This window comes from Scardinius erythrophthalmus (assembly GCF_964197995.2).
Source record: "Scardinius erythrophthalmus genome assembly, chromosome: 4".
Lineage (NCBI taxonomy): Eukaryota > Metazoa > Chordata > Actinopteri > Cypriniformes > Leuciscidae > Scardinius > Scardinius erythrophthalmus.
Window position 1 is genome coordinate 41,424,696 of NC_138224.1, and position 72,089 is coordinate 41,496,784.

General features: G+C 39.1%; 2 protein-coding genes across 5 annotated transcripts; both read left to right on the top strand.

The window, feature by feature from the left end:
- Nucleotides 1-6,813: 6,813 nt before the first annotated feature.
- Nucleotides 6,814-21,897, top strand: LOC308689684 (uncharacterized protein). Of its 2 annotated transcripts, XR_014030038.1 has the most exons (4): nt 6,814-6,899; nt 7,188-7,367; nt 19,710-21,170; nt 21,667-21,897. XR_014030038.1 is itself a non-coding variant. In XM_081363522.1 (3 exons), exons 2-3 carry the CDS (start codon nt 7,247-7,249, stop codon nt 20,525-20,527), a joined length of 939 nt encoding a protein of 312 aa, XP_081219648.1. In that variant the 5' UTR covers nt 6,853-6,899; nt 7,188-7,246; the 3' UTR covers nt 20,528-21,886. The 2 variants fall into 2 exon arrangements, 1 of the variants encoding a protein (XP_081219648.1); XM_081363522.1 differs by having other exon boundaries at nt 6,853-6,899; nt 19,710-21,886.
- Nucleotides 21,898-27,953: 6,056 nt separating this feature from the next.
- LOC308689680 (uncharacterized protein) lies at nt 27,954-47,675 on the top strand. 3 transcript variants are annotated; one of them, XM_081363516.1, is made up of 3 exons: nt 27,954-29,517; nt 30,059-30,238; nt 44,247-47,675. In XM_081363516.1, the coding sequence occupies exons 2-3, from the start codon at nt 30,118-30,120 to the stop codon at nt 45,314-45,316; spliced, it is 1,191 nt and encodes a 396-aa protein (XP_081219642.1). In that variant the 5' UTR covers nt 27,954-29,517; nt 30,059-30,117; the 3' UTR covers nt 45,317-47,675. The 3 variants fall into 3 exon arrangements, with proteins under 3 accessions (XP_081219642.1, XP_081219643.1, XP_081219644.1); XM_081363517.1 differs by having other exon boundaries at nt 29,496-29,743; XM_081363518.1 differs by lacking the exon at nt 27,954-29,517 and adding an exon at nt 29,736-29,832.
- The last annotated feature ends 24,414 nt before the right edge of the window (nt 47,676-72,089 follow it).

Here is a 72,089-nt window from a genome sequence, read left to right on the forward strand (position 1 = left end):
CTCGTTAGTCGCTGATTAGTTCATCTTCCTCCACTTGTGTCTGGTTAGTTCCCTCATTTCATACTGTGAATTTATACTCCCTGTTCTGTCAGTCCCTTGTTGATTCTCATTAATGTTAGTTGTGGTTGTGTCTGTCCTGCCTGAGTTTGATCAGTAAAAATTGCGTTTAACCCTCATCTTCATCTTGTGCCTTCAACTACCAGCCAGACGTTACACACATGTATAGCAGTCTTTTAATAAGGCTGTAACAATAGCTGCCCCCCCAAAAATTATTAATTAAACTGTTCAGGAGCCAGACAAGTCAAAACTTGTTAACTAAAAATGATATGTAATAAATTTCAGTTTCCCGGAAAATATCTCAAACCACTCATACACAAAATGAATGCCTTCCAATACCCACAATAACACAGAATAGGGGCTTTAACGAAATTTCAGGTCAAAATTTACACAAATATTGTATTATTTTTCGGTACCCAACCGTAGTTACATATGACTGTGCTTGGCTGGAGTTATCATTGTTTCTTGGAGGGTTCTCTCTACAGAGAAAAAATTGGAGGAAGAAAAGGGAAACTCAATAAGAGACTTGGCCATCAAAAAATAGAATCAAATTAGCAAATTAGCAGTTAGTAAAACACTGGTGAACTACAATGTAACAGAGTGGGCACAGTGCTGTGTTTTGGCATATGGGATACTGTTCTGATTACCTGGACATTGGTGTGCTTTTAAGTATATCCAACTGGGCCAGAAACAGACTCTGCTTGCGAATGACCGGAATGAGCCTCTCAGACATCCTCTCTGAGATAATAGCAAGAGTGGCTCCATCTATCTCATGTTCTGGAAACGAGAAAGCATTTAATTAAGAAGGAGGGGTTCAACAAATAGCAAGCATTATTATGAATTTATCAATTAGACCTTGCATTGTGATTGGCAAAGCTACATTCCAGGGAGTGACAAAATCTTGTGATAAATTTGTATTCTGTTGATCAATTGCAGTAGTCAGAGCTAAATTAATGATGTTGTAGCTTAGCAAATGCTAATCTCCTTTCAGGAGAGCATTGGTAAAATAGGTTGAGTGTGGTACTGGTTCATTACAAATTAAAGCTTGACTGGCACATTGCATCGCTAACACCAAGATTCCGATTCTGTTCATCAATGAAATCAAACAAATCATTAGCCTAAACTTAAATCAATTTGAAGTTGCAAATAACTTAGTATATCTCACAGGCCGATGGAGCAGTGTGATGAACAGGTTGTCTTCTTGATCCGTGTATGCGTCAAGGGCATGGAAGTCAGTTTCCTCCCCAGATGTAATGGCCACCCACTGAGTTGTCGACTGGACACCGTAGGCATGCAGATGCTCAGAGAAGCACCAAGTTTTGTAGAGTCTTCCACACAATTTCCACTGACTGTGGTACTTGACAATATGTAAAACTTTCAAAAAAACTGGGATTTCCTCAGCATGCACAAGGTCAAGGATCAAGAAGTCTCCAGTGGTGTATTTGACTCTGTCATATATCACTTGTTTGGTTTTCCAGAGTGTCTCACTCAGTTCAGCAGTGTCCTCTGCAATAATCTCTCTAAGCTGAGCGGGTAGTGCATTCAAACTTATCTCTATTAAAGAGTACGGGACATCTTCCGAGCCATGGTGTCCAGTTGATTGTGCTTCCCAACACTGGCGCATTTGATAGCGCTTTGCCAGAGTCTTTGCAATATTCTGGTAATTGTTTACAATCGATGAAAGGCGCTTAAAGTACAGGTGTTTGGCCTCATACCTGAGACACCAATGTGCTCTCAGTGGACCGTGCTGTTTGATTAATCGAGGATAGTGAACCAGAAAGTGAATCTTTGGAGTGAAGTTGTCAGGGAAAAGCTTCTGAAAACTCTTCAGAAATTCTGCGATGAGAGCAGATAATGGACTCAGCCAACTTGTTTTGATCACAGGTGCCAGTACTATGTCACATATAGATCTAAATAGCAAATAGAGAGCCCAGTAAGTGTTTTCCTGAGGGATGAAGCTTCCAATCAAAAAAGGTAAGAGTCGGAAAAGGGTTAGTTTTTCAACAGCTTTTCCTGGGATGACACCTTGCAGCAGAGCAGATGGCTTCAGCAAAACAGGCCTGTGAGTGATATCATTTTGTCCAAAGGGGAACTGTTGTAGCTGTTCATTAAACTGTTCCAGTGTTACCAGCCTTTCACGGGTAAGCTTCAGCAAGACTAATTTAGGAACCTGTGGGATGACCCCTTCAAGAATATCATGCATCAAGTCAGGCGGAAAGGATTCAGTAACCTCAAAATGAGGCAGTTTATCAAAAGGGCAGCGTCCAGTAACACCATACAAGGATTTACCATCTGAGACTTGTAAATGTCTATGGTGTGTGTCAGGAGTCCGGAGAATACACTCACTTTCCTCAGTTTTGGTACCAATGTCACGGTGATGGCACAGACAGAAACGACAGATCCGTCCTTGACTAAAGCAAGTATTGAAGCCAGCCAAGGAATGGGCTGATAAATTGTCAGCACAAATGGAAATCACGGAGCCTTTGAAAACGCAGGACTGGTCTTCAATGTCAACTGATACACCACGGCACTGAAGTTCACAAAGGTCACGAAGAAGAGGATGCAAAATTTGCTCATAACCATACTTCTGAAGCAATCGGTTTCTGACAAGTACAGCCACATGTATATTTTGAAGACTGGAACGATACTTCAGAGGAATATTTCCAAGAACAAAGTAGACACTTAAAATTTTGTGGATTTGCCTTTTGGATCCTAAACAATTTACAATTTCAAATTCATCAGTATATAACTGGAGCCTCAGCTCTGTCTCAGAACCATCAAAAAAGGGATGCTGCTGAAAAATTAATCCATCTGTGAAGTCTTTAAGTGTTTCTCCATCAAAAACTGGGTTTTCCACAACATAATGAAAAACATCATCTCTTTTCAGAATATTTTTTAAAACTTCCAAAATGTGAATATACTGGAAAGTCTCTTTTCTTCCTGTTGAGTCATATCCGAGTAAATACTCGACTGGTTCAATTAACCCAAACTCGCTAATACAGTATCTCTCAAACTGATAGTCTGACACAACAACATCAAAACACTTCCCAAAGAGGTTGTCTTCAACCAAGCACTTCAAGTTTGAATGATTGTCAATATTGATATTTGTTTCTTCTAGACAGAAGTGTAGAAGGTCCCTAGACTGTTCATTAAAAAGTTCAATGAGTATTTTCACTTCACGAGTTATAGTATGCCGAACAGTTTGGGGGAGGATGTGCTTTTCTTGAAGTTTTAAACAAAACAATGGGAAATGTCTCTCAATTAGTGATCTGAATCCACATATTTTTTTCTGAAAAAGAGATATTTGGTTCTTCAGAATCAAAAGTCTCCTCGAAATCGTTAGAAGTAGTTGAGGTGCCTGGAATCTCCTGATTGTTCTCAGAATCCTCTGCGTCTCTCGAGATTTTATGAGTCCGAAAAACAAGGACACGTAAAGAACTCACTCTTTTGTACCTTTTTTGGCAGCCATTGTGTCCACATACAACAGAGAAATGTGGCTCATTCTCATGGAAATACTGCAGGTGTTAGAGGTATTTGTTGTAAGAGACTGTTCTTACATGGCAGTTAGGGCACTGGTGCATCGATCACAGAATACTTGAAGCTCACCCACAAAAGTTTCACAGAATTCCCCCAAGTCAATATCTCTCAACCACTGGCAAACTTGGACAGAAGTCCAACATTTGAAGTCTGTCATAACCTGAAGAAAGGGAGAAAATAACAAAACAAATTACAACACTAGGATGAAGCCTATAGACCTATCTGCAGCCCAGTGATGACAAACATTCATTATTTAATTATTTTGTGCATGTTGACCATATTATGATTTATGAAGTAATAAAAAGAGATACCTGAAATTCCCTGTGTAAAAACATTCTAGTCTAATATGTCAACAAAATAAAATAATAATTTTCAACCTGGCTTAATCCAGTGTTTCAGTTCTTGAAATATGCAAATTAGTGGATATTTTGATTAGATACAAAATACCATTTGCATATGTAAACATAACATTTTACAAAAACCTGTAATACAAAATAATATTGTCTTAATGTAAATAATCAACTAGGAAAGTTACATGGTGATATCTATTAGTTAAATTTGAGTACCCTAAGGGTACTCTAGACACTAGCAGGCGAGACACTACAGGTAAAGACTACACAGGATCCATGGTAACGAAAGCCCGCCACTGGGGGAACAAACTGTCAGCCGTTAGACCACCAATATTATAAAGATATTACACGGGAGTGTTATAACGTTATATCTAAAGATAGTCAAGAAAATAACGACCCCGTTACACTTACTTACACTTCAGTGTTCGTGAAACAACAAATACCCCCAACCGTTTCTCCTACACCTAAGTTACACTCCTACACGTTTCTCTGTGTAACGTTAATGCTCGAGCTTTGTCGATTAGACCAGGCCAGACCAGGCGTTTCAGTGTGTTTGGTTAAAACTCACGTCAATGGGATACTATTCGCTTTGTTTATTGGGCAAAAAAAAATAAAAAATCAACCTTCAAGTTAACGTTTTATTAGCCAACACGGTTGGTCAGGCTCCACAGTCAGCTAACCTTAGCATTAACGTCACAAAACATGGTAAAATATATGCAAAATACAATAAAAAGTTTCCCCTGACAACGTTAATAGTATATTCCTGTCGCAGTATGTGCTATAACACTCACCTCGAAAAAAATATCTTCTTCTGTCTCTTGTTGAAGTCTGTTCGTCCTGGCTTTGGTTGAGTCGAGTCCAACGGTCCAACGATGCAGTTGTTCTAGAATTTTCTTTGAGGAATATGGCGCTCGCGCTCGCTCACGTGCACCTGACATACACAGTGCACACTAATCGGCGCGTACGTTTTTATTTAATTATATATTTATTTATTATGATTTTTTTTTACTTTCAAAATGACAGAATTCAACAACAAGTTCTTGAAACATTTTCAAATTTTGTAAGTATAAATTTAAACACGTTTTTAAACATAACTTCTCTCGTCACTCATTTGTGGGAACTATGGCCCTGTCCCAAATGGCACACTCCGGACTTGTGGACTTCCTCAGAGTCCACACTTTGGTGACGTAATGTAGTGCAGACCTATAGGGCCCTTGGCGCGAGTCCACGAGGGCGCATTGAGAGGTATTTTTGGGACAGACTCGATCAGCACGCCGAAAATAACGGCCTGGTTGTTGTTGGACAGGAGAAATCACGTTTTTGCGCTCCGACGTCTTATCTCCATGTCAACTACACAGCTTAATTTTACAGTTCTATATTTTGATATTGTGCATGCCACCTGGGCATTAGACAATAGATACATCATGCTTATTTAAAAGATGTATACAGTTGTTGCTCGCTACATAATAATACATAATGTTCCATTTGAACTAAGAGTACAATTTAAACACATAATGAAAATGTGCATGAGTTTCAGATGAATTTACAGGTTTCAATATTCATACTATGTTTACATATGACTCAGTAAAGCCCCGACATTCGGTTCTATTTATTTAATGAATTATAATGTGATCGTATTATTCAACACACTATTATTATGTTTGAGACATCAACCACTGCTCGATGACCATAATGTTTGTATAAACTGTAGGTAACAACTAGTAAAATATACATCTAGGTAATAAAAAATGTCATATTTTCTTCTCAGCCATGTCAACAATTATCCGTGAGCGAAATCAGATTGGCCTGATTGGCCTTTCGCAAGGATTCCTGGGTAGTTAAAGTGCGTGAAGCCTGCTTCTATGCGGGCTTCGTGGAAGACCGCTTCAAGGGTACAAAGGGGGCGCTGCTGAGCACACTTCAGAGCGGTAAAATGCTGAATGGGACGGTCTACGGACTCGTAGACTCGGCGAGCACGCGCAATTCAAGTCCACGAGACCGAAAGTCCACATGAAGTGCGCGATTTGGGACAGGGCCTATGTATTGCTCTGCTCTGTACTTCCCAACTAGGGTACTTTTGTTTGTTATTGTTTGGGTAATTCCCCCTCCTGAAGTTACTTGTTACTTTGCTATTTATAATTTAACGTGTCTGTTGCGTGGGGTAGGGCAAACTCACTCACCCAAAACATTATTATTATTTTTTACTATCTAGGACGTAACAATTGCATAATTTTTTCGCTTTTATTTTGCCTGTCAACCTTTTTGGAGTGAGTTGCAGCCATCAAAATTTGTTTAAATTTACAAAATACAATTAAGTTAAGATAATTAAGATAAAATAAAACATTTGTACTTTTGTCAGTTGAATAAAGCTTCTAAGATAATTAACAAATCCCAGATTCTTGGTTTAATTGTATTTTACAAAATTTCTAAACTTTCCTATAAATACGGGCTGTACAGTTCATTATACAATGTAATTTGATTCTTTGTTCATATTTTAATTTAAAAAAGTAAAATAGCAAAAATATTTATATCAGGATGTAATTATGAAAATCTTATTTTTAAGATTAATTACGATTCTGGTTATATTTCCCACTCCAAAATGTCTAATATTAACCCTACTTTATGAAGTCTTAAACTCTATATTTATTATATATTATATACAAACTACATTTGTTACTACTTGCATATTAATGCTGTAATATATGGTATAAATGGTTTCTGCACCCAAACATCATATTTTGCTATCTCGCTCTTTACTTAGTATTAGTAATTCTTATTGTTTTCATTAGAAATCTTTAATATTTCTTTAATAATATACATATATTTGTACATTTTCATATACATTTGTGATTTCTGACACAGTAGCGGTGAACAGGACTTTTATTTTGTTCAGAAGGTGTGACGTCATAAGGCTGCGCCGCGATCCTGCATATGTTGTGATTTGGCTAAAGAAAGGTTTGTGGTGTTGTGAGTTTAAAGTGTTTATGCCAATGCAAACTGTCCAATCAATTGAATCTGTTTGCAAGCCTGTAATATCAATTGATTACTTTTAATATTTGTTCAGTTTGAGTGTTTTATAGTCTAATCAGATCATTTAAGTCCATTAACTCTCTCTCTCTCTCTCTCTCTCTGACTGACTCTCTTACCAGTGAACTGAACTACTGAACTAGATCTGATTGAGACACACTCAGAGATTTAGCGAGGATTTATTTTCTTTCTGTTAATTATTCTCATCTTAAACAGGACAAACACAGAAAAACTCCTGGTGAAGCGACTGAGATCCACGTGACACTATTATAAAGATGGCGTTTATTAAAGAGGAGAATGAAGACATAAAGATGGCGTTTATTAAAGAGGAGAATGAAGACATGAAGTTTGAAGAAACACTCAGTGTGAAGCAAGATGACACTGAGGAACAAACAGGTTGGTTTCATTCTCACAACTGAACTTAAGTCATTTAATCCTTATTAAAATGTTGATTTCTTAAAATCAAACTGTTAATGTTTGTGAGCGACACAAACATTTTTAATGAAAGACACAAATTTAGGATTTAATAAAATATCTCATGTGTCTTTCACATCTTCTATCGCCCAGAAGTGGGATCAAGTCATTGTTTTGCAAGTCACAAGTCCAGACAGAAAAGGTCAAGTCAAGTTGCATGTCCAAAGTTTCTTAGTATTAATTACTATATAGTAAATATATATTTATTTTATTTCCCCCTTCATTTTATGTTTCTCTTTACCCAATTAACATTTTTTTTGTCTATTTTCATATTTAAGGTACCATATGTTTTTTTAAAATACTCTAAATCTCTGATAATCATGCCAATTAAGTTTTCACTATATGACTGTAGGCCACATGTGGCAAAACATGAAAGGGAATTTAACATTTTATTATAATATTTTATTTCAGTTAAGCTAGTCATTAGTAGTCTATAGTAGGCCTAGGTAAAATTTTATAAGGATAATCAGTGGTGTTTCCAGCTGAAGATCCAAGATGGCGGCGCGAGTACATCGCGAGGCTCGTGGTCTCTCCAGATTCTGTAATTTAGCAGTATTTTTCTTGCTCATTTCGGGTCTGTTCGTCCAGAACAGTTGTGCCTTAACATCGTACACCCAAGGTGAGCTTTTGGATATTGGTTTGCGAATTTCCGACAGTTTTATGGACAACCTTCGACTCCTTCCTGAGATCGCCAGATCACCCGAGGCTATGCACTCTGCCCGGCCGGGCGGAAGTGCTCGCAGGCGGCAGCGAGATCGTAAACAAAGGCGGGGGAAGCGCGGAGGACTAAGAGCTAAAGCTAACACCACACCGGCTCTCTTTACCCAGCATTTTCCTTGCCAATGTACGGTCGCTGTTGAACAAAATGGAGGAGATTCGACTCAACATCACATACAGCAAGAGACTTTTGAACTGTAATGTTCTAATTTTCACGGAAACATGGTTAAACAGCGGAATACCGGACAACGCTATTGAGCTAGCGGGACGCCATACATTCCGGGCGGATAGAACATTAGATGGCTCCGGTAAGACCAGAGGTGGTGGATTGTGCATTTACATTAACAAAGCTTGGTGCACAAACTCTGCTATTGTTGGGAGACATTGTTCAGCTAACCTTGAGTTTCTCATGGTTAAATGTAGACCGTTTTATCTACCACGGGAGTTCACTTCCACTATTATAACTGCAGCCTATATTCCCCCGGATGCTGATGCCAAGTTTGCTATGAAAGAACTTCACGCAGCCATCAGTAAACAACAGACCGTTCACCCGGAAGCTGCGTTTATTGTTGCGGGTGATTTTAATCATTCAAACTTAAAGTCAATGCTACCGAAATTTCACCAGCATGTTTCCTGTCACACCAGAGGAAACAAAACCTTAGACCATGTTTACACAAACATGGCTGAAGCTTACGTCGCGACACCCCTCCCCCACTTGGGACAGTCAGATCACCTTTCTTTGTTCCTCACCCCCAAATATGCACCTCTGATCAATCGCGTGAAGCCATCAGTGAAGACCATCAAGGTGTGGCCTGCGGGGGCAGATTTCTCACTCCAGGAAAGGTTTCTACACACAGACTGGAGTATGTTTGCTTCTCAAGCCACCAGTGGCTCTCACACGGACATTGGCTGCTACACCTCCTCTGTACTGGATTATATTAATACCACCATTGACAGTGTTACAACCCAGAAGCTGATCACCACATACCCAAATCAGAAGCCATGGATGAACAGGGAAGTGCGACTCCTATTGAAGACACGCAATACTGCCTTCAGATCAGGAGATGCACAAGCCTATAGCACATCCAGAGCAAATCTGAAAAGGGGCATCAAAGAGGCCAAGCACTGCTACAAGCTTAAGATAGAGGGACACTTTTCCAACGCTGACCCTCGGCGCATGTGGCAGGGCATTCAGGCCATCAGTGACTACAAACCCTCTCACTCCACCCCCGCAGCCACTGATGTCAACTTCCTGAACGAGCTAAATGACTTTTATGCTCGCTTTGAAAGAGACAACAGAGAAACTGCCACCAAGCTCAAATCCTCAGCTGACCACCCACCGATCACACTCTCCTCCACAGATGTCTGCAATGCACTGAGCAGGATCAGCGCGCACAAGGCTGCTGGACCAGACAACATCCCTGGACGCGTACTCAGGGCATGTGCGGAGCAGCTCGCTGGGGTTTTTACAGACATTTTCAACCTGTCTCTTGCCCAAGCAGCTGTACCAACATGCTTTAAATGCACTTCCATTGTGCCAGTGCCAAAACACTCCAGCCCGAAGTGCCTTAATGACTACCGCCCTGTAGCACTCACACCCATCGTAATGAAGTGCTTTGAGCGGCTGGTCCTGGCACACCTAAAAGACTCTCTACCATCCACATTGGACTCACACCAGTTTGCCTACCGTAGCAATAGGAGCACAGAGGATGCAGTCTCCATGGCACTGCACTCTGTGCTCAAACATCTGGACAATAAGAACACTTATGCACGCATGCTGTTTGTTGACTTCAGCTCAGCATTCAACACTGTCATCCCAACTAAGTTAATAGCCAAACTTGGAGACCTGGGCTTCAACACCTCCATGTGCAACTGGATTTTGGACTTCTTGACCAACAGACCCCAGAATGTTCGATCAGGCTCCAACTGCTCCACATCCATCACACTCAACACTGGTGTACCACAGGGCTGTGTGCTAAGCCCGTTCCTCTACTCCCTCTTCACCTCCGACTGCAAGCCTGTGTACGGATCTAATTCCATCGTCAAGTTTGCGGACGACACTACGGTGATTGGTCTCATCAGCAACAACGATGAGACTGCCTATAGGGAGGAGATCAAGCACCTGGCCACATGGTGCACCGAAAATAACCAGCTCCTCAACACCACCAAAACGAAGGAGCTCATCGTGGACTTCAGGAAAGTGTCAAGAGGCACACACGACACCATCCACATCAATGGAATGGCTGTTGAGCGTGTCTCCAGTTTCAAGTTCCTGGGGATCCACATCTCGGCGGACATGACCAGGACAACCAACACCTCCAGCCTGGTCAAGAAGGCTCACCAGCGCCTTTTCTTCCTGAGGACACTGAGGAAGAATCAGCTTTCCTCCACTATCCTGGTGAACTTCTATCGCTGTGCAATAGAAAGCATCCTGACCAACTGTGCTACAGTGTGGTATGGGAGCTGCTCTGTTGCAGAGCGCAAGGCACTGCAGCGGGTGGTGAAAACCGCCCAGCGCATCACTGGGACTCCACTACCTGCCATCGAGCACATCCAGAGGAAACGCTGTCTGCATCGAGCTCGCAGCATCCTTAAGGACTCCTCTCACCCAGCCCACAGACTGTTTTCTCTCCTGCCCTCCGGCAGGCGTTTCAGGTGCCTCCGGACCAGGACCAGCAGACTAAAGAACAGTTTTTTCCCCAGAGCTGTCTCTTTATTAAACTCTAACCCTCATTGATCCCACTCCCCTCATATACTGATTGACTCTCCTCTCCCTCCTCACACCTGCCTCCATTTTGTTATTTGCAATACTATAATGTTCATTTGCACTGCTGACTGTTATTACAGTAACAACTGTTTACATATGCATCTTGCACTACTACCTTGACTGGAATATGCTCAATTTGCACTGCCGACTGTTTATTTACAGTACCGACTGTTTATATATACATTGCAATATCGTACCTTAACTGTAATATGCAATTACTTTCCACTGCACTTTCACTCGGATAGCTTCTGTCCAAACTTTATTTGCACTACTTTAAATCCATTGTTATACTGCTCATTAGCCTAACTTATACATATATCTATTTGTAAAATTCTGTTTATAGTAATAGCCATCTGTATATTATGCTCACATTCTGTTTATAGTAACAGCCATCTGTATATATATTCATAGTACATATCTATCTGTAAAATTCTGTTTATAGTAACAGCCATCTGTATATTATATTCAGTACATATCTAGCTGTAAATTCTGTTCACAGTAATAGTTATCTGTATATTATCTGTATATTATATTCATAGGACAATCTATCTGTAAATTTTTGTTTATAATAGTATTCAACTCTATATTTATTCAGTACATATCCATGTTCTGCACTTATGGAACCACTGTATATCCTGCACTTGCTGCTATTGCACTTCTGGTTAGACCTAAACTGCATTTCGTTGCCTTGTACCTGTACTTGTGTAATGACAATAAAGTTGAATCTAATCTAATCTAATCAGTGGTGTTTCATTGAGGAATGAATCAGTGTTTATAAACTAATTTTGTTCATGTCCACGGTTTCATTTGTAAGCGAGGTAGGGATTTTAAAGGGCCCCTATTATGGTTTTTCTAATATTCCATTTCATGCAGTGTGTAATAGAGCTGTTTGTAAACATTCTGCAAAGTTGAAAGTTGAAATATGAGAAGACAATGCAGAAAAGCAGAGCGCATGTGGCGGAAGACTAAACTTGTAGTCCATTATAACATCTACAAAGACAGCCTTCATGCTTTCAATATGGAACTAGGCAAAGCTAGACAGACTTTCTTCTCAAATATTATAAACACCAACTTAAACAACACACGCACTCTTTTTGCTACTGTAGAGAGACTGACAAACCCCCCCAAGCCAGATTCCCAGTGAAATGCTCTCAGAGAACAAGTGCAGTGAGTTTGCTTCGTTCTTCTCTGAGAAAATCAGTAATATCAGAAAGGTGATCAGCACATCCTTGAGTTGCCCTGAGGTCAGACAGATCAAACCACCTGAGAAAGTAGTTACTATGTCTGATTTCAAAGAAATTGATTGCAAAATTTAGGAAAAAACCATACAGCACCTTAAAACATCAACCTGCGCTCTTGACACACTTCCCACATCATTTTTCAAAAGTGTGTTAAACAGTTTAGAAGCAGATCTTCTAGAAGTGTGAGTAAAGATAAAGGATTAGTGTTATAAACACAGCTAACACGTATGCGCTGTTATTGATACAGTTAATAGTTCCCACATGTGCACCGTAATAAATTAGAAATGCACACCCACATCAGTTTGTTTGATGCACATACACTTGTTAATGCTGATAGTGAGGAATTACAGTTGAAACATCTCATATTGTAACTCAAACTGAGCAGTGTTTCGCTGAGAAACGTCCTGTTGAACTTGTGCATGCGATGGAGGTTCGGGTTGAATAACTAGTTCTTCCAGTGTTTCATCATCGGCGTTGCGCTCAGATTGATATGGTAAATCGATATAGTGTACAATTGTTGAGGACTGAGGAAGTCTCGTGAGCTGTGGTAAAGTTATAGTAATGGGTGTTAGCTTCCGACAGGCGCTGTAAGCAGTAGAGAATCAAATATAAAGTCGGCAACACCTAAGCTCCAAAATTATCAAAAATATGTGTGACACGAAGAACGACGCAGAGGTGATTAATGTTATTAACTTATCGAGCAAAGAGATCTCTAATGATTGTTTGACTGTTCTCAACAAAGGACTTTCGTTTTCACCTACGGCGCATTGCAATGAATTTGACACATACATTGATTTACAAAAGTTTTTTCGTACCTTGAGACTCAAAGAATTTTTCAGTGTAAGACAGTCCTGTTTACATCAAGCTCACTCACTGGATTCCGGAGTTTCTGTGTCCGATTTAGCCTCGGGCGATGGTGATTGTGATACATCTATGAAGGACTATCAATCGACTGAACAACATCGGACTGTTTTTAGAGGTAAATCCACGTTTGTTCCTTTTAAGGGTAGGAATGCCTCTTTGGACACTTATTGTAGGCTAGTAGAAAGCGATGTAACTTCTATATTAAAATCCAAAAGACAATATAAACTTGCACACAATTTATCAGAAGCACAACTGTCTGAATTGGCATTATTGAAACAAGATTCATCTATAGTTATTCAAAGTGCTGACAAAGGTGGTGCAGTGGTGATTTTGAATCGAAGAGACTACGAAGTCGCAATTCAGAGACAATTGTCTAATTCAACCTTTTATAAAAAATTTAGTACAAATCCTGTGATTAATTTCAAAACATCTGTACATAACACTTTAAAATTGTTTGTAGATTCAGGTTTGTTGACGAAAGCTGAATATGAATATATGTGTGGCCAACATCCGATTACACCGGTGTTATATACACTGCCCAAAATTCATAAACCTAATAGTGACATTCCCTCTGGGAGACCTATAGTGGCAGCAATTGGGTCTCTTACAGAAAAAAATTCAGCTTTCGTCGATTTCCATTTACAACCTTTGGTGATGTCTTTACCATCTTATATCAGAGACACGATGCATTTTATTGAACTTGTCAACAATGTAAAATTACCGGATTGTCCTGTTCTTCTAGTCACTATGGATGTTGAATCGTTGTACACCAATGTTCCGTTTCAGGGTGGGCTAGAGGCAATTGAATTTTTTCTGAATCAACGTCTCTGTCAAATTCCTAGTACTGTATGTTTGAGTGATTTGGCAAAATTGGTACTTTCACAAAATTATTTTTTTGTCTGGGTCTGAGTATTATTTGCAGATCTCAGGGGTCAGTATGGGGTCTAAGATGGCCCCAAGTTTTGCATCTTTATTTTGTGGGATGTTTGAACATCAATTTGAGTTTAATCCTGTTAACGATTTTTTAAAGCACATTCTTTTATGGAAAAGATACATTGACGATGTTTTTCTATTATGGAGTGGCACTGAAGCTGAGCTATTAGAGTTTCACAATTTGGTAAATAATAAATGTACTGCGTTAACATTTACCATTGATTTCCATCAAGAGAAAATTAACTTTTTGGATGTGCTTGTTCTTCATACCACGTCGGGCATTGAGACCACTTTGTATCGAAAATCTACTGATCGTAACACTATCTTGCACGGACAATCCTATCATCCGGTGTCATTAAAACGTTCGTTACCAATTTCTCAATTGAGTCGGATTCGCCGTATCTGTAGCAGTGATGATGATTTCCAACAGCAGTCACATATTTTATCAGAGATTCAGACATCGATCGTATAAAGAAGAGTGGATTCAGTCTGCAGTGAGTCGTTTTGAAGATGTGTCACAAAAAGAGAGTCTAGTTAAAAAATATAAAAAAACGGAATGTCGTGTTAATTGTTTTATGCAATATTCGCCTGTTACTAAGGATGTTAATAATGTTTTATCTAAACACTGGCATATTGTAGAGAGTGATCCTAACCTTAAAAAATGCTTCGATAAACCACCTCGTTTAGTGTATAAAAAAACACCTAACCTTCGAAATATGTTAGTTAGAGCGGATTTGCAACCGGCTCCTCACTTCTTGAATAAAATACCTCATGGTAATTTTAGATGTGGTAACTGTCAACAATGTAATTTTACATACAAGACATCAACTTTTACACATCCTCACAGGGCAAAAACTTTTAAAATTCGAGGCACCATTTCATGTAAGACGGCCAATGTTATTTATATGCTGCGTTGCCCTTGTGGCTTATGTTATATTGGTAAGACTAGTAGACCTTTGAAGAATCGCATTTCTGAACATCGATGTGCAATTAGACACCATGATTTAAAAAGTCCAGTTGCACAGCATTTTGCAGCTTTTAGACATTCAGTCTCTACTCTTCAATACATAGGCATCGAGGTAGTTAAGTATCCACGTCGTGGAGGTGACATTGATAAATTGCTTTTACAGCGTGAGGCTTTTTGGATTTTTACATTAGACACGCTGTCCCCTAGAGGACTTAATGAAGATTTTGATATTCGTCCATTTCTTTGAATTGTTATACATACCGGTATGTGTGTGTGTTTTTCTTTTTCTCTTTGTGTATTTAATACATCAAATGTTTTGGAGTGATTACTTTAATTTAATTATTTTGATGTATTTTTGCAGGTATCAAGAAAAGTGTTTTTTGAAGTGCATATTAGTTTTTTAGATATTTTTGTGTGTACCGTATTTTCCGGACTATAAGTCGCACTTTTTTTCATAGTTTGGCTGGTCCTGCGACTTATATTCAGGTGCGACTTATATATCAAAATTAATTCAGACTGAGATGAACCAAGAGAAAACATTACCGTCTACAGCCGCGAGGGGGCGCTCTAGTTGGCGGAGTTGTTCAGAAGCGACACCATAATAAGAAAATGCAATGGATTCAGTGATGTGGAATGAGATCGCGGGAGCTTGGTGAACTTGTTTACTGGTAACTTGCTTGTTGGACTCGCTGTCTTATGTTAATTTAGCCTATTCAGCCTCCCAGGTATATGTTCTTCATGCTATTGTGTAGCTGAATAACTGTTAATGTGTTGCGTTAACATACCGGACACCTACTCAGCCTGTTGTTCTGTGTGCTACTGTGTAGTTAAATAACTTGCCTTTCCAGATTAAATGTCTGTTCTTGGTCTTGGATTTTGTGAAATAAATTTCTAAATAAATGCGACTTATACTCCAGTGTGACTTATATATGTTTTTTTCCTCTTCATGACGCATTTTTTGACTGATGCGACTTATAGTCCGGAAAATACGGTATATATTTTTCCTTTTTTTCTTTTTTCTTGTTTTGTATTGGTTAGTAATATGATGTTTGGACATGTGATCACCTGGAGATATAAAGGGTTGCACATCTGTAGTCAATTTGTCTGATGAAGAGCCTGCGTGCTCGAAACGTAACATACGCTATGCGATAGTTTTCTTGAAAATAAATATTTTTGATAATTTTGGAGCTTAGGTGTTGCCGACTTTATATTTGATTCTTTACTTGTTGGTTTTTTAGTCGAGCACCCTTTTGAGACTGATGTGCGTGCTTTTGTCTAATTTTTCTTTGCTGTAAGCAGTAGACCAATCACAACAGACGGGGCTTTCCTGCCAATCAGAGAAGACCAGGCTCATGGAAAGAAGGGATTTCGAGAGACTATAACTTGATAGTATAACTTGAATGTAAAAAGATTAGAAACATATTTTGGCATAAAAAAATAAACGTGACTTTTATTTCTTTAAAAGAGGGAAAAAAAATGTTTAGGCTAAATAAATATACAGCAAACTGCAACACTTAGGAACATAAAACATTTGTAAAAAAAACAAAACAAAAAAAAACAGGCCTAGTAAGGGCAAGTAGCACAAAAACTATTGGGTGCAAACAACGCAAACACAAAATAGCCTAAAAAACAGCCTTCCTTAATTTTCTTTTCTTTTTACATGCTACCCTCTTTTTTCCAGTTATCTTAAACTCACTTCACTTCAGTCACTATGTTGGCAGCTGTGTAGCTCACTTTTTTTTTTTTTTTGGACACAAATGAATGTAGTCACCAATCTTCAGCAATGCAGTGTACAGTGATGGTCATGTAACCTTTTATCTGGTTTGAGGTCCATATGTCTGTTTTGAAGCTGACTGCTGTACATTTTTTTTTATTTAGTCACGTTGCACTTACAGTGTTGGGAACATTGTAGCCTGGCCAAAGGAGTTTAAACCTTCACCGCTGACAATGTTAATTGGTCTCATAGCAAGTGCAGCAAAATAAACTATTTTGTCTGTAATTTCTCTTTTTCTTTTCTCGTTAAGTCGCGGTTTCATGACAAGAGTTTGCTAAATCAGTGTCGGCTGCTAAGTTGACCGCGGATGAGCCTAGAGAGAAATGCACGATGTAGCAAATAAGCTCAAATGAGGGTAATATATAATTAATAATTAATCATACTGGTTGTGATCAATTATTACCTACACAATTTAAATCTCCATAAAAGGGTATACATAGCCCGTATATTTGTATCTCTATAGATAATTAACCACAACGAATTATGATCAATTATGAATATACAGATAGAATATAGATCAAATTTCAGAATAACCTACAGAATTAATTTCACATCGAATAATCCGCTCATCCACCGAACTAACCATACGATCTTCTTAACTCTCAAGAAAGGTTATTCTTCTGGTCATGAAAAATAACTTTTCTGTTCTATAAGATTACTAACTTGTAGGCAACTCAACAATATAAAGCTTGTAGCTTAAGATCACACATTTAAGAGACTTTGTTCGGTGAGCAGCAGACAGACAATCAAGCGTATAATGGGTTTTTAATAAATGAAACTATAAACATACAACTACATTTAACAAAGAATATATATATATATATATATATATATATATATATATATATATATAAACAGAATAACGAAAGTAAATAAAGAAAGAAAGAAAGATCACAGAATGGCAAAATATCACAAACAGTTTAACCTTTGAGAGCCAGCAAAGAATCAAATCACCTTAAAGCAGGGGCAGATAATCTTAAGCTTAATAATCTTAAATCTCGATATAAATAATACTTGCATGGATCTTTGGTGCTGAGCAAGAATTGCGTGTGTGTGAGTGTCCGTCCTCGGTGTGTCCGTTAGTTTGAAGCATTCTTTCGGTTTGCGGGAAGTTCAAACGGTTTACTTGTAAGCAAAGTCCATTTCACTCGTGGATAGAAATGAATGAGCCCGAGACTAAAACAAGGCAAGAAGCCGGAGATAAGACTAAGACAAAAAGCTAAGACACAAGAGTACAGGGCCTGGCATGAGATAACTCCTCCGCGTTTGGCTGCTGAAAGGATGCTGGAGAAACTCGATTCAGGGTTTACTCACCTGCAAACTCCCCTGCAAAGCAAGAATGTGCTTTCATGCCCTCGTTAGAGGGGAATGGTGATGCAAGTGAGACACAGAGCCAGCCTTCCCACGCATTACCTGTTTGTACTCAACACACGGGATGAGATTGGCTCCACTTGGAGATTGTAGAATCTACCAAATGTGTTAGGTGTTGCCCAGCCCGCAGCTCTGCAGAGGTCTGCCAATGCCTAGAAGGAAGTAACACCACGAGTGGAGTGAGCTCTTACACCAAGGAGGCACGGCTCGCCTTGGGACTAGTACGTCAAGGTGATAGCATCCACTCTCCAGTGGGCCAACCTCTGTTCGGAAACTGCCTTTGCCTTTTGCTGACCCCAAAAGCCGACAAAGAGCTGCTCTGAGCTTCTAAAGTTCTGTGTGCAGTCCACATAAATGCGCAAACGGGACACAGCGACACAAGGGCTAGGTCTACCTCTGGGAGCAGGGCTTGAAAGTTCATCACCTGGTCCCTAAAAAGAGTGGTGGAAACTTTGGGCACTTTTCCAGGCCTGGATCCCTGGGTCACAGAGCTGGCATGATTCACTGACCCTCTTGAAGGAAGCAAGCGCTGTCAGGAGAACTGTCTTTAGAGACAGGATCTTAAGCTTGAATGATTTGGTTTGAAGGGAGTTCTCGTTATATCAGAGAGGTCCAAGGAGGGGATGAGGTGCAGTCAGAGAGGATTTAACCTCCTGGCATCTTTCAGGAACCCAATGAACGGGTTGTGTTTTCCAAGTGACCTGCCATTGTCGTGGCAAATTCAAAGTCCTTGGTTCGGGTCTCAAAGAAATCTCTCGGTAGAAAGAAATATTTATGGTATTTTTTACCATATGCAATTGAATGCAATTAGCAGCTAGTTAACAACAACTTGCTTTGCACTTTTTTTCTGTTTTCACCTCACTCCAGTCTAAACTAAAATATTGTTTTGGTAATTGTAATGTATAATGGAATCGGTTCAAAGGAGTCATTAGTTCGCGAATCGTCATTAGCGGATTTGTACGCGTTGTGTGACTATCCCGGCAGTTAGGACATCGCACAAGATTTGTGTCAACAGAGAAAACATTTCATCACTGGATAGGTTTTTTTGTTTTGTTTATTGAAAGTTTTTTTATGTCAGCTGAATGGGCGGAACGCTTTTCAGAGAAGATAAGGCAATGTAAAAATGTTTTTTTTTAGCACAATTCCCACAGCGGTAATTCTGGACCATCATGTATATATACCATCGTGTCAATTCTCAATTGATTTTGATTATGCATGAGGGGGCGAGAGAGAGCAAGACAGTTTGAAGACAGTGAGAGTGCACACTAGCGTGCGACCGGGACTCTCTCTCTGCTCGTTCTTTCAGTAGTAACGTGCCCTATCGCAAGTGCAGCAATCATCTACATCACTCACCGATCAAATAAGACTTTAGCAAGACAAAAATTTGCTTTGGGGCCACCAAAGAAGTTTCAATGCAGGAAAAACCCTTACCAAATAGGCCATGCTTCCAGGGATGATTATGATTCAGGCAGCATTACAGATCAGAAGTCAGATTGGATCGGAACATTCAGAATATTTATCCAGTTCCAATGTTTTGTTGGCATTCTTGTTTTACTGCAGCCTTTTGCGGTCTGTTGCTTTGTGCCATTAAAACTGGTGTTAATTTTGTATTTGTTTTATTTCGCTTTAGACCTGATGGCACTGAAAGAAGAGAGTCAAGAACTGAATCAAATGGAAGATAAAGATCATGATTTCATGATGGGAAAAAAATCCACTCAGACTGAAAAGACCTACTCAAAAAAAAGAGCTCAGAAAACCGTATCTAACAGTTATTTTACCTGCCAACAGTGTGGACAGAGTTTCACTCAAAAACAAAACCTTAAAGTCCACATGAGAAATCACACCGGAGAGAAGCCTTACTTCTGCCAACAGTGTGGACAGAGTTTTGCACGAAAAGGAAACCTTAATCAGCACATGAGAACTCACACTGGAGAGAAGCCTTACACCTGCCAACAGTGTGGAAAGAGCTTCTCACGAAACGAATGTCTTGAGACTCACATGAGAATTCACACCGGGGAGAAGCCGTTTGCATGTGATCAATGTGGAAAGAGTTTCAGATGTAAAGAGAACCTTAATCAGCACATGAGGATTCACACTGGAGAGAAGCAGTTTGTATGTCATCATTGTGGAAGGAGTTTCACTCAAAAACAAAACCTTAAAGTCCACATAAGAAATCACACTGTAGAGAAGCCTTTCACCTGCCATCACTGTGGAAAGAGTTTTAAACATAAAGGAAATCTTACTATTCACATGAGAATTCACACTGGAGAGACACCTTACACCTGCCATCACTGTGGAAAGAGTTTCAGTCATAAAGGAAACCTTTATCCCCACTTGAGAAATCACTCTGGAGAGAAGCCTTTTACGTGTCCTCAGTGTGAGAAGAGTTTCACACATCGAAGAGAACTGAAATATCATTTGCAAACTCATTTTGAAATGCAACTGTAGTTCTGTTTGTGGTAAAAGTTTGAGAAAATACAGCAGGTTCAGGAATTACTTGCATATTCACTATGGACGATGACCATTCAATTTTGATTAAAAAAAAATGCAGATTCTGTCATCACACTTACAGACACACCTGAAAAGTCTCGCATGTGAGACCCTTGAATGTACTACATTTGAATACTGTAACAAGTATGACTTTATAGGAATTTTTACAATATATTTGTCGTTACAGGTAATGAAATAACTTTTGTTTTATAAAAATACTAACATCATGTAATGCTTAAAGTTTAATTGCAATGGACATATTGCGCAGGTTTTTAGAACTGATGAATATGTGGCGGATCATTCATATCTGGCATAGAAGTCACTCTTAACATGGGCATCAGCTAAACCGCAACACCAACAAAACTTAACGGCGGAAGATCCAACTCGTTTGCTACAGATAGTTTGATGCTGATTCTTATTTTCCCTCTTATTGAAAAAATGTATGTGCTGTTGTGTGGCACATTGTTTTACCATAAATCTGTGTTTTCGCTGTTATATGGCAAAGGTTGCTATTGCACATCTTCTGACTGATTACAGAACCTCCAGATCAAAACACAGCTGAAGAAACAGAAACAAGCCATAGAAGAAGAGGTCAGATCAGGTAATATACAAGCTAACATGATCATCAAACATTAAAGGGATGGTTCACCAAAAAAATGAAAAAATAAATAAATAAAAAATTATTCTGTTGAACACGAAATAAGATGTTTTAGGCAATAAGGCATAGGCAGGCCTATGGAATTCAATGGTTACTGTCATTCTTCAAAATATCTTCTTTTGTGTTCAAAATAAGTAATTCATACAGGTTTGGAAAATGTTAATTTTTGGGTGAACTATCCCTAAAATCATAGCTTTTTAAAGTTATTGAATGAAATGTTGAGCCTATGAATAGGTGAATGACTACAAGCTACAAGGGGTGTTGATTGATGCGATCTACACCATCTATGATTTGTTTATCATTCTGAATTCGAGTCTTTGATAAAAAATATTCTCAGCTTTTTGTACAAAATGTTGCTTTGTTAGGAAACAGTGTTGATAAAAAGGAATGCATGAAGCTAGAATAAAATCTCTGTTCATTATTTTGACACATTGTCCAGATAGAGGTCATCATGGGTCCACTTGGATCCGACAACCTGAGGTCTGACCCGAGAGGGTTCGGGTCCAAATCTTCGACAAGTGCCTCGGACACAGGTCGAGTTCGGTATTGGTGACCTCGGGTAATTTTAAATGTGTTTTTTTCCAAATGGGAAGACCCAAATTCTTCTAAACTATGTCAGGCATTTAACAAAATGTATTATATTAAAACAATTTTATGATGTTATTATCTTACTCTCTGATTCCGCATTTCTACGTGCGATTGACTATGCACGGTTGTTTCATCATTTAGACTTAATTTTTTCCTTTCAATTCAAGAAGCCCCATTAGCATGGATTAAAATAAACTTAAATCATCTTATGGTCAGGTAAATAACATTATGCCAAAAATTATAGGACATAATGAGGTTACAGTGCATACGATGTTGAGTGAATGATATTTCAGGACTTTAGCGACTACTTGCACATTCGTGTTAAGTGTGTGTCCTTCTGATTAAGCTCCTTTGTTTGCTTCATGTATTTTAGTCCCTTTGTTCTCCTTCAGTGTTCGTCTGTTCTTGTTAATGTTATGTTATGTTTAAGTGAGTGTATCCTGAGTTTTTATATTAAATACTAGGGGTGGGAATCACCAGAGGCACCACGATACGTTATTATCCCGATACTTGGGTCATGATACGATATTATTGCGATTTTAAACATATTGTGATATTCTGCAATATATTGCAATTTATAACCTTTTTCCAAATTCAAATTATGTCCGCAAAGGAAAACTGTCAACATCTGTTTGTTCATGTCACATCAATTTTAATAATCTCCGTTAATAATCTGTTACACAGAACTTTATTATATTAAATATTAATCAAAAATGATTCACACCTTCACAAAATCCAAACATTCAGTGTAAGAGTAAAACAATGGCATAACATTATTTATAGTAAGTTTATTTGATTCACATCTTATTTAGAGTTTTGACCTCGACAACCCAACTGCATTTACCGCAAACAGTCTAAACTAAAAGATTGTTTTGGTTGAATCGGTTCAAAGGAGTCATTAGTTCGCGAATCGGACGTGTCATTAGCGTACTTGTACAGCGTGTGTGATTAAACAGGTGTTGTCAGGACATCGCACAAGATTTGTCAACACAGAAAACATTTCATCATTGGATTTTGTTTTGTTTATTGAAAGTGTTTTTCATGTCAGCTGAATGTGCGGAACGCTTTTCAGAGAAGATAGGGCAACGTAAAAGTTTTTCTTCTTTTTTTTGCACAACACCCAGCAGTAATTCAGGGAAAAAATACCCGAATGCTGCACGTGAAACTTCGGTCTTCCGATCTTTTACCATCGTGTCAATTCTCAATTGATTTTGATTAATATGCGCGAGGGAGCGAGAGTGAGAGAGAGCAAGACAGTTTGCGAGGGTGCGCGCGCGCGACCGGGGCTCTCTCTCTCTGCTCGTTCTTTCAGTAATATGCGCATTATCGCAAGCGCAGCAGTCATGTACATCACTCACCGATCAAATAAGGCTTTGGCGAGACAAAACATTGCTTGTGAGAGAGATGCGTGAGTGACAGAGAGACGGAGGGAGAGCAGGGAAAGGAAATGCAGCAGAATGAATATGCTGCGTGTTTAAATTGCGTAAAAAATTTTTTTATAACGAAACGCAATATGTGGCCGGTGTTGATTCTGTGGCGCACCGCCACGAATTAGTCTATGTGTGGGATTTCTTTCTCTGATGCTGCCATGTTTATTTTATCTACGTCCTCCTGCACGCTGACAGTCAACCCGACAGTCACCCCGCTGACCTCACCAGAAAACAAACAGCACCATCTAGTGGACTGAATGAGCAATTGATTTTTAGCATTCTACTGCCAAAGTTAAATTCTCATGTTTAATTTAAATAATAAAAGATCGATACTTGGCGCCCGTGTATCGATACAGTATTGCCACAGAAAATATCGCGATACTATGCAGTATCGATTTTTTCCCCCACCCCAATTAAATACTGTTATTCATCTTCTCCGTCTTCATCGTGCTTTTCACAATACTGCGTACCGTGAAAGAAGAACGGACCAGACCGCTACAACGTGAATTACCGGCAGTCCAGCTGTTATGCATGCAATCCCTCGAGACCCACACTACCGGATTTTTAAATCTGGCATGCCTCACCATGTTGATAAAGCGCTGAGTGTCTTTTTTCATACAAGTCTCAGCGCTGATAGGAAGGCACGCCTGCCTGGTGTGGATCCTCGGGGGAATTTTGCCGAGTACATTGAGTGGGTGCTGGTGAACTACAGCTCGACATTTACCATCGGCCTCGCGGAGGATGACATCACTACCAGCCCCACTCCAACACTGCCAGAAACCATCCACCACCAGCGAGCAACTCGACAGAGATGTTGTTCAAGCCCACCGCACACCGAGGAGGCCAGCCCGCCGCGATGAATGAGCCTTAACCTGTGAAGAGGACAGGATAAGACATCGTCCCGGAGCCCCTCACAGAGTCTGACCAGGTGTGCGAGCCGGCAACACCGCGGATCAGAGAGGGAGTGCTTGTGGAGCTCGAGGGCTGTGAGGATAGCCCCACCCACAATCACGCTGCTATGTGCGAGTACGAGCTCGCCTCTGGAGGATATTTTGAGTAACTGAAAGACATTGTTGAGGATAGGGCTGGGCGGTATGACGGTATATATCGTTACCGCGGTAGAAAATGTCAACCGTAACAGATTTTTTTATTCCGTTATACCGCGACATGTAAATAAGTGGGCGTGGTTAACTCACGTGCAGCGTGCATGAGAATGAGACACTGAGATTTGTCAAAGAAACATGGAGAAAGCAGATCAAGAGGATCCACAAAGGAATTACGTTTTCTAAAGGGTTGTTGTCAACGTGATATTTTCAGGGGAAAAGGCGCAGCAGTCAACTAGAGCAGAGCAGCACCCGTAGGCTACAGTTTAGAGGAGTGCACGATCGCAACGGGGAAAGCATGAAGCTTCTTGATGACAACAGTTCATATATCAATATCGTAACGAATAGAAATAACCTATGATGTATAGTTATTTGCATCTTTCTGTCTCTATAGTTACTTTTTAAACACGAAAGCATTCAGTATGACACGTGAGCGGTTGCCATGGTAATGAACATCCTGCTTGTTAAAGCAAATGTATAATCCTGTATCTGAGGCAAAATTACTAAATATGCAGCGCTTGTTATATATTTCTAACTCCAAACAATTGGCCACTGAAACAGCTGATAAAATCTTGCTTAATGCGTGATTACAACGTGTCACTCAAATTCCGATGGCATTTTACTGATGCAAAAGACGCGCGCGTGCACACGCACTGAGAGGGAGCGCAGTGTGTCGGTGTTCACCGAGCTATGTAAAATAATGACGCAGTTACAACAAGGTGTGTATAATTTACATTACTTAGTCAACACTAACAGTAGCTGCTGTTCAGTTTTCATACTGCTGTTCTACTCCTAGTCACTTCTGTTCTGAACTTGACGCTTCTGATAGCTTTAGGTGACGGGTTGCCAGATATCACAAAAATAACAAAACAAGTCCTTTAAAAGCAGACATGGCAAAAATGTACCGGAAAAACATTTAAACATAACTAACTAGTATCTACTAATATCCTACCAAATTAAAAGGAAGTAACTAATTTATTATGAATAGAATAGTTCAATATAAAATATTTAGATATTATAAACTGATTGATGAAGCAACACTTTAATTTAAAGTTTAATTGCACATATGAGTTGTATTTAATATCAATCAGTTGGGGGAAGTTCATCTAAAAGTTGATGAGAGTGTTTTGTTTACTATATTTAGCTATTAAAAATAGTTTACCAAAGAAATAATTTACCAAATAAAAGAAAAAGAAAATTCAAACACAGTGAAGTACTTTTCCTTTCTAAAGTAGCCTATTTGGGTTTATTTATTATACAAAGCCCTTTTTGTCGATTTTTCGAGAAAAACTAGATATAAATAACTATATCGTGAAATATATTGTTACCGTGAAATAAAATTAGTGAAACAGAATTTTGGTCATACCGCCCACCCCTAGTTGAGGACAATTTAATTGACTTTTTTGGAGAAATTATTCTCAGTCCCCCTGTATCTCCAGAGTTCCCAGTATCTCCAGAAAACCCACCCATCCTCCCACTCCCGGCTCCTCAATCAGCCAGTTCCTCAGCCCCATCTTTGCCACTGTCCTTCATCCAGTCGGCATCAACAACACGCCATCTGGAGATGCAGAGTGTCGTCAGGCCACCAGCTCCATCTCACACAGAGGATCCCTGTCTCCGTCTCCAGCCTCTGTGCCCCCTGCTCCACCTCAATCCGTCGACACTTCGACTCCAACTTGGCTCCTCCCTCCCTCGTTTCCACCGGAAACAATCGGCAGTACGGCTGCTCCGGGCTCCGTCGTCCATCCGGCTCCGCCTTGGTCAACCATCGACCTGCCTGCACCTTTGGTTCCGTCTGGCTCCGCCTTCCCCCCCGGCTCCACCTCCGTCCTCGGGTTATCCAGCTCCACCCCGGATGCTCGTCACCACGGCTCCTCCTCTGTCTCCATTACCATCAGCTGCACGTGGGCTCATCGGCTCCATCAGGGTCTCCATCAATGACTGCATCTCTGTTGGTCGTCCCCAGGGTGTCGTCTGCCCCAAGGTCGACTCCACCATCGCTCCTCCCGCCTTCAACTCCGCCCTGGGGCCTCGTCCTGGCTGGCCTCTGGTATTCATCTGGCTCCTCCGGCTCCTGGCACCTCACTGGTTTCTCCCACCATCCCACTCCTCCATGGATTTTTTTTTTCAGTCTTCTATACGCCCTCCTCCAGAGCCCCCTCCCTCCTCAGTTGTACCATTTACGGCGCAAGGACACGCCTTTTTGGGAGGGGGCGTACTGTAACGTATGTTCTGTGTTCCCCCTTCATTGTGTTTTTGGTTTAGTCCTGTGACCTAGTTTTCCCCAGTCTGTTTGATTAGTCATTTCTTTCACCCGTGTCCTTTTCATTATCTGATTAACCTCCTTTGTTTGCTACTCGTATTTAATCCGTTCTCGTTAATGTTAACGTTAATGTTATGTTGTGTCTCCTGAGTTTTTATATTAAATTCTGTTATTCCTCTTCTCCGTCTTCATCGTGCTTTTCACTACACCACGTACCGTAACAACACTATAGCGAATCCTTTATTCATTATTTGTTTTTGTTTTTATCCACTGGTCACAATTGAAAGCCAAACACAGAAATAACTTTCATCCATCGGGCAAGCAATAATATAAAGTAAAAATAAACAAGTAAATAAATGAAAGTAATGAAGCAGCTGCCAAATCAGTCAATCATCCCGGTGTCCTGCTGACTGAATTGGCCGATCATTAACGATCATTCCAGCCCCTTGAGCAGCAGCTGATGTCGCCAGTACCTGCGTATCAACATCCCATGTATGGAATATGGATATTTTTCTTACACAAACGTTTCACTTCAGAAAGCCTTTATTAACCTCCCAGAGCCGTGTGGAGTACTTTTGTGATGGGGCGGTGCACTTTTATGGACTTCAAAACAGAAACAACCATTCACTGTAATTTTTAATATAACTTCATCTGAAAGAACAAGAAGAATGTCGTATACACCTAGGATGACTTGAGGGTGAGTAAATCATGGGGTAATTTTCATTTTTGGGTGAAATATCCCATTAAGATGCATATTTTTTCTGTCAACACTTGACCCATTAATACTAATACTTACTATTCTATATCTATTATTTAAAAATGTTTTTAAATAAATTAAAAACTTGCTATGTGCACTAGACTAACAGTGAGGAGTAACAGCATTTGCATACTGGCCCTATTGTTGGTTTGACTGCTTCTATTGCTCTCCTAATTTGTAAGTCACTTTGGGTAAAAGCGTCTGCTAAATTATTAAATGTAAGTAAGTAAGTAAAGCTTATTTATAGAGTGCTTTTCACAGATAAAATCACAAAGTGCTTTACAAGGTGCAACCACATTAATATACAATCAATAAAAATTATTAAAACATTTAAAAAGTATAAAATAAAACCCAGTCAACTATAAAAGCTTTTTTAAATAACAGTGTCTTCAGTTGCCTTTTAAAAGAATCGACAGAGTCAGCCACACGAAGGAACAAGGGCAGGGCGTTCCACAGTCTGGGGGCTACAGCCTGAAAAGACAGGTCTCCCCGGGTTTTATAACGAGTCTTTGGGACCATTAAAAGACTCTGGCCTGAGGATCAAAGGGCACGGCCTGGAGAGTATGTGCATAACAAGTCAGCGATGTATTGTGGGGCCTGACCGTTTAAAGCTCTAAAAGTTAAAACTAGTATTCTAAAATCAATGCGAAATTTGATAGGTAGCTATTGTAGGGAGGACAAAATGGGAGTGATGTGTGTCCTTCTACCAGATCCTGTTAAAAGCCTTGCCGCAGCATTTTGAACCATCTGAAGACGATTTAGAGCGGATTTGTTAAAAAAAGTAAAAAGAGAGTTACAGTAATCTAAACGTGACGAAATAAAGCATGGATAACCATCTCAAGATCAGAGACCGTTAAAATTGCCCTCAATTTTGCAATATTTCTTAGATGATAAAAACAATTTCTGACCAGAAGTCTAGAATGGCCATCCAAAGACATTGATTGGTCAAACCAGACCTAGATTTCTGATGCTCGACTGGACAGAGGAGCTCAGAGAACCAAGATGTTGAAGGATGGATGGAGTTTTATTGTCTGGGGCTACAATCAGGGTTTCGGTCTTTTCCGAATTTAGTTGGAGACAGTTACTAGCAAGCCACGATTTAACACAAGAAATACAATCCAATAAAACTGTTAGTTTGTGAAACTCAGAATCATTAAACGAGCAATACAACTGAATGTCATCAGCATAAAAATGGTATGACACATTGTTAAAATGGTTAAAAAAAATTCCAAGAGGGGTAATGTACAGTAAAAACAAAAATGGACCTAAGACAGAGCCCTGGGGAACACCATTCAAGAATGGAGTGGCATCAGACAATATACCATTTACATACGCAGAAAAAGTTCTGTCACTCAAATAGGAGGAAAACCATTAAAAAAATACAAATAAAATTTAAATGTAAATGTATTTCCCAACTAGTCAGAGGGTACTTTTGTTTGTTATTTGGCCTCTTCCCCCTCCTGAAGTTATTTTGCTTCCTTTTGAGTTGGAATGAGTTGCAGCCATCACAATTAACTTTTGTTTAAATTTACAAAATACAATTAAGTTAGTCAGTAAAAACATTGGAAATATTTTCTTTGTACATTTGTCAGTTGTTCAAGAGAATTGGCAAATCCCAGATTCTTGGTTTTATTGTATTTTACAAAATGTCCAAACTTTCCTGGAAATGGGGTTGTACAATTAATCCTACAATTATAATTTTCTTTGTTGTTCATATTTTAATAACAAAAGTAAAATAGCAAAAATGATTATATGTAATTATGAAAGTCTTATATCTTGAATTACGATTCTGGTCATATTGCCCACTCCAAAATGTCACTTAATATTAACCCTACTTTATGAAGTCATAAACTCTTTTTTTATTATGTATTTTTAACCTATAAACTACATTTGTTACTAATATGGTATAAATGGTTTCTGCACCCAAACATTACATTTTTGCCATATAGAGAGAATCTCTCTCTTTAATTATTAATTCTTAATATTTTCATTAGTAGTCTTTAATATTTCTTTAATATTATACGTATAATTGTACATTTCTATGCACGTTTGTGATTTTGGACTTTGTGCACTTTTATTTTGGTTAGGAGGTGTGACGTCATAAGGCTGCGCCGCGCTCCTGCATCTGTTGTGATTCGGCTGAAGAAAGGTTTGTGGTGTTGCGCGTTTAAAATGTTTAAATCGATACAAACTTTCCAATCAATTTAATTGATTTACAATATTGTAATGTCAATTGATCATACATAACATTGTAATGCTTTATTTAACCATAACGAACGTTGTTCTTATGAGTAAAGCGAGTGACAGAAAAGAAGCGTCTCATTTCGCTCCCTCTATCGTGAATCAGTTCATTGTAAACTCAGATTCAGTCACTGGTAAGTAGTGATGAGAGAAACTGAGCTTTTTTTGAGTCCGAATATTTTGCTAAACTATTCAGTGATTTGAGTAACAGCTGACGACACCAGTGAGTTAAAACAGTGTAAATGCAACGAGAACAACAAACACTAACGCGTGCTCCTTTTTATTTGTTCAGTTTAGTGTTTTTAGTCTAATCAGATCATTTAAGTCCATTAACCCTCTCTCTATGACTGACTCTCTTTCCAGTGAACTGAACTAGAGCTGATTGAGACACACTCAGAGATTTAGTTTGGATTTATTTTCTTTCTGTTAATTATTCTCATCTTAAACAGGACAAACACAGAAAAACTCCTGGTGAAGCGACTGAGATCCACGTGACACTATTATAAAGATGGCGTTTATTAAAGAGGAGAGTGAAGACATAAAGATTGTGTTTATTAAAGAGGAGAATGAAGACATGAAGTTTGAAGAAACACTCAGTGTGAAGCAAGATGACACTGAGGAACAAACAGGTTGGTTTCATTCTCGCAGCTGAACTTTTGTCATTTAATCCTTATTGAAATGTTGATTTCTAAAAATCAAACTAAAATTGTTAAATATTAACCATCAAAGACACAAATTGAGGATTTAATAAAATATCTCAGGTGTCTTTCACATCTTCTATCGACCAGAAGTGGGACCAAATCATTGTTTTGCAAGTCACAAGTCCAGACAGATTAAGCCAAGTCAAATTTCATGTCAAAATGAGTTTTTTAGTATGAATTACTATATAGTAAATGTATATATTTATTTTATTTTCCCCTTCATTTTATGTTTCTCTTTATCCAATTAACATGATGTAGGCTATTGTCTATTTTCATATTTAAGGTACTATATGTTTTTTTAAATAATCTAAATCTCTGATAATCATGCCTATTAAGTTTTCACTATATGACTGTAAGCCACATGTGGCAAAACATGAAACGACTTCACTTTTTAGGGGAATTTAACATTTTATTATATAAGGATAATCAGTGGTGTTTCATTGAGGAATGAATCAGTGTTTATAAACTAATATTTTTGTTCATGTCCATGGTTTCATTTGTAAGCGAGTTAGGGATTTTTAAAATATTCCCTTTCATGCAGTGTGTAATAGAGCTGTTTGTGAATGTAAACATTCTGCAAAGTTGTAAAGTCGAAAGTGAACGATAAAGTTATTGTCTCCCAAAAGAAAGAATCGATTTGTTTAAATTACGAGTCAATTTTGTTTAGAATGATACTGTTTCACGGTTCTACGTCACTAGAAAAGACATTTGCATAATGCCCATCTATGTTATACGTTGTCCGTCCGCGAACAACTCAACCCGCCCTCAAACATGTTATTTTACTGACAACTGCTTCTCAAATCTTATTTGGACCAGCTTGGTCCTCAGAATCGCATCCTTTAAAGGTATAGTGGAGGAATTTCTTTTTCCGGGTGGATCATCAAGACTATTGGTCCACCTAATTGTCAATCATTCTGATGATATGTTTAGTTAGTTTTTTAGGTAGTTTTCTCTTTCTGCGCATGCGCACTTTCAGGTGTATGTGTAGTGAGCTACGGTTTCAGCTATTCATTGAAGCTCGTCGTTCTCACTGGGTTTTTTTCAAAATGTCTGAGGGTCGCAAGAGAAAAAGTGTCTACGAATTGTATGACGAGAAAGGCCTCTGAAGAAAGAAACAAGACCAGAGTGTTTTTGGGAGAATATTTCACACGCTGGCATGCGCTGAAAGCACAGGTTGGGCTTCCCACTGATGCCTCAGTTGCGAAGTTTCTGTTACTCGACAGGTAAAGTTTGGCATGCTATTTGGAGAAATCCATTTAAAATCACTGCTAGTAAAAGTTAATGTAAGCTATGATTAGCGATGCTAGCCCTGGCACAAGTCACGCACCGCGCAGACACGGTAGACATCTCAATTTGTCTAAACTAGGCTCGTGCATGCTCTCTCGTGCACACGTTTAACAGGCGTTCCCTCTCGGGAGCAGGTAGAGTGTTGCACGTGCATTTTTTTCAAAAAGTGGAGAGGGTGTTTCTTTTCTAAAATTCGTGAAAATCCTCCACAATACCTTTTCTAAAATTCGTGAAAATCCTCCACATATTGATGTATGTATTTTCTACTGGGTGTTCAAAATATATAGTTTTGAGTTTTAAATTGTGTAGGTCTCCGGCTAACTCACGTTATTACTGTCTTACTGAAATACTTCTGCTAAACAGTTGTGGGCCACTATTACCTATAACTATAAATGTCTATATTAATGCAAATTGTCTGTTGTTCTTATTACTTTGACTAAAGATTAAGCATGGAGCAAGATTTGTTTTACCAACGTTTGTTACATCAGTTATTCACTTTAGTGTTCGGCTAACACGTATGCGCTGTTATTGATACAGTTAATAGTTCCCGCACCGTAATAAATACACACCCACATCAGTTTGTTGCTGGACATACACTTGTTAATGCTTGATACATAATTGATACATTTAAGAGAAATATCAGTTGCAAATCGCGAACATACTCAGGCTATGGACGTGCCTTTGAATGAAACATCGAAAATGATCAGTTTCAGTCAGAAGTTCCTAAACAAAATAAATATATAGCCTATGCATTATATAAAGACGAATCAATAAAATGTATAAGCTAACAGTAAACTGAAACACTTAAAATAATGTGGCCAATCATAACAGACCGTGACAGCTAATTTTTACCTGTCCAATCAGCGAACAGAGGGAGTGGCTGAGAACGATGATGTTGAGGTTGTGCACTAGTTTGAGTTGTAGTTCAGTAATGGCGGCGGAGAAAAAAGCGAGCGAGACGTTGTGGCAACGCTGCCGAATATACAGAAATTAAAGCCGGAGCAAGAACAATCTTTGCTGAGTTTTGTTTGTGGTATAGGTCAGGACTCTGTGAACTTATTGCACAGGTGGCGACCTATCATGGTACCATGCTTGAATTCACTGAGCTCCTGAGAGCGAACCAATCTTTCACATTCTTATGCCTAAACTGTAGCTCAAAACAGAAGAGCGTTGGCGCTTGCAAAGCCAAGGTCATGGGTTCAATTCCCAGGGAAAGCAAGAAATAAGAATGTAAAAGTGTTCCTTGAAATGCAATGTAAGTCGCTTTGGATAAAAGCGTCTGCCAAATGCATAAATGTAAATGCATTGGTGCTGTGGCCATGGAAGTGATTGGAACACCTAAATTCATTGATTTGGAGGGGTGTTCACAATTTTTTTGGCAATATAGTGTATGCTGGTCATGAGATTCCCTGTGAGTTCCCATCAATTGTTGATATCTTCTGTTAGTTTTTTTTTTCTCCAGTACTTTTGTGGATGTGCTGTCATAGCGCAGTAACAAGCGGTGTCTCTTCATGTTTATTAACATGGGCAGTGTGGCAGACAGAAATGCATTTACATCCTGTGAGAGCAGTTTGGTGAGAGTGGTCATGGGTTTTAGCCCTGAGACGATGTCTGCCATTGTGCAGTTGTGAGATCTAGATCTCCATCAGACCGTTTGGTGCCAGTGTCTGAAAGCATAGCTGTAAATGGCCACCTATTTTCCAGGAGGCGCTCCAGCATTAAGTACGTGGAGTTCCATCGTGTCAAGACATCTTGGATGAGTTTGTGTTCAGCCACATTCTGGTGCTTTTTTTTTTTCTCAGAGTTGTTGTAGCCTTGGCACTTTTCTTGAATGTCTTGAATATCCCACAAGGCATCTACCAGCAGCAATGGTTTGACAGATCGGATCAGTTTTACAGTTTATCTGTATGTATGTATGTATGTATTGCAGTGTCAATTTTGGGAACATTGTAGCCTGGCTAAAGGAATTCAATCATTCGTTTGAAACCTTTACCGCTGACAATGTTAATTGGTCTCATAGCAAGTGCAACAAAATAAACTTGTCTAATTTCTCTTTTTCTTTTCTCTGTAAGTAGCGGTTTCATGACAAGAGTTTGCTGAGTCAGTGTCGGCTGCGAAGTTGACTGCGGATGAGCCTAGAGAGAAATGCACGTTAAGTTAAAAATGTCGGTATGATTTAACTTCCACACTCAGCACGATCATTTGGATAGTGTAATATAATAACGAACATTTATCTAAGTTAAAATCACATTATAGTTCATTGCTTGCATATAAGATTGTGTTAATACAAATGACATGTGCACCGAGTAAGTGTTCAGCAAACAAGAGCATGCAACAGTAGTGGCGCTTTTTTCCGTCAGTTACCACTAGTAATATGTGCCTTGTTTGTACCTTTTTCCATACTTATCTGATATCTCCATTCTGCTCTGTGTTTGCTCTGTTGTCTGTGTTTCATTATCTGAACACAAACACTGCTGCGTGGTGTCAGTTTTTGGTACTGGAGCATTTTCACGATTACATGAGCACAGTATCAGTACATCCCTTGTAATGTTTATCAGTAAAATCAATATAGTAAATTTATCAGTAATATTTTACTAAGAAACTGCTGTATTTCATTTTGAAAAACTAAATACACACAGTGATTCAACAGCATGAATAATGTCTAGGTTACTAATGATGTATGTAATCTACTGAAGTAATGTAACACCTATACTGACATAATGGGGTCTCATCTGGGAGCCCATCACCTCCAAGTGGTAACTAAATAAGGCAATGGACATTGGCCAGTGAGATTTGCATGCAAGTCACACCCACCCGAACATAGGGGTATAAATATGACCGGCATTACTCACTTAATTCATGTTTTGCTGAAGAGCCAAGCAGCATCCGGCCATTTAGCAGTAGTTCAGGGCTCTGGCAATAAAGGCTCTGTTCCCTCCCAATGGGGGTTACATTAGTAACCTAGACGTTCCCATTCGTTAACTCTGTTAACACTATTATGATAGGGACGCTATGGAGGCCTCACCCTGCTGAAGGGGAGGTAATGTGTGGTAGATAAACATACAGTGGGGAGAACAAGTATTTGATACACTGCCGATTTTGCAGGTTTTCCCACTTACAAAGCATGTAGAGGTCTGTAATTTTTAGCATAGGTACACTTCAACTGTGAGTGACGGAATCTATAACAAAAATCCAGAAAATCACATTGTATGATTTAAGTCCGGATACTTATGTATGATGGCGCCGGTGTACGTGGCATGCCGTCTGATGTCTCTGCTACTTTGTGCTATTTTTGTGCTTCCATCTGCATCAAACTGCTACTCGCTTCTGGTTTATGATCGCCAGTTACTTCTGGATATTCAAGACTCTTTTGTGGCCACATATAAACCAGAGTTAAAAAGCTCTGTGGCTGGTTCACAATCCTGCTCTCCAAACTCTACCTGGGATATTCCAGAGTATCTGTGGCCTCATGGTGTTCCCCGCAGAAAGCGCCGCAGGAGACGCGGAAAGCGCGGAGGGGTTGCTGTCAAACTGAAAATGGCGCTACACGCCGGCCGCGCGTCCAGCTTCATCTCCATGACGACGTGGAATCTAGGCGTTGGCCGATGCGCTGGTTGGCGTTTGCTGGATCCACCTGTTCGCTGGCTTCGGACCATTCTCCAGGACTCTCATTCGACGATCCCCTGCTACCCTCCGATCCGTATTCGCCGTGGTGGAGCTAATCTACAGAATCTTCGATCTTTGAATAGAGTCTTCTCTCCCGCGATCTCTGACTCAGTACCTTCCAGGATGGCTCTGATTAATGCTCGGTCGCTAGTCAATAAGACGTTCATTTTAAATGACTTTTTTACTACCCACGCATTGGATTTTATGTGCATCACAGAAACTTGGACGAAGGTTGGTGATTTAAGTCCTTTTGCTGAGCTGATTCCGGCAGGCTGCACATTCTTTAACTCTCCGCGCTCTTCTGGCTGCGGGGGTGGTCTAGCGGTGATTTTAAAAAACAGTTTTAGTAGTTACTGTCGCTCTGTTCCGTCTTCAGTCTACAGTAGCTTTGAAGTACAGCTGTTGCGACTGGAATTTGACGATCCTGTTTTGTTAGCGCTGTTGTATCGCCCCCCTCCCTAGTGAAAGATTTTATAAGTGAATTTACTGCTTTTATAGGTGAATGTGTAACTAATTACAGCAATATTCTTCTGCTTGGGGACTTTAATATTCATGTGTGCTGTCAGTCAAAACCTCTAACAATGGAGTTTTTAAATCTCATCAATTCATTTAACATGGTTCAGTGGGTGAAAGATCCCACTCATACTCATGGTCACACTCTGGACCTGGTACTCTCACATGGTGTTTCCATTACTGATGTTCAGGTTTTTGACACTCTGATCTCTGATCATATGCCTGTACTGTTTTCTATGTCCTTTCCTCCTTCAAGATCGCACATTACTCATACCGCACAATGGACTCGTTCCTTTTCTCCCTGTTTCCGTGAAGAATTCACTAACACCTTTAATGAGGTGTGTCTGTCTCTGTCCCTGGAGTCACCCTTACCCGACTTGGATGCTGAAGAACATCTTAGTCTGTTCAATACTGCATGCTCCGAGGTTTTAAATACCACTGCTCCTTTAAAAACGAAGAAGCCAAAACCTAAGACTGAACCATGGCTCAATGATACCATCCGCTCTCTGAGGCGAGCATGTAGAAGAGCAGAACGTAAATGGAAAAGTGATAAGCTACAAGTTTCTTATGAAATGCTGAAAAACTCCCTCAGTGCTTTTCAGAAAGCCATGATGTCTGCTAAGTCTAAATATTTTTCTAATTTAATTTTAAAAAACCATCATAGTTCAAAAGCCTTATTTTCTGTGTTAAATTCTGCTCTAAATCCTCCTGTAAATGTGATTCCAAATCCCTCAGTATCATTATGTGAAGGTTTTTCTGTGAGAAGATCACCTCTCTAAGATCTCAGTTACAACCTTCTGCTATTGTCTCACCTGAACTGGGTTGTTCTTCTGCCATATGGAGCGTCTTTGACCCAGTTTCTCTTCTGTCTCTCAGAGAAATTGTTGATCACTTGAAACCTTCCTTCTGCTCTCTTGATGTTCTTTCTCCCCGTATTTTGAAACAAATTTTTGATTCAGTTGGAACAAGTTTGGTGTCTTTTGTGAATAAATGCTTGAGCACAGGGACTATCCCTGATAGCCTAAAACAAGCTACCGTTACACCTCTTCTCAAGAAACTTTCACTTGATGATAGGGATTTTAATAATTTTCGACCTATCTCGACACTACCTTTTATTGCAAAAGCATTGGAGAAAACGGTTCTTAATCAACTCCAGTCTTTTCTTAGCTCAAATCAAATTCTTGAAACTTTCCAGTCTGGTTTTAAGCCTCTGCACAGCACCGAGTCTGCTTTATTAAGGGTCTCTAATGATATACTGTTAGCGACTGACGCTGGTGACTCGGTCATCCTAATAATGTTAGACTTAACCTCGGCTTTTGATACAGTTGATCATAAAACTCTTTTATCCCGACTAGAATATTCTGTGGGCATCCAGGGAACTGTCCTCAGTTGGTTTAAATCATATCTAACAAATAGAAGTTTCTCTGTTAAACTTGGTAATTTTTCTTCCTCGCCTGCTCAACTCTCCTGTGGAGTGCCGCAGGGGTCTATTCTCGCACCCATTCTTTTTTCCCTGTATTTACTTCCTCTGGGCTCCATTTTCAGAAAGCATGGTGTATCATTTCACTGCTATGCAGATGATACACAAATTTATTTGCCTCTGAAACGCAACAAAGATACTGCTCTGAAATCTCTTTTTGCATGCCTAGAAGAAGTAAAAATGTGGTTTGCTCAAAATTTCTTATTTCTGAATGAATCCAAAACCGAGGCTATAGTCTTTGGCCCCCATGACAACTTTAATAGCAGTAACATTGATCTGGATCACCTCTCTCCAACTTCATCTTGCATTAAAAACTTAGGTGTTTTCTGGGATCAGAACTTCAAATTTGAAAAACAAATTAATGTGGTGATTAGTTCTTGTTTTTTCCAGTTACGTCTTCTCTCTAAGATCAGATCCTCTCTTTCTGAGAAAACCTTAGAGATTGCTGTCCATGCGCTCATTACATCGCGGTTGGATTATTGCAACTCCCTCTACTATGGCATACCCAAACACTCTATTGCTCGTCTCCAATTAGTACAGAATGCTGCTGCAAAGTTTCTCAAAAGAAAACGCAAATTTGATCATGTTTCACCTATTTTAAAATCGCTGCATTGGCTACCAGTGCATTTTAGAATTGAATTTAAAATTCTTCTCTTTGTTTTTAAATCCGTAAATAATCTGGCACCGAGCTATTTGTCCGAGCTTCTCTGTCCACATAATCCCAGACGAAACCTGAGGTCTGGTGATCAGAAACTTTTGTCAGTCCCCAGATAACGGTTAAAGAATAGAGGAGACAGAGCCTTTGCGATTGCTGGCCCTAGGCTGTGGAACAGCCTTCCATTTTACATCAGAGCGGCTCAATCTCTAACTGTTTTTAAATCCTCTCTTAAAACCTTCCTTTTTTCTTTAGCTTTTAATACATTGTGAGCTTTTGTCATGAATATGTGGTTATGTCTTGTATCTTGTGTATTGTTCAGCACTTTGGTCAGCCCTGTTTGCTGTTTTTAAATGTGCTATATAAATAAATACAAACTTGAAACTTGAAACTTAAGTAATTCATTTGCATTTTATTGCATGACATAAGTATTTGATACATCAGTAACGCAGAACTTAATATTTGGTACAGAAACCTTTGTTTGCAATTACAGAGATCATACATTTCCTGTAGTTCTTGACCAGGTTTGCACACACTGCAGCAGGGATTTTGGCCCACTCCATACAGACCTCCAGATCCTTCAGGTTTCGTGGCTGTCGCTGGGCAATACGGACTTTCAGCTCCCTCCAAAGATTTTCTATTGGGTTCAGGTCTGGAGACTGGCTAGGCCACTCCAGGACCTTGAGATGCTTCTTACGGAGCCACTCCTTAATTGCCCTGGCTGTGTGTTTCGGGTCGTTGTCATGCTGGAAGACCCAGCCACGACCCATCTTCAATGCTCTTATTGAGGGAAGGAGGTTGTTGGCCAAGATCTCGTGATACATGGCCCCATCCATCCTCCCCTCAATACGGTGCAGTCGTCCTGTCCCCTTTGCAGAAAAGCATCCCCAAAGAATGATGTTTCCACCTCCATGCTTCACAGTTTGGGATGGTGTTTTTGGGGTTGTACTCATACTACTACTTCCTCCAAACACGGCGAGTGGAGTTTAGACCAAAAAGCTCTATTTTTGTCTCATCAGACCACATGACCTTCTCCCATTCCTCCTCTGGATCATCCAGATGGTCATTGGCAAACTTCAGACGGACCTTGACATGCGCTGGCTTGAGCAGGGGGACCTTGCGTGCGCTGTAGGATTTTAATCCATGACAGCGTAGTGTTACTAATGGTTTTCTTTGAGACTGTGGTCTCAGCTCTCTTCTGGTCATTGACCAGGTCCTGCCGTGTAGTTCTGGGCTGATCCCTCACCTTCCTCATGATGCCCCATGAGGTGAGATCTTGCATGGTGCCCCAGACTGACGGAGATTGACGTCATCTTTAACTTCCATTTTCTAATAATTGTGCTAACTGTAGTTGCCTTCTCACCAAGATGCTTGCCTATTGTCCTGTAGCCCATCCCAGCCTTGTGCAGGTCTACAATTTTATCCCTGATGTCCTTACACAGCTCTTTGGTCTTGGCCATTGTGGAGAGGTTGGAGTCTGTTTGATTGAGTGTGTGGACAGTAGGCATGTCACGGTACCAAAATTCCAGTAGTCGGTACCGATACCATTAAAATTTTACGGTTCTCGGTACCAATTTCGGTACCACAGCAAAATCTGTTGGAACTATTTTTCTATTTTATTTAACTATTTGAAAAAAATATTAAATTCAATTCAATGACTTAGCCGACTATTTATGACGGTAATCATAAGTAAATTATACATATAAGCACTGAAGGCTACATGCTGTTTAAACGTAAATATTATTTATAAAAAAATCAAGTGAAACATAAGCAACCTTCAAATGCACACATTATTATTATTATAAGTAGTAGTATTTTTAATACATGGAGACATTGCTAAATCTACTGTACAGTAGCCTAATATAATTATTTCTGTCAATTTCTTCAAGTTAAACCGAACTTTTATTTTGACGGGTTGCCGTGAAGACCTTTTAGTTTCTGTGTGTGTATGATATGACGATAGTTTTTCTCAAATGAAACGGTAAAATGCTCATGAAGTGACTCTTAGAGCGGCTCTGGAGATGAATTTCATCATTTCATCATGTCATCATATCGTGAGGCAGCAGAGACTGAAAACAGCGCGAGCGTCACTCGTGCGTCTGTGTGTGAGGTAAATGAAACCGCGCGTCTGCGCCATTCATTCACACAGAGACAAGCAGAACATGCAGGGTTAATATTTAAATAGTCTTTTTGCGGTTTAATATTCACAGACACTATATATATTGTGGTATATATCGGCTACAGTGCTCCTAGTAAAAAAGTTAGTCTGGAGCCCCGCACTTATATAAACACAGAGCGACTGAAAGCAGCTGCCTATTACTGGGAGCCAAATATACCCGGTACTCTGTACTACCGGTACTACAGAAATGCTGGTATCGTCACATTTTAAAAATTTCAGTACCGACTTGGTACCGAAGTACCGGTACTTTTGACAACACTAGTGGACAGGTGTCTTTTATACAGGTAACAAGTTCAGACAGGTGCAGTTAATACAGGTAATGAGTGGTGAACAGGAGGTCTTCTTAAAGAAAAACTAACAGGTCTGTTAGAGCCGGAATTCTTACTGGTTGGTAGGTGATCAAATACTTATGTCATGTAATAAAATGTAAATTAATTATTTAAAAATCATACAATGTGATTTTCTGGATTTTTATTTTAGATTCCGTCTCTCACAGTTGAAGTGATAGAAATTACAGACCTCTACATGTTTTGTAAGTAGGAAAACCTGCAAAATTGGCAGTGTATCAAATACTTGTTCTCCCCACTGTATGGACTGACTCGAGGGGAGGAGATACTACCGATGCAGAGAGAGGGCCCAAGGAAAGACACAGATTTACCAAGAGGGAAATCGTATCTTGAAGTATACATATGGGATTACTGAGGGGGAATCACAGCTTATTGGCACCTATCCCAGTACAAAGGCTTATCTACCGGGCATGCACAAGAGTACAGGGCCTGGCATGAGATAACTCCTCTGAGTTTGGCTGCCGAAGGATGCTGGAGAAACTCGATTCAGGGTTTACTCACCTGCAAACTCCCCTGCAAAGCAAGAATGTGCTTGCATGCCCTCTTTAGAGGGGAATGGTGATGCAAGTGAGACACAGAGCCAGCCTTCCCACGCATTACCTGTTTGTACTCAACACATGGGATGAGATTGGCTCCACTTGGAGATTGTAGAATCTAGCAAATGTGTTAGGTGTTGCCCAGCCCGCAGCTCTGCAGAGGTCTGCCAATGCCTAGAAGGAAGTAACCCCACGACTAGTACGTCAAGGTGATAGCATCCACTCTCCAGTGGGCCAACCTCTGTTCGGAAACTGCCTTTGTCTTTTGCTGACCCCAAAAGCCGACAAAGAGCTGCTCGAAACTTCTTAAGTTCTGCGTTCAGTCCACAAAAACATGCAATGTGCAAACAGGCTAGGTCTGCCTACTCTGGGAGCAGGGCTTGAAAGTTCATCACCTGGTCCCTAATAGGAGTGGTGGAAGCTTTGGGCATGTTTCCAGGCCTGGATCTCTGGGTCACAGAGCTGGCATGATTCACTGACCGTAAATGCCTGCAAGCCCCCCACCCTCTTGAAGGAAGCAAGCGCTGTCAGGAGAACTGTCTTAAGAGACAGGATCTTAAGTAGGGATGCACCGATCCACATTTTTTCACTTCCGATCCGATCCCGATACCTGAATTTGGATATCGGCCGATACCGATACTATTCCGATACCAGAGCTGTGTTTGCTTTAATATTATTATTATCATTATTGTTTATTTTATATGATGCTGAAATAAACTTCTTATGTAATTAGACATAATATGTTATGTAAGTTACGTAGGCTATGTATGCATGCAAAAGGCAACTTGTATGTCCCAAAAGGCAACTTGAGGTAAGTATAAGGTCAGAAACGGAAGTCAGAAAAACAGGAAATCCTGTACAGGAAAAATCTCATTCTGAAAACAAATAACTGGGGTTTCAGATTGATTGTCATGTCAATATTTATTACATTCCCAAAATGTCAAATAACGTTATTTGCGTCTTGAAATATAAGAAAAGTGCAAGTGTAACGTTAAACATCTTGTACACTATCTGAAGGGTGATCCTCGCTCCGATGCAGTAAATGCTCGATCAACATCAGCATCGTGCAAACAAACAAGCGGATTTTGCTTCAGACGCGCGTCAATTTCGCTTCAAACTTTTGCTTTTTACGCACATCAGTTTTTCTCTGGACGCGCGAATGGATTCAAAATAGACGCGGTAGACTCGAATTTGACGCGCTATTCGCATTTGGTGTGAACGCACAGTCAGTAACGTGATGCTTTTTTAAATGTTTGATTGCGTTCGTTGTGTTGTACGACACGAGGGAGCTTCAAAAGACTCTGAATTACAGCTTTGCAAACATTACATTTTGCTGTCTTGCTCTGCGGTGTTTCCAGTGTGAAGTATATCCACACAGCGGACGTTGTTGGCTAGCCGCAAACTGTGGAATGGATTTCCTGAGCGGGGGCGTGTCTCATAACTCTGTCTCATTGAGCCGCGCCTCCGTTCAGGAAATCCATTCCACAGTTTGCAGCCAGCTAGCAGACTAGCCGGCGGGAATCATGTTTGGAGTCATTTCAGCAGACGTTAAAGTGAGCGCAGACATGACTCATGGATATCGGATATCTCAGCAGGTTGGATCGGAAAAATCCGATACGTGAATTACGCTGGTATCGGCTACCGATACTGGATCGGATCGGCCCCATCCCTAATCTTAAGCTTGAATGATTTGGCTTGAAGGGAGTTCTTGGTAGACCAGAGAGGTCCAAGGAAGGGGATAAGTTGCAGTCTGGGAGGATTTAACCTCCTGGCATCTTTCAGGAACCTGATGAATGGGTTGTGCTTTCCAAGTGACCTGCCATCAGGTGACAACATAGACTTTCAAGGCAAAGGGTGGCAGTCTCCGCTCCAACCTCTCTTGCAAGAAGGAAAGCACAGAGCTGATCGGGCATTTCTGGGGATCTTTCCCCCAGGAAGAACACCACCTAGCGAACAGATTCCACTTCAATGCATAAGTACAGGGGGCTCCAGCTTGAGTGAGTGGTGGTAGACCACATAGGTCCTCCACGTTCTGTGGAAGTTCCAGAGGTCTGGACACAGGTGCCATATGGTGACCCGTCCCTGAGAAAGCAGGTAGTGGCTTTCGTAAGGAGCATCGGTTCTGGGAACGAGATCTGGGTGGGCCAGTAAGGCTCAACCATCAAGACCTGCTCCTCTTCCTCCCTTACCTTGAACAGTGCCTGTGCGAGAAGGCTCACTGGGGCAAATGCATACTTGCATAGGCTCCGGGGCTAGCTGTGCGCCAGCACATCCGTAAGACATCTTTTAAAAAGCTTACCGCCAGTGCTTGCTCTTTTAGGAAATCTTCTCTATATGCCGAAGCATCAAGGGGTGAAACGCTGCACTTCACTCTGTGCACAGCAGGCAGGATGCGAATCACTGCTGGATGCGCCTTCACATCGGCAGAGATGTGTTTTTCCCACAACAATCTTTTTGCAGAATATCTCCAGCTTAACAATTAAAATTTCCGTTTGCTCTTTGCAAATATGAATGAAGTAAGGCCGTTCATATTTATACCTGTATGTCCAGGTGGGTGTGACTCAGTACGCAGATCTTACTGGCCAATATCCATTGGCTCATTTAGTTACCACTTGAAGGTGATTGGGCTCCCAGGTGAGATCCCATTACCCCCTTAAATAGAAATAGTTTTAATTGGTTCATTAAGAAAACAAGACGATCACTGATACTAATAGGCTCCATTATTATCTAATCCCATTCTGTTATACTTCAATCACAGATCCTCATGAAATTCATTTGCAAATTCTTTTGCTCTGTCCTGTTGCTCTAATTTGACATTTGGCAATGACAAGTGACATTTCCTTAACAACTCTGCGGTCAGTTTAATTTCAGACATTTCAATTATCACGCTCTCATTAAAAAGTGTCACAACAATCAGAGCAGCCTAATAACCGTCACAATCGCACAGACGCAGGTTGTGTTTGATTGTCAATGACGGGTGCTATAGTCTGCAGAGTTTTCTGTGGGCCATGAATTATTGGGTATAGGATCTAGCATGTCAAGTCATCTTTATTTATTTTTTTTTCTTCTCTAGCCAATGAATTAACTGTGTATGATTATGATTCATGCAGCATTACAGATCAGAAGTCAGATTGGATCGGAACATTCAGAATCATAATTTATCCAGTTCCAACGTTTTGTTGGCATTCTTGTTTTACTGCAGCCTTTTGTGGTCTGTTGCTTTGTGCCATTTAAAACTGGTGTTAATTTTGTATTTGTTTTATTTCACTTTAGACCTGATGGTACTGAAAGAAGAGAGTCAAGAACTGAATCAAATGGAAGAGAAAGATCATGATTTCATGATGGGAAAAAAATCCACTCAGACTGAAAAGACTTACTCACAAAAAAGAGCTCAGAAAACCGTATCTAACAGTTATTTTACCTGCCAACGGTGTGGACAGAGTTTCACTCAAAAACAAAACCTTAAAGTCCACATGAGAAATCACACTGGAGAGAAGCCTTACTCCTGCCAACTGTGTGCACAGAGTTTTTCACGTAAAGGAAACCTTAATGCCCATATGAGAACTCACACTGGAGAGAAGCCTTACACCTGCCAACAGTGTGGAAAGAGCTTCTCACGAAACGAATGTCTTGAGAGTCACATGAGAATTCACACTGGAGATAAACCTATCACTTGCCAATTGTGTGGACAGAGTTTTACACGTAAAGGAAACCTTTATGACCACATGAGAAATCACACTGGAGAGAAGCCTTACAACTGCAAACTGTGTGGACAGAGTTTTGCACGTAAAGGAAACCTTAATCAGCACGTGAGAACTCACACTGGAGAGAAGCCTTACAACTGCAAACTGTGTGGGAAGAGCTTCTCACGAAAAGAATGTCTTAAGACTCACATGAGAATTCACACCGGAGAGAAGCCGTTTACTTGTGATCAGTGTGGTAAGAGTTTCAGATGTAAAGAGAACCTTAATCAGCACATGAGGATTCACACTGAAGAGAAGCAGTTTGTATGTCATCATTGTGGAAGGCGTTTCCGAAACGGCAATCACCTTAAGAATCATGTGATAACTCACACTGTAGAGAAGCCTTTCACCTGCCATCACTGTGGAAAGAGTTTCAAACATAAAGGAAACCTTACTATTCACATGAGAATTCACACTGGAGAGACACCTTACACCTGCCATCACTGTGGAAAGAGTTTCAATCATAAAGGAAACCTTTATGTCCACTTGAGAAATCACTCTGGAGAGAAGCCTTTTACATGTCCTCAGTGTGGGAAGAGTTTCACATATCGAAGAGAACTGAAATGTCATTTGCAAACTCATTTTGAAATGCAGCTGTAGTTCTGTTTGTGGTAAAAGGTTGAGAAAATACAGCAGGTTCAGGATTTACTTGCATATTCACTATGGACGATGACCATTCAATTAAAAAAAAAAAAAAAAAAAAAAAAGCAGATTCTGTCATCACACTTACAGACACACCTGAAAAGTCACGCATGTGAGACCCTTGAATGTACTAAATTTTTTATGCTGTTCGAATACTGTAACAAGTATAATTATAGGATTTTTTTTATAATATATTTGTCATTACAGGTAATGAAATACCTTTTATGTTTTAAAAAATATACCAACATCATGTAGTGCAAAAGTTTAATTGTAAGGACATCTTGTGCAGGTTTTTGAAATTGACGAATATGTGGCCAATCGTTCACTTCCGGAATAAAAGGTCACACTTAACATGGGCATCAGCTAAACCGCAACACCAGCAAAACTTAACGGCGGAAGATCCAACTCGTTTGCTACAGATAGTTTGATGCTGATTCTCATTTCAGCTCTTTATTGAAACAATGTGCAGTTGCAGCCTGGCATGGGGTTTTAACGGCTTTCCGTATTTTCACTGTTATTCTGATAGAGTACAGAACCTCTGGATCAAAACATTGGTAAAAAAGCAGAGATCAGGTAATATACAAGCTAACATGATCAAACATTAAAGTGATAGTTCAACCAAAAATGAAAATTTTTGTCATCATTTACTCACCCTCAAGTTGTTCCAAATCTTAAAGGTGCTCAAAGTGATGTTGGGTGACATCACTTCTTGTTGACGTTTAAACGTACAGTATGGAATTTTTCGCCGCTAGGGGTCGCTAACCTCTTTACAATAACGCAACATTTGCTAAGAACTATGGATCTTGTCGTCAACGTCAAGCCGACCGATCTAATAATGTTTATGGATGACTGAATACATCGATGCTTTTATCATGACTGTGATATGAAGCAGTTCGGGATTGCTGTAAGAGACAGCTATCAGCTCCACACGCGACGCGAGTCCCGCGGATATAAAAGGAATATGGACATTTCATTCTACCGAACTACACGCAAGTGCAGAATTACAACTCACAGGTCAGTTTATTAGACAAATTAAACTTGTGAGGTAACGCAGCGCTGTTTCACTTGGTCTAACATTACACTAGCACACTAAACTGCATTTGAATGTGTTGAAATTGAAATTGATAGGTGTTAGTTTGTCTGTATGAGACTAGCAGTAAGCTAGATCAACATTAGAATAACACACAGATCATATGCTAACATTTTATTGTTGAACTATATAACATTGGTTAGTTTTATGTAAATGTGCTCACCTGTTTAATAAAGTACATGTAGAAGCGGTCGAAGTCTCGAACGTGGAGCTCTCGTTTATATACTGTCTATGAGAGCTCTCGGCATCTCGAAAACACAGCGCTGATATTGATTCTCTTTTTATCCAAAGTCTGCTTGCCATGGTCCATAATGTTTGAACGAAACAACAACAGCGTGCAAATATTGCAAACATTGCAAACTACACAGTTGTCTGCGTCTGTCGCTTTGGTTACTATCAGAGGGCTCTGGTTCATAGCTCTGGTTGCTATGGCAGTACGAGCGGAAACCAGGGACAACGCGGATATGACGCCATTGATGGCGTCAAAACGGAAAAAAAAAACGTGCTGTGTCTTCGAATTAAATTACAAATTTCTCCTGGTTTGAAAGTTGTTGGAAACAGTCGGGATAATTTAAGTACACAACAAAAAAAAATATATAACATAGATGTGATCCAGTGATTTTTGCTATTTTTAAAGCAAAAAAGTTACATATTGTGCCTTTAAAGTATTGTCAAACAAATCGGAGGCTAGCTAGACCCTCCCCCCTCTTCATCCGCACACTAACCCCCCAAACCCCACCCCCAAATCCTTCTTGCCGGTTATTGGCTGGAACAGTTTATGTTTCGTGGTGCGGGTGAGCCCAGTTTGTTTTTGTTGCCGTTTGTGGAGCCTGTGGTGTTTACAGAGACCGCGTTTTTTTATAGTGTATTGATGGGACAGGCAGCTAGCGGATGGTGAGGAGGTGATTGCTGTATGTGACAAAAAATGTTTTGGCCTAAAAAAAACGTGTGACATCACTTAGAGCACCTTTAATGAGCTTCTTTTTTTCTGTTGAACACAAAAGAAGATATTTTTAAGAATTAACCAGACAGTGAAAAAAAAAAATACTATGGCAGTCAATGGCTACCGTCAACTGTTTTGATTATTTGATTATCATTTTGAATTTGCGTCTGAAAAAAACACGATTTTTCTTGGCTTTTTGTTCAAAATGTAGCTTTTTTTTATGAAACCTACACACATTTGAGTGTTGTTAAAAAAGGAAGACATGGAGTTAGAATAAAGTTGTTTCTTTTAAAGCAGAGGGTCTGTTATTTATTTTGATATATTGTTTGTGCAGATATTCACACAACAAAATATTCTGGGGGACATTAAAGTTTTGTGAAAAAAAAAAAAAAAATGCCTGATGGTGGATAGCAACTATTTTTTATTTAAAAAAACACTGAAAGAGAAACAGTTAATTGAATAAGATAGGGTTGATTTTACTCCAAACCATCCCTTTAATTCAGAATATGATCAAGATTGCGTAGGTGGATGTGTTCTGGTAATTTGGCTGTTAAAAGTATTACATTTAAAGCCACTTAAATGAAAGTCAAGTAAAGATTTGATCATTTTGATGAATGAGATCGAACAATAGAGTCAGTAAAATGATTCGAACTTCCCATCACTAAAGTACGTATATCAAAATGTTTTTCAATCAAGACAATATCAGTGATGGTTCTGGTGTTAGAAAAGCTCTTCAGGTTGGTCACTGTCATCGTCAAGATAAATTAGTGATCTCCCCAAATGAGGTCATCCAGACTTTAATAAGGCCTGTTTTATGTGTTCTCCTCTGCATTTGCCAAGCTCCTCTCCTCTTGTCAGTATCACTTTTCAACCACGACAACATACTTCCTGCATACTACTTATAAAGTTAGATAATATTAGACAGAAAAAAATGTTCATAGGTTGTTTTAAAAGTAAAAATGTCTCAGAATTTGGTAAGATTTATGATTTTTTGTTTTTGTCATGTATGACAATTGTGTATCTAAACAATACATAATCTGGTAAATGTGGTGTAGTAATGATAAATAAAACATTTTTTTCCAAACTTTCATTTAATTACAAATAAAATACCTTTTTCGCAAAAAGAATCTTTGCGAAATCCAGGTGGGACAGAAATATATAATGAGTGCATCAAAGCAAGCATTGTTGTGGAAATGCAAAAGAAAATGCCACACTGTCTCTTTATTCTGTTATTTATTTATGTAGGATGAAAAGATACAGATCAAGGATCAGTAACAAGTTACACTTAAAAAGGTATTATTTAACATTCTAGATTTACCACTTTAACAAAACACTTTAAAATCACGTGATATTCATGTGTCATGTCTGTCTCAGTCATGTCAACTCTTCATACAAACTTGCATGTATAGACAGCTCAGGGCTGGGTTTCCCGATAACGTTGTCTCTTAGCACGCTTCGAAGACTCTTAAGGTATAACTTAACTGAAGGTATACCATTTCTAGGTGTGTTCCCCGAACCATACCTTGGGAAGCTGCTTAAGATATACCTTCTTACGTGCGACGTTACCCGGTGCTGTCCGTGGCAATGGTGCTGAATTGGTTGATATGGATGGCTTGAGAATCCATTATTCTCTCGTGCAGGGGCTGTTTATGTGAGAAAGTGGTGTTCTTTATAAAAGAAGCACTTCAGAAATAGTTGAAATTGCGTTTATTAGGACTCATGAGATATTATAAACAATAATCCAAACTATAATAGCCTAGCCTACATATTTTTAAATTGTATCATATATTGCTGCCATAATAACCATTTAAAATGTTTACATGCGTTCTTCTCTTTCCCATTTTTGTTCGCTGAGGTGGAGCTGCGATGAACTATTGTTCTTGAAAATACTTTCCAGCAATTCAGTAATAAAAGCGTACATCTTAGGTACGGTGCTCGGCAGTGATCAAAAAGGATTTAAACAGTGGATTTTGAATCTCTTGTAAACTCAGAGATGTGGATTCAGACGGCAATTAAATTACCACACGACCTGCTTGTCAAAAAATAGTAGGTACTACTTTGGACAGGGATTTTTACGCGGGTTTGGGTGAGAAAAAAACACTGACATTATGGCACTAAAATCCCGACTTGCCCCTGTAAATGTTAAAAATACCGTACCATACGAGCCCATGAGAAACAATTAGCGTCCGAATAGGACTTAACTGTGAAAGCGCTCCGCAGACGCGTAGTCTTTTAGAACAACCATTCGCTGTTTCGCTGCCATAGTTTGAGCAAACTCCCCACCACAATCATTCCCTTTTAAATAGACTATTAAGCCTTTAATGGTTTGCCAGCTGATGTACCTTTGGATAATATAATTAAAAATGTAACAACAATCAGTGTAATGACAATTTTATTCTTTGCATGAAAACACTTGAATTAGCCTAATTGAACACTGTCTGGGTGTATTAAAACTTCAGAATTATATTCATATAGACCTGCAACAGTGATAAGGTGAAGCTAAGAGTGGTCCAGACCAACCTTTCGATCGTATGACTTACAGAAGGTATACTTAACTAAGAACGTTTCGGGAAACACGCATTAACGATAAGGTACAGCGTAAGGTGTAACTTAAGAACGACGTAGCGTTAAGGAGATTTCGGGAAACCCAGCCCAGAACTTATGATTATAGTGTCTTATACTGACTTTAATACAGTAATCTATTGCAAATTTCAAACACACACATCCTCATTAATACAGGTTCATATGTTAATGATTTCTATCTTAAATCATACGCTGAAGGTTCAGAATTATTGGAATCACATTCTGCAAAGCTCCTGTTCTCTTAAGGGAAACAGTAGGAAACCACTGAAAGTGTTGTGGTTATTGTAGCTATCATGTATCCTCCTGCCAGACCAAAGTCTCACATAAACAACATCTCCAACCTCCAGGATCAACACAACTCCATTAGAGGAGTTTAACTCATGCTGAGCATGATTATCATGTGCTATAACCACACGCTCTTCATTCTTATAAATGAATGCAGTTGCTCCAGTTCCACCATAACCATATACAGAGAATCTGAACATGTACGCTCCTTTCAGTGGGGCTGTGAAAACACCTAAATCAAATAACAAGAGATACAGAATCAGATGTGTCCTGTATGTGTGATAGTTTTGAAAGATGGCAGATCATTAGAGGCTACGTTTACATGTTACAATTCACGTTTTTGTTGTTTAAATGGAGACTATAAAATAATTTTTTCTTTTTTTACAAAAGCTTGCACTTTGAAGCCCGTTTTCAAAAGTTTGCCTTTTCAGGCCCCCAAAACGGCATATGAATGAATGGCCAAAACGCATAAAACTGAATCACATACAACATTTTACGCATAGTTTAAACTGATGTCGTGTAAACAGCCCTTAATTCTCTTATACACATTGAGACTGCAGAGAGGTCTGAATGGAGCAGAAGAGGTTTCATTACTATAAACTGAGTTGTATGACTCATTTCATTGATCATTACCTGTAATTGGGTTGTAGGCGTTCCCTATGTTTGTGATGACGTTCCTGTAGGTTAGTGTGATTTCAGTGGTGAAAGGACCAATATATCCACTGCCAGATTGCATCAGACCAGCTGAAAAAGCTATTTCTCTGTCTGTTATTGAAAAACATAAACATTATTGTGATATATTACTATATTGCACTGAGAATATATATGCTGAATATCATTCAAGCACACTTTCACCTCTATTTTCCTTTCTCAACTCCACTTGACCCAGAGTAAGATTTGATATTTCTGTGAAGAAATAAAGATTCTGTATGACATTTACACTATGCAATTTATTTCTTTTGTGATTTATTTCATTGATGAAAGAGTGAATGTTTTATAAGTACCATCATTTTTCTTGTTCATCTCTTCCCTCAGTTGTGTCTCTAAAGCTCTGATGTTCACTTTCTGCTCTGTAACTGTGGCGGTCAGTTCTCTGTTGATGGTTTTCTGCTCTGTAACTGTGGCGGTCAGTTCTCTGTTGATGGTTTTCTGCTCTGTAACTGTGGCGGTCAGTTCTCTGATGTTCACTTTCTGCTCTGTAACGGTGGCGCTCAGTTCTCTGATGTTCACTTTCTGCTCTGTAACGGTGGCGGTCAGTTCTCTGATGTTCACTTTCTGCTCTGTAACGGTGGCGGTCAGTTCTCCCAGCGCTGCATGGATGTCAGTGAAGAACAGATGGTAGTTTTGTTGGCTGTCAGTTGAAGCTTCATCTCTCAAAGTGTCTGTTTGAGGTGGATTCTGTCTTCCGTCCTCAGATCTGAGCTGTTGACTGATCTCATTCTCATTGAGTCCTCCATCTACCTGATGCTGTACGACAAACACAAAGGTTTCCAACAGCAGCAGTAAACATACTAATCCCTTCATTCTTCACTGATGTTTGTTTCCAGCTCTTGCTCTTCATCCTCACAGTCTCTCATGTTCCTTTTATAGTGTCCTGATTTACTGCCTTTTGTACATGATTTACATTGCTTCAGATAAATAAGTAGTTCAAGTTAATTGTTAATCATAATCAAAGGGATGTTCCAGGTTCAGTGGATGTTTATCTCTATTCACAACAGTATGTTAGAGTTCAGCAATCTCCAGTGAGATATTCTGCTAAAATTAAAGTGTCATACAAAGCAACTGTTAATTTACACAGCAGTTTGCACTGTTTTCTGTTACTAAATCTGGGATCTATATATATATATATGGTAAATATATATATATATAAATATTATGTATATATATATATATATATATATATACAGTGAGGAAAATAAGTATTTGAACACCCTGCAATTTTGCAAGTTCTCCCACTTAGAAATCATGGAGGGATCTGAAATTGTCATCGTAGGTGCATGTCCACTGTGAGAGACATAATCTAAAAAAAAAAATCCAGAAATCACAATGTATGATTTTTTAACTATTTATTTGTATGATATAGCTGCAAATAAGTATTTGAACACCTGAGAAAATCAATGTTAATATTTGGTACAGTAGCCTTTGTTTGCAATTACAGAGGTCAAACGTTTCCTGTAGTTTTTCACCAGGTTTGCACACACTGCAGGAGGGATTTTGGCCCACTCCTCCACACAGATCTTCTCTAGATCAGTCAGGTTTCTGGGCTGTCGCTGAGAAACACGGAGTTTGAGCTCCCTCCAAAGATTCTCTATTGGGTTTAGGTCTGGAGACTGGCTAGGCCACACCAGAACCTTGATATGCTTCTTACAGAGCCACTCCTTGGTTATCCTGGCTGTGTGCTTCGGGTCATTGTCATGTTGGAAGACCCAGCCTCGACCCATCTTCAATGCTCTAACTGAGGGAAGGAGGTTGTTCCCCAAAATCTCGCAATACATGGCCCCGGTCATCCTCTCCTTAATACAGTGCAGTCCCCCTATCCCATGTGCAGAAAAACACCCCCAAAGCATGATGCTACCACCCCCATGCTTCACAGTAGGGATGGTGTTCTTGGGATGGTACTCATCATTCTTCTTCCTCCAAACACGTTTAGTGGAATTATGACCAAAAAGTTCTATTTTGGTCTCATCTGACCACATGACTTTCTCCCATGACTCCTCTGGATCATCCAAATGGTCATTGGCAAACTTAAGACGGGCCTTGACATGTGCTGGTTTAAGCAGGGGAACCTTCCGTGCCATGCATGATTTCAAACCATGACGTCTTAGTGTATTACCAACAGTAACCTTGAAAACGGTGGTCCCAGCTCTTTTCAGGTCATTGACCAGCTCCTCCCGTGTAGTTCTGGGCTGATTTCTCACCTTTCTTAGGATCATTGAGACCCCACGAGGTGAGATCTTGCATGGAGCCCCAGTCCGAGGGAGATTGACAGTCATGTTTAGCTTCTTCCATTTTCTAATGATTGCTCCAACAGTGGACCTTTTTTCACCAAGCTGCTTGGCAATTTCCCCGTAGCCCTTTCCAGCCTTGTGGAGGTGTACAATTTTGTCTCTAGTGTCTTTGGACAGCTCTTTGGTCTTGGCCATGTTAGTGGTTGGATTCTTACTGATTGTATGGGGTGGACAGGTGTCTTTATGCAGCTAACGACCTCAAACAGGTGCATCTAATTTAGGATAATAAATGGAGTGGAGGTGGACATTTTAAAGGCAGACTAACAGGTCTTTGAGGGTCAGAATTCTAGCTGATAGACAGGTGTTCAAATACTTATTTGCAGCTGTATCATACAAATAAATAGTTAAAAAATCATATATTGTGATTTCTGGATTTTTTTTTTTAGATTATGTCTCTCACAGTGGACATGCACCTACGATGACAATTTCAGACCCCTCCATGATTTCCAAGTGGGAGAACTTGCAAAATAGCAGGGTGTTCAAATACTTATTTTCCTCACTGTATATATATATATATACGCAGAACATTTTGCCCCAACATTTGTCCTTCATCCTCCACTGCATCAGTTCCTCTTTTTTCACCTTTTTTAACACTCACAACTATTTGGCTGTTAGAAGAAACTTTTCGCACTCAGCTGCCGTAACATTTTTGCAACTGTATGCAGCAGTGACAAAGACGAGACAATAAAAGATATGTGTCAATTAATATGCGCATTATATATATATTTGCTTTTATGCTAACATGCTAAAACCATGCTAACTACAATATGACACTATAGTTTTAAAGGTAATATTGACTGAAAAGTAATTTCATTTGGGCATTTTTGTGTAACATCTGTCACACCAAAAGACAGCGCAAAAGGGAACTGAAGCAAGAGTGCCGGATATACTTGGTTTACATGAAAACATGAAGGGGGAAAACTCACCTTGTAACGTTCTGTGTCCTTCTGAGGTGTTTTTCTTCCTCCTGAAAGAAGGAGGACCCCCCACTCCCCAAAGGTCTCCAAATAATTGCCTGTTTAAAAAAAGGAATATGGCGTCACACCATTGATATCCATTTTTGGGACAAAATGTTTTATTTAAGGGTGGCTTCAAAATATTATGCCTGAACTTTTAGTCAAGCAGACTCACAAGTAGACATCTGGGTTATCAATATATGATTGAATAAACAGATTGAATACATTTATTTAAAATCAAAATTTGTGAAATGGGCTTGGGACAGTCACGCCAAATGAGCCTTTTCTGGTTTGGCTGAAAATTGTAAAAAAAAAATAAAAAATGGAAGATTAAACCCATGAATGCTCTGTATGTTCATATAAAACAGCATTTTCTGAACAATATCACCACAGTATTTGACATATGTTTCTATAATTTACTTTGACCAAAAAAAGGCCATGTCATGTCAACCACCCATTGCTTAATGTCATGTTAAATACATGAAACCTCATATGGTGTGACACAACATCATAAGGTGTGACAGGGTTTTCTTGTCACACCATATGATTATTTTGTCACACTATATGATATGAACTGCATTTAAATACATAATGTTCTTAGATACATATTTTATAGCTAATAGTTAAGTTTATTGAATATTTTGTCCTTTTAACACATTTTGATACTATATTATTCAAACATTTTATATCTGTACACCAACTCAATTTGGTGAATCCCTACTATCCCATTTTCAAGCTGAATCCATGTTAAACTACAACATTTTGTCACTCAAATGTTTCCCTTTATTTATTTATTTATTTATTTATTTTTCAGTTTGAGGTAGATTTCAGTAGATGGCAAGATATGGCGAATACAGAAAGAACAAGGAAATAATACATCATCAGCTTGCTGTTCGGTCATTGTTTTACTCATCCTCATTTTGAAATTACTTTATGCATTAAATAAAAAAAATGTTCAATGATTTAGCAGATTAAAATGAAAAGTGCAACATCAAATGAATACAGTAAGTGGATTAATAAATGTGTTATAAATATATGATTCTTTGCTACTTTGAGCAGAACTCAAAACTGTGATTTTTGCTGTAACTGAAACAATGATTCACTTGTCAAACTAAATATGGTTGTTTGTTAAATGCAGCTAATACAGATTTTTGCATACAGGTTGTTGTGTGGTGTGATTCATCATATGGCGTGTGTCATGGATTTTTCCCTAAACCTAACTATCTGGGGCGTCTGCACTCGACACCTGCCTTAATATCCGGGGCGTCTACACTCGACACCTGCCTTAATATCCGGGGCGTCTACACTCGACACCTGCCTTAATATCTCTGGCGTCTACACTCGACACCAATACCTTAAACTCTAGCTTTTGCATCTTCAGTCGACAACTGGCCGAGTTTCTAACTAACTTGCTTCCCTAAACTAGCTTCCTGCGCAGGAATAAATTGACAAACAGACCTGCAAATATCCTTTAAATGCTTTAATCACGGCCAGGAGATCTTCCCGAGCAGTTCTCAGGGAATCTCTCCCAAGAAGCAAGGCCGGAGGATCTCAGACAAATTCCATTGAGAATCCCACCGAAAAACACATATACAACAGTTTTTATAGCAAAGAGGTATGACTTAAATTTCATACTGCATTACATAATTTCCCCACTATTTGATTGGTTCTTCATATGCAAACCCCTCTGTTACTAGGTAAAGAAAACCCTGATCTTGTGATTACTTATCACAAGATTCTAACGATGACTTAATTCGTTAATCACAAGATTCTAACAGACTGTCTAGTTTTACTTCCCATAACTATGTTATTTTTACCCATAGACACTGACTCAAAGTCACAAGTTTTTCCCCAAAGAGTTTTGACACATTAAAAGCATATGAATGTTATTCCTGCAAGAAAAACAAATGTTAGTTGATTAATTAACGTTGATTAATTAAAATTTCATTGACATTCCCCTCTCTGGTCGTAATCATTTATACGACCAAATAGCTGGAATTTTAATTACTCTAATTAATTATTCCATACCCGCATGACTTACCTGCAATCTAATTTACCTTTACCAAATCATCCTATTATAAGTCAGTGACTTTAATACCACCTGATATCTCTAATCATACCATGTTCCATTTTTACTTTATAATACCTGTCAAATATTCCTTCAATCAGCATCCTAAGCTGTAATTAAAATACAACCAATTTTCAACGTTACTACATACACATACCATCTTCTCATCTTCTTCATCTTCTTCCCAACATTCTATCTTCAAACAATCTAATTTCTATCTTTAGTAAAACACTAAACATACCATAGTACATTGCCTTTTTTTTTTTTAACTTTAGTAGACCTTGAGTCAAGTTTCATTATCTTTTGCTAAATTTCGAATCACATTGATCTATTAGGCCTTTAACAGGCTGATACTGCTGATTAACCATTTTTCTTAACCTTATTTTGTTAGCTTTTAATTCAAGCAGGCAATTGTTTTACTTAGTAAGATCTATTTAAGGATCTGTGTAATAAAATCTAACCAAAAAAGTTATAAAATCTTCTAGAATTTTTCATTTTTATCCTTAACACATATATCAATAATTGTATTATTTTGTTTCAAACAATGTCATTACTTTTAAAATTAACCCAAGCTCTTGCCATGATAATAGCTTTAGCTGCTGATATGCTATTTAATCATTAATTACCTATCCTAAAATTCTATTTTTCAGAATTAACTGATTGATATAACATGTCCTGCCTCTATTTGTTGGCAATTCGGAATAGTTCATAATGGATCCATTGATCCAGATCATTAAATCTGTAACTTCATTCTGAATTAAGAAAGCTTTTTAGAATTTTGTTTTATGAGCAAATATTCTATTTCACTGAAATGTCTTAACTGTTTAGATTTAGTTTAGTTTAAATTTGACATGTTTGAGTTACATTGTTCTTGATCTAGGTTTTAACTTTGTGCTCATATTTTCTAATACGTTGAAGACCTTCCTCAACAAAACAAATCCATATTTCATTTCTGGAAGCCGGGCTAAATAAGCAAGCACTGTTACTGTATTCCTAGATAGACTTAGACCCGCAGTCACCTCTCAGATATCAAATACAGACATTAGACAATACATGAAAGGAACATTTCAATAATCACACTGGTAACTTCTCTAACTAATAATAATTCAGAAATTAAATATGTTTCCCAAAATCAATCTCCTTTTGAAAGTTTTTCTTTTGCTATTTTAACAAATGGAAACACCTAAAAAATATTTAATGTAGTCATTAATTAATCACTATAGAAGTTTACCCAATTATCTATTCGGACCGAGTCCGGCAAAGTAACTTATCCTCCATATTAGAGAACAACTATTACAACTATAATTTTTTTTAGCATCTATGATATCTGAATTAGGGTTCTAAAACCCTCAAGTTTCTTCAAAAATAGTTCCTAGATTATTTATCTTTACAGTAATGTACCTATTTGTCCCTATACTCTACAGAATTAAGAGATTTTCCTCTTCACAATTTACATGTACCTGAAATATTTTCAAATTAATCAGTAATTGTTCAAATCATGAGATCTAAATCATACAGTACAGTACAGTTTGATCAAACCAAATAAAACATCAATAAACATCACACAAAATTAATTATTACAGTATTCTAAGCTTAAAACATTAGTTGGTTCACATCTTCCTCCAGATGTGTTGATCATCTCGTTGCCCCATGGACGGTCCATCTTCACCTTGATAACTCTTTGCGAATTGTCGCAAGGTCTTTCCACCGTCGGTAGAGGAGGCCAGTTACTAGCACTGCCTGTTTTCCTCTACTTACCGCTGTGCGTTGTCGTTGGTGTTGACGTTGGCGTTTGTGTGTGGTTGCTGAGGGCTGGTTGGTGTAGTTTAAGTCGAGTTGATTGGACGGAGGTGTCACCGCACCCCAGATGGGACCTTGTTTGTGGAGTGAACCATTTCATGGCTGCTTTCACCTGTGAATGGAGACCTTAAGTATTTTTGTTAATTACAACATCATGTATCATGTCGCCAGACTCATCTGCTTATACGGCCGGTCGTCCTTTTTTGATGAGACCTGTAAAATTTCATGTTAAACAGTAACAAAACAATATTTTATACATTTGGAACAGAATCAGTTCTGTTCGATGAGATCCATCATGACATCCTGTAAAAAGTAAAAAGTTAAATATGGGGTGGACAGGGCAAGCTTGCTTGCTCTCTGCCTTCCCAAAGTTATACGCTGCACAGGTGTGGCATTGTTTATTTCTGCCATAACAATAAACCCAGACCAGGATAGTTAGTCAAAATCATCCATGGTCGTGGTTTTGTTGGGTATATTTTAACCTGTGGGCATATTTTATAAATTTAGATACAGCTCTTTTGATTGACATAATTTATTTGTCTTTGTGTTTCTCAGAACACCATATTTCACACACTTTCACACACCCCTCTCTGGCCAGAGATTCATACATTCTTGTCTGACATAGCAGTTTATGATCTGAATGGGGAACATATATTAGGAGTGGAATACCATCAAATCTGAACGGTAACAAAGTTCGACGACGACAAAAACTACTGAACGTAGACACACTGTGGCATTCCCCTTGCAACAGTGTCTGAACGTTAGGATATCAATTCTCAAATCCAATCAAATCAACTCAAATATCCGATGCAGTCGCCGTGTGATTGAGTTTAAACAGTGGACGTAAACCTAACTTTTCAAAAATCAAATAGATTAAACACTTTAATAATAATCGTATAGATCTACAATTGCAGTTGAGAGAATCCGTTTTAAATTTCTCAAATGCCATTTGTCCTTCTTTGCACAATTTCAATTTTCCAACTTTTTGCTGTTGAATGCTATTTAAAAGAAGATTTGGAAATCTTCACACAATCTTAGATCCATGGACAAAAAGAAAATAACATCTATAACATTTATATCTCGTACCCATGATGATGACAGCATGTGATTTCAAAAGTTTAGAATTAGAAACATTGTTTCTATTGAATCTAGAAAATTACCTTTAAATGAAATGGAGTGACCAATATTTTTGCTTTTCTAATCATAATTTCTCTTTAGACGCCTTGTGGCCTATATTGCATTTTTCTTTTCCATAGAATTCTGCATTACCAATAACCTATTAATGCTTTTACATAACTCTTACTGCCATATCCAGCCTCAAATGTTAACTTCCACTATTGAACTTCCTGCAGAAGGGCTGTTACTGACTGGTACCTACTGAAAGCAGACTCAAAGAGTTAGTTTAAACAGAGAAGAATATGAAGAAATATGAAGAATTGCTGAAACCAGTGGATAATCAAAAACAATCAAGTTAAATAATAACTAAATTTGAAACGGTCTCTGTAGTGATCATTGAAAATGCAGCACCTAGCCCACAAGGCTAATTGTCTTTCTGTGTGGATTGTCATCCAGTTGAACTTCAGGCTGATACATTGGATCGTCAGGCTGTGATGGCTCTCTCATCGGTCTGGCTTTTGCATCCATCCTGCCACAAAATGTCATAATGCATGGCAAAATTGTCTTTAGGAAAGTCTCAAGTGAACTGTCACCTTTGCAGTGTCTCAGTCTCCCCATGCTGACCCCTCTCAGAAAGTCTCAACTTCTTCTTTCAGGAGGGCGGCTGCAGGCCCCACTTCCTCTTTTATTTTTCTGCAGTCATCCCACTTTTCAAGGCAGCTGTCTGAAATTCTTGAACACTCAGAGAACCGCAAAAATCAAATTAAACAGCTTAATTTTCTTTAAAAAGTCTCTTCTGGTTTACAACACAGCAATTCTTCAATTTATTAAAAAGCTTAGTCCTTCATTGCGGAAAAAAGCAAGCACTTCTTCTTTGCAAAGACGCAGGAAAAAGCAGGAAAACTCCTCTAATTAATACAGTGTATAATGTAAACAAAAATAATTCTTTCTTTTCTCTTTTACCAGAAACCAAAATAAAATTACTCTAAGATGTCAGTTATGTGCTTGTTCAAATCACAAATCATTTTTAAAGTTGGTCACCCAATCTCATTCTCATACTATGCACAAAAATTATCTTAGTTAAACATAAACCATTGACTCTCAGAATCTCATAGATCAAAACCATTTTTTCACACTGTCTCCCAGGGATAACGGGATACAAATTCTAGACGCCTTCATATAGAAAGTTATAATATTTAGACACGTTTATTTAATATCTTATTATTTATTCATCACTTTAAGTGATTTCCTAAATTCAAAAGCAGTGAATTGCTTAAATTCTATTGCTCAGTTCTATATATCTCATCTACTTTAATAAATCAAAGTCTAACTCATAAAAGTTTCTCCATTATTCAAAATTTCCTAATTATCACAGAATGCATATTCCTATTATTATGATTTATAATTTTAACAATTTCTTCAATTAAATTATCTATTGATCTTATTTCAACATTTCTCTCTTTTCTTTCTCTATTAACCTTTCTTTCTTTAATTCAATCAAAATCAAAGTCTGTTTTCAAACAAAACTTCAAACAAAAAGCAAGTTCCATTACTACAGCATCTCAGGGTATTTTCCCCTCCTGGATCTGGTTTCCAGCATGACAAGTTGCTATTTGCAGAACAAAGTTTCATCAACAGCTTTCTGTGCGCACTCTCAAAAACAACAAAAAATAAAATACTCAACATATGGTAATTTGGTTGAATTTAACCATAATCATTCATTGCCCTTAATAGACAAGGTAAAATCTTAAAAAATATATTTTTTTAAATCACTTAAATCTTTTAGATGTGATTACCAGTTTCTTCAAAATTTTACTTAACAGAATTAGCCAATTTTTAATTAAACATTTTAATTAATTTAGAAACATTTTAAAGGAAAAATGTCAAGTCTGTCGTCCTACCTTAATACTTTAGGTCCTTTTAGCCCGACTGGAATGGTCCCTCTGTCGAACAGGGTTCTGCAGTCTGCAGAGTGAAGACAACGTGGTTCCTCGCTCCCATCCATCCGACAGAGGGAGAATTCCGAGGACTCCTGGCTGGCTCGCCAAAATGTCATGGATTTTTCCCTAAACCTAACTATCTGGGGCGTCTGCACTCGACACCTGCCTTAATATCCGGGGCGTCTACACTCGACACCTGCCTTAATATCCGGGGCGTCTACACTCGACACCTGCCTTAATATCTCTGGCGTCTACACTCGACACCAATACCTTAAACTCTAGCTTTTGCATCTTCAGTCGACAACTGGCCGAGTTTCTAACTAACTTGCTTCCCTAAACTAGCTTCCTGCGCAGGAATAAATTGACAAACAGACCTGCAAATATCCTTTAAATGCTTTAATCACGGCCAGGAGATCTTCCCGAGCAGTTCTCAGGGAATCTCTCCCAAGAAGCAAGGCCGGAGGATCTCAGACAAATTCCATTGAGAATCCCACCGAAAAACACATATACAACAGTTTTTATAGCAAAGAGGTATGACTTAAATTTCATACTGCATTACATAATTTCCCCACTATTTGATTGGTTCTTCATATGCAAACCCCTCTGTTACTAGGTAAAGAAAACCCTGATCTTGTGATTACTTATCACAAGATTCTAACGATGACTTAATTCGTTAATCACAAGATTCTAACAGACTGTCTAGTTTTACTTCCCATAACTATGTTATTTTTACCCATAGACACTGACTCAAAGTCACAAGTTTTTCCCCAAAGAGTTTTGACACATTAAAAGCATATGAATGTTATTCCTGCAAGAAAAACAAATGTTAGTTGATTAATTAACGTTGATTAATTAAAATTTCATTGACACGTGACACCATGTCATTTGGTGTGACATTCAGAATTTTGAAAGAAATTAAGGCTTTTTGGTTATTAATCATAAAATCATCAATGTGACAGATGGGGAATAGTGCCAGCAAAGGTTACAAGCATTTTGGTACTTTTATAACAAGGTATTCCAAAATTAATTTGAAGTATATTGAAAGATTACGAGTAAACGTCTTTCTATGAGTGTTGATAAAGTAAAATAATGCAAAACGTAACATATTTGCACATAAGAAATGCTATACTTTTATATAGTAATGATAAAGAATCAGGATAAATTGACTTACATTATCACATTATACCCCTTTTTAATTTAATACACAATAACATTCATGTCACACCATATGACAATTTTAGTCACTAAGACAGTAAACTAGTGAATAAATGTAAATTTCAGGACAGAATCTACAAGACCACATATATATTTGGAAATATAAGAGTTGGTAGAATATAACCCAACGAGTTCCATGACTTACATTAGAGATTTTTTTTAAAAACTTTTTTTTTAGCCAAATGTGTCAACCACCAAAAGTTACCAGCTTTATCAGATTTATGTTGACAAAATGTTGCTGATGGAGTTTAACTTGTTGAATCCACAAAATGTTTTTTTCCCCCACATGCAACAACATCCTATATCAACAGAAGTAGAACTGAATAAATCCACGGATTAATAAATACAAAAAGGTAGTTTGAGGACAACATTTCAAATTTCATTCTTTCCTTGTTGATAATATATAAATATAATTTTAATGACATGTTTAAAAACATTAAATGTAATTATTAACCTGATTTACAACTTTTCACGTATAAGAATGCCCTTGATTTGGGGTTTTCCAGTAACTGGTTTACAATAACTTGTTTTATGGTACAATAATGTGAGCTGTTGTTTTGTGGTGTGAACTTTGATCGTAACACCTTTAACCTTATTATTTATTATTACACGGCTCTGTGGAATACTCGATTCTGATTGGTCAATCGCACCATCCAGCGGTAAGTTATTCCCAGATAACAACTGCTGAAAACAGAAACACAGGCTCATCCGGGTTACTGAAGTCAGCAGTGCTTGCTAGGAACAGTTTTTCTTTGTGGTAGTTTTGCATTTGGTGAGCTAATAAAACTTAGTCAAATCAATATCTCTTATCTCCATATTTATTTATGTGGCAAAATGCTGTATGAATTGTGGTGGCAAACAAAATTCTATCAATGAATAAGAGACAAACATTTCCAATTGTCTTTGAAGTTTATTTTCTTGCAAGAAAAGGCCAGCAGTCGTACAGTCACACAGAGTGGCTGCAGAGTGTGACAGTGAAGGGAGGGCATCCTTCCTCTTTTATAGTTTTGACTCCCAGAATGTTATCTTTCTAGGCCAATGATGGTATTTCAACCATATGTGGAACATTCTTAGACTTGTTCATCATATTTTTATGATTTTGATTTAATTAACCTCATTTTATGAGGTTAATTTTCAAAATGAACCTCTCCCAGAAGTTGCTTTTATCCTTTTACAACAGTTCTGTCCAAAGTATCATCTCACATTACATTCTGGTGTGGTTTAGTAGCTTCACCACTGCTGACAAAAAGAGTTAGGAAATCAGCACAAAACATAATTCACATACAGCTCCCCTCACTCACTGACATATATCACACCAGATGCCTGCAGCGGGCAAAAAACATAATTCAGGACTGTTCCCACCCAGGTCACGACCTCTTTACTCTGCTGCCATCTGGAAGGTGTTATAGATCTTTCCAGGGTCGCACTTCTAGACTTTTGAATAGTTTTTATCCAAATGCTATAAAGCACCTGAACTCATGACTATTTGGATTACACTGCACTGTAACAACTATGTGTTTTTTTTCCAAAACATATGTATTATTATTATTATTATTATTATTATTATTATTATTTTTAATGTGTCACCACCAGGGGAAGTGCAATTGAAATTTCGTTGTTATATGCAATGACAGTAAAGGCAATAATAATAATATTGTGTCCTTGAGTGGAGGCCCTCCTGTCACGTACCAACACTCTTTACCATTCCAATACAATTCCATATTAGAATATGGATTGTGTGTACTCTTACTGTCATATGATGGTCACACACATCTTAATGATAATATTTCTTCCACTAGAAGAAACATCAGTTTCCGTAGAGCGTCATTAGCAAGGTCTTCTAACAGCACTAGAGCATCCATTATGATGATATGTTATATACGCACATACCTTTTTATAGCCCATTCATTAAATTTTTTTTGTAAATTCAAAGTATTTGCACCTGGTTAAGAATGCTGATAATGATAATTCAGGTTGATGCAATTTGATTTATTGGGTGATGTAATAGGATAATTTAGAAGATTTTCATTTTAAATAGTTATTGCTATTTGGGCCAGTTGGTGTCGCCAAAACACATACTCTTCTAAAAGAGTGCGTACGCACGGTCAAGAGCATCCTTACGGTGCGCACTTATTTACGCCAAGTTTATTTTTTATAAATCCCGATATGTGCATGGAAAAATGCGTACGCATATTTCTATGCTCATTTTGTGCGTACGCAACGTTTATACATCAGGCCCCTGGTCTGATGGGGCCAGCACGACAACATCATCCGCAAAAAGCAGAGACGAAATCGTGTGGTCCGCAAACCTGACACCCTCTGGCCCCTGGCTGCGCCTAGAAATTCTGTCCATAAAAATTATGAACAGAACCAGCGACAAAGGGCAGCCCTGCTGGAGTCCAACATGCACTGGGAACAAGTCTGACTTACTGCCGGCAATGCGAACCAAGCTCCTGCTCCGGTCGTACAGGGACCGGACAGGCCTTAGCAAAGGGCCCCAGACCCCATACTCCCAGAGCACCCTCCACAGGACGCCGCGAAGGACACAGTCGAATGCCTTCTCCAAATCCACAAAGCACATGTGGGTTGGGAAAATTCCCATGAACCCTCCAGCACCCTGTAGAGGGTATAGAACTTGTCCAGTGTTCCACGGCCGGGACGGAAACCGCACTGTTCCTCCTGAATCCGGGGTTCTACTATCGGCCGTATTCTCCTCTCCAGTACCCTGGCATAGACTTTCCCGGGGAGGCTGAGAAGTGTGTTCCCCCTGTAGTTGGAACACACCCTTTGGTCCCCCTTCTTAAAAAGAGGGACCACCATCCCGGTCTGCCAGCCCAAAGGTACTGTCCCCGACCGCCATGCGATGCTGCAGAGGCGTGTCAGCCAAGACAGCCCCACAACATCCAGAGACTTGAGGTACTCAGGGCGGATCTCATCCACCCTGAGATTGTTTGAACGTGCTCATCCTGAACTTTGTTCATGAAACATAATTTAAATCTGGGGTGACAGATGAGCCATAAATCAATTAACAAGGGGGTCATAAATTAAAAAGTGACAGAGCGTTTATGCTGTTACTACTTATATTGTACTGTAGTGAAGTGTAGTGTTGTGAAGTATAGTGTAATGTAGTGTAAGGTAGTGTAGTGTACTATAGTTTAATAAAGTAAAGTGCAGTGAAAGAGTATTGTGTAGTGAATTGTAGAGTAGTGAAGTGAAGTGTAGAGTAGTGAAGTAAAGTGTAGAGTAGTGTACTGTATTGAAGTATAGTGGAGTGTAGTGTTGTGTGCTGGGTGTAGAGTAGTGTAATGTAGTGTAGTGAAGTAAACTGTAGAGTAGTGTACTGTATTGAAGTATAGTGGAGTGTAGTGTTGTGTGCTGGGTGTAGAGTAGTGTAATGTAGTGTAGTGAAGTAAACTGTAGAGTAGTGTACTGTATTGAAGTATAGTGGAGTGTAGTGTTGTGTGCTGGGTGTAGTGTAGTGTAATGTAGTGTAGTGAAGTATAGTGCACGGTGAAGATATTGTACGGGTTCTACGTCAGAACGGCAGCTTTGTATTGGCCAGCTCCTGCGTCAGCATCACCTGCATGTGTTGTGGTGCTTACATGAACAGCCAATTGGCGTCGCCGTTCTGATGTAGAAGCTCTGCACTGTGGTTTCAACGTAAACAGTGTTTGGGGGGCACCAAAAGTATTCTCATAGCTTCATAACATTAAGGTTGAACCATTGAATCACATGGACTATTTTAACAATGTCTTTACTACCTTTCTGGGCCTTGAAAGTGGTTGTTGCATTGCTCTTTATGGAGGGGTCAGAAAGCTCTCGGATTTCATCAAAAATATCTTCTTACGGGTTTGGAACGACATGAGGGTGAGTAATTAATTACATAACATTTTTAGGTGAACTAACCTTTTAAGAACATTGTTATTTTCTTTGGTGTGGAGGAACTTGACTGTCCTGCACAGAGTCCTGACCTCAACCCGATAGAACACCTTTGGGATGAATTAGAGCAGATACTGCGAGCCAGGCCTTCTTGTCCAACATCAGTGCCTGACCTCACAAATGCGCTTCTAGAAGAATGGTCAAAAATTCCCATAAACACACTCCTAAACCTTGTGGAAAGCCTTCCCAGAAGAGTTGAAGCTGTTATAGCTGCAAAGGGTGGGCCAACTCCATATTAAACCCTACAGATTAAAGAGATACTTCACCTCTGGAAAGATGAATGTGTATTTAAAATGGGTAATTTATGTTGAAGAAATGTGAAATTATTTTTGAATTTGGAGCTTTCTAGACTGAGAAAAGCCAGAAAATGTATTTTTGGCTTATGTGGATGAAAGACAACAACTCCCAGAATGCACTTGCTTAGCTGCCCTAGGAGGCCACGCCTAACGGTAAGAGAGCGCAGCAGTTAAACAACAATTCTTAGCTACTAGTGAGTCTCCGTAACGACTCGAGTCTGCCCGGGATTTCGAGATCGCCCAAAATGTCCGGGATTCGGCTTTTGCGTTCTACAGTCGCCATTCATTATGTTTACTGTGGCGAGCAGGACGAGACTGAGGGCCGTGGGAGAACGATGAGAGGCCAGTGGCGTGATTACCGATGAGCAGGATGCGCTGCAGTCAAAGACGCACCGTCTGTGAGACGCACCGGTCTCGTATCTCTCACGGAGGAGCGGGAACATTCTTAGCAATGTTAAAACGCACATCAACTTCAGCTTGTTTAACGTTCATGTAAACACTACATTCAGATTCACCAATCGGCATGAATTCAGTTAGATTGAAACAAAAGATGTGCATGTAAACAATGAATGGCGACTGCAGAAAGAAAAAGCCGAATCCCGGACATTTTGGACGATCTCGACGGCCGGACATGTCTGGGAAAAAGAGGATGGTAACCCCTACTACTCAGCTTTCTCCTACTACTCAGCTTTCTCTCCAGAACAAGAGCTTGCTAGCTTAGCTTCCAAAGAAAGACGGCGGACACTATGTGTACATTCTGTGAGTGAGATCCCACCCTCTATGGGCGGGTTGAAAACATGCGGGACAGCCCCTGCTACTGGCTGTAGTCTTTAGCCTCTGGCCAAAAAATCCTCTGTTGAGGCAAAATGACGATTTTTGCGTCATCGGAGGATTTTTTCCAGACAAAAAATACATAAATCTCTCATCTCAGGGGGATATGAGGGTAGAAAGCACAGTAATTCGAAAATACTACAGGTTTTCTACTAATACAAAGCTTAATGCTAAATCCCAAAGTATCACTTTAAGAATGGGATGTCATTAAAGTTCTTGTGCATGTAAAGGCAGGCGTCCGAAAACTTTTGGCAATATAGTGTAGGCTATATAAATAAATGTGTGTGTGTGTGTGTGTGTGTGTGTGTACAGTATATATTTCAACCCTGTATCACATGAAATACATTCTGAGGAAACTATTTTGCAAATCGCAATTACGTTACATGCCAACATATAAGCAGTGCTATTACGTTGGTCCTTAACCTAATATAAGCAGTGCTATTACGTTTGTCCTGAACATAATACATCCAAAGCAGGTTTCTTTTCACACGTAGCAGCTAATGCTGTTCATTTTGTTTTAATTATTTACTCCCTTTTTTCTCATTGGGCTACAAAATATTATCTATGCCAGGGCGAGTCAAATGGCGGCACCCAGATAATTTTTATCTGGCCCTCCAACTGGTTTTTGATGTTTAAAACCCCTCGCGATCTGATATCAAAGTCCCCGCAAAGGTTTAGCGCGTTCAGCGGTGAGTTTAACAACGCACGTGATCATTCAGCGGTGAGTTTAACAACGCACGGCAGTTCGTGATATGGTCACGTAATTTAATCTATTGATTCGTGCCACGGACACGTTTATTTCGTTATTTTCGTAATACCAGCACGTTTTTTAAACTAATGTATTTTCAATGGGAAGCGTCTTTCGTGATAACAGCACGATTCTTTCTGCCTGTCGGCTGCAGCAGATAAGCTGTTTAATCAACATTTTTTCACGAGATCTTATGTATTTTTATGTATTTTTTTAATGTTATTATTTCGGTCTTATTGCCAGGGAAGCTGGATTGCTTTGCTGTTTATTGATATTTTTAAAATTATATTTTATCAGTTGGAAATCGCGCTGAAGAAGTCTCGTTCCGAACACATCGCGATATTTGGCATCAGTTCACGTGTGTCAGATGTTGGCAGGGGCGCTGCTAAGGATTTTGGGCCCCATGAAAAGAATCTTGACAGGGCTCCCAACACAGCTGAGAGTTTTTTCATATTAATTTACATAAAATCATGCGTTTTTATGGTATTTTGACTATCATTCTCATATATTTAAGTAAATCAGACAATTGAACTCCATCCCATGTCCACACCCGTAATTTGTCCTCTGTAATACTGCACTACTTCAGTACTGTATAATACTGTGCATAGCTGTACATGTGTCATATAGTGTATTCACATATATTTATATTTGTATGTATGTACTGTACATATTTGTACTGTACACTGGCAATGACAATAAAGTTAATCTAATCTAACCTAATATTTTTAACATGACAGTTGAAATGTAACGGAAACACTGAGCACTCTTAATACAATGAAATGTATTTATATTTATTTGCTTCAACACTGATACTGAAATTTCAAAATAAAACTCTTCAATTTAAAAAACAGGAATTACAATCTGTGGTGAAAAAAAAATCTCAGCAAGAAAACACCACCATAAAACAAAATGGCCATATAAAATTTCAAATAATTTAAGCAGAACTTGCATAATATACTATATCAAAGAATGGCCAAGGTATAACATAGATGAGTCTGAGTTACTCTTTCCACATCATTTCTAATCTCTTGTCCTTGCTCAACATTTCTAAACAAAAGTCCAACGTCTGACCTTTTCAGCTGCAAAATCATTAATCAAATCTTTGAAGTCGAGCTCTCTAGCCAACTCGCTCTCAATGGAAAGCATAGCAAGACTGCAAAGCCTTTCTTGAGACATTGTAGACCTCAAGTAGTTTTTTATCAGTTTTAATTTGCTGAATGCCCTCTCCCCACCAGCAACAGTCACTGGCAGTGTGCTAAATAAACGCAAAGCAATGCACACTTCTCCAAAGATGCTTTGCAGCTGCAGGTTACAAATAGCATTTAGGAATTCAAGAGGTGACAGGTTAGGGGGGAAGTTGGAAGCATATACACGGTTTAGGTGTCTTACTTGATTTTCAAAATCAGGAGTTAGATCACTGGAATACTTAGTGATCAGTGGTTGGCACACAGAAGAGATTTTGTCCTCACTAATCTGCCCAACTTTCAGAACCGCATAAAACTCGTTCACAATATCAGCAATTCTCTGAAACCTAGTGTCTAAGTCACTGATGATTCTATCCATAGCAGTGTAAAACACAGTATTCCGAAACTCTGTTTCTGAATCTTCCTGAGTTGTCTCCTCTTCACAGGTTTCATCATGGAATCTCTTTCTTTTCTTCTTGCGACTGCACTCCTTGCTTAACTGAGGAGTAACATGAGCTTCTCTAGCTATCAACTTTGCCTCAGCTAGGAGAGACCCCCATGCATCTCTCAGAGACTTCATCTCTTCTGTCAAGGCTCTGATATTGGCTGCCTCTGTGTCAAGTGAGATTTTCCCTGACTGGAGAATAACATTCCTGTCATCAATGCTTTGCAGTACTTTCAGCCAGATGGTGAGAAGAAGAATAGCATCAAATGACATGAAGTATTTTCTGAGACCATTAGCATCTGATCTTGCTTCATTGGTGAGACTGCAAGTCATTAATATGCTATCAAGTGCATTGATGACAGAAGGTAGGTGCTTTGCCACAGGTTTAACAGCCTCAATCCTTGCACTCCAGTGGGTATCAGATAGCTGATGCAATGAGCAACCTGTTTGCTCTTTGTAGATTGCCCAGCGCTCTGGGCTGCTACTTACAAATGTGTACAGGCGATTTATGCAGCCAAAAAAGGTGGATACATCTGGACTTGATTGTGCAGCATGTACGCCGACAAGATTTAATGTATGAGAGGCACAAGGTGAATAAGTAGCTATCTTGTTTTGCCTCAGTATTTCAGCTTGGACTCCCTTTACCTTCCCTGACATATTTGCCCCATTGTCATATCCCTGTCCTCTGCAATCACTGATGTCAATCCCATGCTTACAAAGAACAGACTCAATCATCTCTGCTATCTCACTCCCTGTCTTTTTGTAAAAATCCTTGAATTCAAGGAACCTCTCAGTGATCTCCCACTTGTCTTTTTCTTTGTCATATTTGACATACCGTAGTACCACCACGTTTTGCTCTGTATGGGAAATATCTGGTGTGGCATCGGCGATGACTGCATAATAGATGGCATCCTCCCTTTCCTGTAGAATTCTTTTCAGAACTCGTCTGCCACATAAGTTGATGAACTCATTTTGATTTTCAGAGCTAAGATAATGTGTTAGCCTGGTTTGTTTTCCTTCTTTTTGTTTTTATTTGTTGTCCCTGATTTTTTGAAAGTGCTCTTTCAGCAGAGGATCATAATGTGACAAAAGCTCCAGTGTGCCTAGGAAATTGCCATTATGAATGTCATCTAAGTCGCTTGTTTTGCCTCTGAAAGGCAGGTTTCTTGAGGCCAGGTGTAGGGTAACATCTAACAGTCTCTCCAGGATGGCCCTATTTTTCCCAATTTCTGTTTGGAACTCCCTGTTTAACAGAGAGTCTATACCTTTATCTTGTAAAACAGATCTTTGCAGATTTTTCCATCTTAAGTAGCAGTCTCTGTGTGCATCACTCCTCTCATGGATTGGGAGTTTATTGTACATGCGACGCCACTTCACATGACACATTTTAAACCCATTTTGACTGGCCAGTGCACTACAGGAAGGCTTTTTCTGTATACTGGAGAAAAGCACACATGGTATGCAATAAAGTGACTGATTGCTTTGACTAAAAGTAAGCCAGTCTCTCTTAATTTTTTCTCTCTTATTGGCTGACTTTGTATAATTCAAGTATTCAGGGAACGGCTTCCCCCCTGAATCGCATGGCATTTCCACTTTCTTTTCTCTCATGGTCACAGCCAATTTTCTGACTATGTCCTCCCTATCCTGATCAGTACAAACTGCTGGCCACAAACCAGGGTCGTTTGTCACAAGATTTTCTTCCCTTTCAAATCCCTCAACATTCAGTCCATCCTCGGCATCTGAATTCTCATCTCCATCTCAGTTGCTATTGCTGGTTCTTTTTACTCTGTTTGGAACGAGGCATGATTTTGACAAAGTGCGTTTGACTGCATTGAACGTTTAACTAAAACTGTGTATTATTATTTTTTCCAGCTTTTTTTTGACCTAACATGGGGAGAAAATTGAGTTCCCTTATCATGCACTTTTAACACTAGAACGGCCACCAGCAGTCATTTTAACCGCAACGTTTAAACTTATGGTAATTATCTTTAACACTAGAACGAACAAGGCGTCATTTTGACCGTTTTGAAATTTGCATAGTCAATAACTTTGTCTAAATAAATCACAAAGCCTTGCTGCTCCCTGACTTTTCCTAAAACTACATGAATTTTCATTAAAACTAGTTTAAATATTTATTGTGTGAATAAAAACAGAAATATAATCATTTCTACCTATAACGTCCACAGGCAGTCATTTTGCGCTGTTTAAATTGAGTTTTGCCAACGGTCTGGATCAGATAATGTGAAAGTATTATGTGAAGATGGTTGGCAGAGATGAATCATGC

What these genes read in the sequence shown, in the direction of transcription:
- LOC308689684 (XM_081363522.1), top strand. Translation starts at nt 7,247, where the DNA reads ATGGCGTTTATTAAAGAGGAGAATGAAGACATAAAGATGGCGTTTATT. An exon ending in TGACACTGAGGAACAAACAG is followed by an intron (nt 7,368 to 19,709) that starts GTTGGTTTCATT and finishes ATTTCGCTTTAG; the next exon opens with ACCTGATGGCACTGAAAGAA.
- LOC308689680 (XM_081363516.1), top strand. Translation starts at nt 30,118, where the DNA reads ATGGCGTTTATTAAAGAGGAGAGTGAAGACATAAAGATTGTGTTTATT. An exon ending in TGACACTGAGGAACAAACAG is followed by an intron (nt 30,239 to 44,246) that starts GTTGGTTTCATT and finishes ATTTCACTTTAG; the next exon opens with ACCTGATGGTACTGAAAGAA.